This window comes from Parus major, chromosome 1, assembly GCF_001522545.3.
Source record: "Parus major isolate Abel chromosome 1, Parus_major1.1, whole genome shotgun sequence".
Lineage (NCBI taxonomy): Eukaryota > Metazoa > Chordata > Aves > Passeriformes > Paridae > Parus > Parus major.
The window spans coordinates 16842611-16901767 of NC_031768.1; the positions used below are offsets into that span (position 1 = coordinate 16842611).

General features: G+C 41.2%; 1 protein-coding gene and 1 long non-coding RNA gene across 3 annotated transcripts in view; one reads left to right on the forward strand and one right to left on the reverse strand.

Moving 5' to 3' along the window:
* Positions 1–4574: 4574 nt before the first annotated feature.
* ACE2 (angiotensin I converting enzyme 2) lies at positions 4575–29908 on the forward strand. Its single transcript, XM_015631329.2, has 18 exons — positions 4575–4904; positions 7810–7968; positions 9850–9943; positions 10554–10697; positions 12025–12137; positions 12639–12747; positions 13465–13562; positions 15073–15242; positions 16236–16462; positions 17258–17402; positions 18980–19078; positions 19718–19840; positions 20175–20347; positions 21266–21324; positions 25797–25897; positions 26897–27013; positions 28258–28452; positions 29089–29908. The coding sequence occupies exons 1-18, from the start codon at positions 4707–4709 to the stop codon at positions 29207–29209; spliced, it is 2445 nt and encodes an 814-aa protein (XP_015486815.1). The 5' UTR covers positions 4575–4706; the 3' UTR covers positions 29210–29908.
* Positions 29909–44511: 14603 nt separating this feature from the next.
* Positions 44512–59157, reverse strand: part of LOC117244007 — a 16317-nt gene continuing 1671 nt past the window's right edge. Inside the window, exons 2-3 of one of the 2 annotated variants that reach the window (XR_004496290.1) lie at positions 57824–57919; positions 44512–45092 (exon numbers count right to left, since the gene is read on the reverse strand). This is a non-coding gene — a long non-coding RNA (uncharacterized LOC117244007). Of the gene's footprint in view, positions 45093–57037; positions 57141–57823; positions 57920–59157 lie in introns of those variants that run through there. The other variant, XR_004496289.1, reaches the window with a different exon arrangement.

Below are 59157 nucleotides of genomic sequence, written 5' to 3' on the forward strand. Positions count from 1 at the left end.
GGGGAGCCGGGGAGCCGGGGAGCCGGGGAGCCGGGGAGCCGGGGAGCCAGCATCGCAGTGCCAGCTCTGGCGGGAGGGCTTTCATCTGACACAAGGCGGATGTCACGCATTCAGAAGAGTTAGTCATGTGGGAAAAAGGCTGCTCGAGGGATTAAAAGGACTATTTGCTCAGGCCCCAGTTCGAAGCACGAGGAAGAGGATGGGGGATTGCCCCCCAGCGATGCCCAGGTGCAGCCGGGGCAGCACGGCCCCTCTCCAGGCACTTCTGCAGGGAGATGTGCGGAGGGGCTGAAGCCACCCCTGGGCTGTTCGCTGCCTCCACAAAGCCACTTTACGGGAGTCCTCAGAGCAAGGATTTGCCAGGTATTTAACTGAAGCGAGCTGCTCTTTGGCAAAGGGCAGAGGAATGGCAGAGCGGGGCCGCAGCCTTGTGCAGGCGGTGAGGTGGCTCTGCCCCGGCAGCTCGCTCTCCCTGGGGATGCTCCAGGACAGGCAATCCCGGCGCCGCGCAGCCCCTCAGAGCCCTTCTCCACAAAGTGGCCACTGAGTAAAGCTTCTGTCCGTCTTTTATGCACTAGGCAGAATGACAAAAGTGTGTCAGAGAACTTAAACAGCGCTTCTGTGTGGAAAATTTGTCCTGATAATGGCATTTTAAGCCATTTTAAGGGTGTGTGGTGCCCAATACACAACATAGAGGGTTTTTATTGAGGCATGTCCTAACTGCAATTCTCTGTTATTGCAGTCCCAGATTCATAGCACAGCTCAGCCAACAACATGAGTGGTGAGGCAGAAAACTGCCTTGATAGAGCCAGAGTACAGATGAACATCGGTGGGCAGCTCTTTCAGCAGATGTCAGACAACTCGTTCCCTGGGGACAGGACTGGGAGTGCCAGGTAGGAGCTGGGAGCCGCAGCTCCCGCTGCAGACAGGAGGGGTGGAGGGGAGAGCTGGCACACGGGAGGAGAAGGAGCCTGTGTCAGCATGTCAGGTTACAGGCAGCCTTTGTGCTGTGGCAGTGGCAAACTGACACAGCCCTTTGCTCCTGCCAAGCAGGCTGCCTGCCATCGCACAACAATGGATTTCACTGAGACACGGTTTAAACCCTCAGCTGCTCTTCCATCACCCAAACCCATGGCTGCTGTCTTGCTGCCCTTGGAGGTCTGAATTTCCTGAAAAGGCTCGAGGGAGTTCCCTTTCTCAGCTGTTTATTGTTCCCTTTTTGCTGTGGTATAACTGTGTTTATGCTCGCATCAGTTTTCCGGACCAGATTGAAGGTCCACCACAAGAAATGCTCCTCACCCAAGCATGGATGGCCATCACCATCTCTGGCTATATAAATCACTCCCAGCTAAGAGCCTGGCCAATCTGCAGAAAGCCTGCTGTGCTAATAAGGCTGACCCAATCAAGTCTCTGTTAGCCCAGAGGTTGGTCGGGCACCAGAACAGGCTCTCCAGGGAAGTGATCACAGTACCAAGTCTGTCAGAGTTCAAGAAGGACCTGGATAACACTCTCAGGCACATGATGTGAGCCTTGGAGCTGTCCTGTGCAGGGCCAGGAGTTGGACTTTGATGATCCTTGTGAATCCCTTCCAACTCAGGATATTCTAGGATTTTATGATTCTATTAATCTATTGTCTCCCATGTCTTCTCAATGGGAGCAAATCCATCTATGCAGGTTTGATATGCTTGAGGCTCAGTGACTCCTCAGTGTTCCAACACAGCTTTTCAAAGTGTGGCTTTGTGCTAATTCATCTTACAGCTTATTTTTTCTCTTGTGTAAAAGCAATGGCAAGGAAGGTGGAATGCAATTATTGTGTTATTCCTCAGATATGATATCAAGGTTTGCATTTAAGGTGACTCAGAGGTGATCTTATCACTCTACAACATCTTGAAAGGTGTTTGTAGTCAGGTGGGGGTTGGTTTCTTTCTCCAGGGAACAACTGACAGAATGATAGGATACAGTCTCAAGCTGTGCCAAGGGAAATATATGTTTGATATTAGAAAAAAGTTTTTTACAGAAAGAGTGATAAAGTACTGGAATAGTTTGCCCAGGGAGGTGGTGGTGTCACCATCTCTGGATGCGTTTAAAGAAAGACTGGATGTGGAACTCGGTGCCATGGTCTAGTTGAGGTGTTAGGGCTGGATTAGATTAGATGATCTTGGAAGTCTTTTCCAACCCAGTGATTCTGTGATTTAAGTATGCAACAGAAAAGAACTTAGAAATAGGGCTGAGAATTTGCAGCATAATTCAGCATTCAGCAGCAATGGAGCTGTTCCATTTTCAGCTTGCTACAGTGCTTGCACACACATTTAAATGCAGGTGCAGAGGCAAGCCCTATACATAATGAGGGGACACCCTTCTCTGCCCTACAGGTATCCCCTAGAAATATTCTGCCATTTGGGGGCTCCTGGGTGGTGCATGTACCCCTTGGGGTTTCAGGCTGTGCACGGACAGGTGGCTGCAGCAGGCAGGAGCGAGGAGCAGAGCTGACTCCTGCACCATGGCAAGGAGGTGACAGCTAGCAGGGCTGCCTCTGGACAAGGAGAGCACTGTAAAGGGGGGAAAATAACACCTGCATGTAAAAAGGGAGTTTTGAATCAGCTAGCCCTGTTTCAGTACCCTAAAAAGTACCCAGTTCAGTGATTGTGCAATTAACTTGCCAGCACAGGAGAGAAAATAGGAGAGTTGAAGTGAAGGGTCAACATAGTCCCTGTTCTCTACTGGGGAAGAGGAAATCAAGATAATAATAGGCATAATTCTCTGCTCTAACAGACAACAGCTGAAACAACAGCACAAAAACCTTTCATCATTTCACCGTGTGACAGTCTCACTGGCAAATTGAGAAGCAATGAGCAAGACAAGAATCACAAAAGACCCATAATTACTTAGTAAACAGGCTCTGTGGTTCCCAGTCAAGAAGACGGGTCATTTTAATACCTCTCCTGGGCTTTACTGTATCCCATATCATCTGGATGTGAGAAGAGAATATCTATCTATTAACAGGTTTTTGGGCATTGCCAAGCACAGCCAAGGGAGTCCTTCAAAGGATTACAATTCCAAATGATCATAAAATTTTGAAAAAATGGACTGAAATCAGTGTGATGTGCTTCAGCACAGACAAATTTACAATGCAGTAATTGCTGTCACCCTAGAACCAGATGTACACAGAGAAAAAGGGAACGGCTGAGCAAGTAGCACTACCAGAAAGGTCTCAGCTGGAATACCAGTTGATGTTGGCTAATGTTGCCAGAAAGAAAGTGTGTATCAGTAAGGCACTGGATGTAAAATGTTCCATTAATTGGATTCCTGATCATTGATAGAGTTTCAGCTGTTTGCAGGTATGGACACCATCACTAAGGAAGCACAAAATGTGGCAAGTCGGGATGGCACCAAGAAGATCAACATGAAATTTAGGGAACACGACCTCTGGAGAAGGGTTGAGTGAATGTTGTTAACTTTCACTCAAAAAACCCTAGTTGTTAGAGGATTTCACATGGATGTGAGAGTGATCAGTCACCCCTGGTCCGCAGGACGTGGGTACCACAAGATGTTGAAGCCAGGTGTTTCCTAAAGGTCCCTGGTTCCTGGCTGTGCTTGCCAGGTGCTTGTTGCTGGTGGCCCTGCTGAGGCTGTGCTGGGTTCCCAAGGGTTCCTGAGGACTGGACCTCCTCTCCAGGGTTTGGCAAGGAAGAGGCTGATTCCTGCTGCTCCCAGGGAGGCAGACTCATGGTGGTTTCAGAGAAACTCTGCTGGGAATAGGAAACCAACCCTGTGGATGTGGCTTCAGAGTTGCAGCTCAAAACAAACCCCCAGAAGACCCAAAACAAAACCAACCTAGTGATCCTGAGCAGAAATAGGCTAATTTAAAAAATACTAAGGCATTGTCTGATCGATAACACTCAACCCAAGCTGCATTTCCAGAGCGAATTCATGCATTGATGTTCCCATTGATTTGCAGTAACTGCTGAGGTAGATTAGCAAAGGTATTTAAATATTAAGATGGAGTAATTTTAGTAGCCTTAGTCACCTTAGTACTTAAACCCAGTTGATTTATATTTCAGATTATGTATTTACACAACGTGCTGTGATCTCATAAAGTCTCTTGCTGCTTTTTGATGGCTCAGTGGACACATTTAAAATTCAGGTTTTATATCTCCTGATTGCTTTGAAAAGGAGGTCTGTTCCCCGAATCACCTGGGCTTTGCAAAGCCTTTAACAACATGGTCCTAAATAACCAACCAGGTACCCTATCACAGACTAACTGGAGTTTCTTCCTGCCTGGGAGTTAAGGTTCTTGGCTTGCTGTTTCAGTGAAGTTTCTAAATATTTTTACAGCTTGTCACCAACCTGTTAAAGGATTGACAGAACCTCGGCTACCAGAGACACGGGTAGGCTATAGATAAAGTGACCAGCTGTATCATTGACAGCACACTTGGGAAACATTAACCAAAAGTAAAAGCCTTTTATAAGAAGGCTATAAAATGGCAGGAGTAATTATGTTTTTCCAAAGTTAATAATTGACTTTTGTTTATTTGGCTTTTTCATAAAAAACTTTTTCCTTTCTCTCCTATAATGAATAAAACCTATAAAAGGTCCCACAAATTGGATTCAGCCTTTCTTCTTCACCGTGACCATGCTTGAAGGCTGATGAGGCAGAGGCCAACAGAGAAGCTTACCTGAGGAAACCTACTTGTTGAGAGGTTCTCATGCTGAACATGAATATGTTGGTCCACTTCTGGCTTCTCTGTGGCCTGAGTGCTGTTGTGGCCCCTCAGAATGTCACACAAGAAGCCCAAGAGTTTTTAGAAGAGTTTAACATGAGAGCAGAAAATATCAGCTATGAGAACTCCATTGCGTCATGGAACTACAACACCAACATCACTGAGGAGAATGCCAATAAAATGGTAAGTGTTCCATCCTGCAGGTTTTACTGTTCTCTTAGGAATCTGACACTTTCTGGTTTGTTTTGGTTCCACCAAGCTTGGCTGAAGTTGGAGTGTTACTTCTCTGGTAGCTGTGCTTCATTTTGGGGAGGTAATGGGCCTTGCTGTAATGTAGCAATTCAGATGTGCCTGGGCCACTACCAGCCTCTACAGCCTTGGGTTAGTACCTGGACTACCTGCACTGCACAGGGATGTCCAGAGGCTGGACTGTCCCATGCCATCACTTCAGGAGAGTAGAGGGAAAAGGCAAGGGAATACTGCACGTTCATCCTTAAAATCTGTGTTGGATGGGGGGAGATCCTTTCTTCTGCTGAGTCCAACACCACCAGTGCCTCCTGTGTAGTGTTTCTCTGTGGAGTTTCCCTTTCCAAAAGCAAAACATTTCCCTTTCCTCTTGGAGAGAGCATATTCTGAGGGTGAAGATCTTCTCCAAGGGCCTGGGGTAGGTGCTGTCTGTGGTGCAAGGAAACAGGATTTGAATCTTGCACCCTCATGAGTTCAGGTCTTCCACTTTCCCTAAGACCAGACAAACACTGGGCTTTTTATTGACACAGGCAGTTGTTTTACTTTTCAGTGAATATGCAAATATTTTCTGGATGCAGGAATTCTGTTAAATGTTTGCTGATGGATTTATATAGCTGCCCACACCAGTTACCCAGTGGTGGACCTTCCCCCTGCCCCCATCACTCTTCTCATAGTCAGGGCTGTTGGTAGACTGCCTGGAGGTATTAGACTGGGAAAAATGAAGTGAAATCACAGACTAGCAAGTGCAGCAGTGGAGTTTCTATTACAATGGTCTTGTATGTTGGTTTGAAAATCTATTTCTATCTGCAGGAAGGACCACAGCATTTTTACTTATGCTGTCTTCCAAAACAGTTCTTGCTTCTCAACACTAGCCTCTGTCTGCCCCAGCCTCGGGGTCTCTAGGCAAGAACTTGCAGGAGCAGGCAGCCATGGTTACTGATATTGCCATGCCTTGGCTCAGGATCTTGTAAGCTCAAAGCCTTTCAAAATGAACAAAACCACCTTGAATTTTTCTCTGTTTTGAAGTGGCATATTTTTTAAAGTTAACTCAAGCTTTAGAGAAAACAATTCAGAGCATAAAAGCAAAGTTGAACATCCTAAATCTATTTTTGCTTAATGGCTGGTCTTTCACTTTGTGGTCATATAACTTAATTAAAACATGTTTTAATTATCATATTTCTTAATTAAAGCAAGGAGACTGGTTGCTGGAAGAAATCCTAATGACTAATCATTGTCAATCTGGAATTTTTTCCAAGGCACCAGATACTTAAACTGTAATGTTTCCAAACACATAAAATGAAAGACCTATATAGTATTTTCAGCATTAATGAGATGATAATAAAATACATGAGGAGATACCAGCAATAAAAACCAATTAGTCAAGTGTTCAGAGAGAACTTTTTCTCTCTCTTGATCTCTTCAGCAGCACTGGTAATAAACCCACTGTTTCTCCTCCTCACATTCTGCTGGAGGAAAGTTAATGAATACTGTCCCTTCTGGCTCCTTCACATCCATTTTCCTTGTAAATTGTGTCATAAGCCCTACAACTATTTCTCTCACTTAACAACCAATTCCTCTAGTTGTGGAAATATCAGAGAGCAAGGCAACTGCTTTCCCCTGGCTCTTGTAGCCAACGAGCCCCCTCTTCTGCCCTGCCACTCCTGAGGCCTCTCTGTTCCTGCTCAGGACAAGGAGCTCAGGAACACATTAGCACAGTGTTGCTCTTCCTTTGGGTGCTTATCAAGCTCTTGCCTACTGAGCTCTGCAAGCTGCTGAGGAGTGTTAGCACTGTTTGCTCCCATGAAGGGGAGAGTTTGGAAAGCCTCCCAGTGATGGCTAGGATGGAGGAGATGTGGGGCTGGGATTACCATGGGTTTACCTCTGCCACCACCCCTCTCTGCTGGAGCCTGGAGCAGTGGGTGCTGTGCCCATCACACATGGGGCTGAACAACTCTGGTACAGCCCCGCAGAAGGTGTTGGTCTTACTGGTGTGTCTGCACAAGGGCAAAGGGTGCCTGAAAGAGCTCTTCAGTTTTACAGGTGTTACAGGTGCCCAATCCACGAGCTGGGAAGCCCTAGCATAAGCACAATTAAATAAACTCTCTCAAGGACCCAGGTTAATTGGTACTGTTCTTGTTGCCATTTGGAATGTTGCTGATGTGTTAAACTGTGTACAAACACATTAGAAAAGTGTGAATAAGACAGTCCCAACTCCAAATTGTGTTCTAATGCTGCTGCTTTGTGCACTGAAATTTGGGAGTTTCACATATCATGGTCTGTAATTGCAGAAGTGTTAAAAGCAATGTCCAATATGGGCACCTCTTTAGAGCCTCCTTTGCCTAAGTATAATCTTTTATTTGCCAGCATTTCAGAAGAAAGTGATATTTGCCTTAAAAACAGACTCAGGATCACTATCTTGCCTGTTGAGTTTTCCTGCTACTGCAGCAGAAAGGGGGGTTGACATCTGGGTGACAGATCTCTTTGTGCCCTGGCTTATTTCCTAACTGGTGGGTGAAGAAAAGCATTAAGGGAAGAAAACGTGATTTAGAATAGGAGAAGACACAGCAAAGTGATGCTGGATCAATTACAACAAGCAAGGTGTGCATAGACAGTCATGCTTTTTGTTATTCCCAAAGAAAAATGGTTGTCTGGATGTGTGAATAAAACAAAGCCAAAAATCTCTCTAGCCATTTCACCGTGAAGTGCAAGTGCTCAGCCCACAATCATGGGAGTTCTTCACCAATAAAGCTCTTCCTAGAAGTGATATTTTTGCTCACTGAGTGCGTCAGACCACTCCACTCCTTTGGAGGGATTAATTCAGGGTTGTGTGAACCCCTTGCAGAGCCAGGCAGGTGCCAAGTGGTCCGCATTTTACGAGGAGGCCTCCAGGAATGCCAGCAACTTCCCAGTAGACAGCATCACAGATGACCTCACCAAGCTCCAGATCCAGACTCTCCAGGAAAGAGGATCATCTGTGCTATCACCAGAGAAATATAACAGAGTAAGTTGTTGAATGTAGTTCATCGTTTTTGGTGGGTGAGTTCAGCTGCCTTCCATAACACCCTCAAGCCTGAGTGCTGTCACCACCCTGCTTGTTTTGGGATGATGCAGTATGGAAGTGTACCTGTTCTAGATGCTCACAGCAATACAGAACTATGGGGTAGTCTGGCCTAGGAAGCTTGTTGCCGTTTCTGTCAGCAGTTTTGTTGTGGAATAAATTTCAAATACGCCTCAGAGCAGTCCTTGCACTTATAGATGGATCAGCCATAAAACCGAGAAACGCATGTAGTAAGTACTTGGTAAAGTCCAGACCTAGGGCAAGGAGCAGAAAGAGATGGGTAAAAGGCCATTCAGTGAGTCAAAAAGGTGGAGATGGAGGAAGTCTTTCTTTCTCTGAACACAGTTCATTATCACATTGTGAAAAAGAAGGAATATTTCATTGCACTGACCACCCTGGGATGCCTGAAAATGGAGAGGGTTCCACAGAAAGCTGATGAGGGGCAGCAAGATTTGGCAAGAGTCATAATGATATTTAACATTTGCACTGACAAATTCACCTAAGAGGCAGGTATATGGATAATGACTATGTGAAATTGGAGTGAGCAGCTATGCAGACTCAAAAGGAATTTATAACCATATACTCAAGAGTTAAATTGCTTTCCCTTTGCTGAAGATCAAATTGAAACATAGCATTGAGTCATGGAAACCAACAGTCCAGGATCCTACAGCCCTAACTACAGAAGGATGGTGAGATTTTTCTGCTAAGGTCAGCAGTGCTAATAACCATGCAAGGGAAGCAGCAGATTGGCTGGATCTCTTGTCTGATCCAAATATGATACAGTTCTGAAAAAGAGATTGTCTTGGTGGGTATGCTGACAGTTCATACAAAAATATATTTATTTTGGATCACAACAGTGCACCAATGTTAATGTTGTCTCTGTTGAGGATGTATGTTCTTCAGTACCCTCCCTGTTTAGGTACTTAGAATTTCCTAGATAATGGCCTTTGGGGCTGAAGTCAATTCATGTTGGAAAATGACTTTTTTATACAGTCTGATGGGGTTCCATAGGAATATCTAAGTATTCTTCACTGACACAAATTCTGCCTGGGCACTGATTTATTTTAATGCTGACAGAGGTAAAATTAGAGCTACTAACTACCCCTCCCACTGACAGCTTTCAAATTCTGATTTAAAGCTCTAAGTGAGAAACTGCATAGTCCTACAGGGAAAGCTAAAAGTGATACATGTTTTCCTTGAGGCATGAAGACGTGAAAACATTAAAAAATGTTTAAAACAAAGCTATGTAGCATAGGTTCTGAGATAGAGCTGAATGATTTCAGGTGCATTTTGGCCTTCAGCTGGCCCATGACATGAGCCACAGCTTCTCAGTGATGGAGTCCAAGCAGATCCATGCAATGAGTGGGATGTGATGTAAACACCCTCAGGCAACAGTCATCCTGGCAGCACCTGCCAAAGGGGCCCTTTTTGCTGCCACTCAAAGCCACAACCTTCCTGCAAATTTTATGTGGATTCATGCTTATGGAAGCACATTGATAAACTTTATTTTTTTTACTGGTGCTGTGCATTGACAGCTCTCTTGTGACAGTCAGTGCTCATTGAATCCAGAGCTCTGTCTGACTGGATATTAAGAACCTGAAGGTTTATGTCATATTTTTGGGAGATTATCTGTCTTTTCCAGCTAGGTCTGGTTCAGTAATGCATTTAGGCAAATTCTTTCATTAATCTCTCCTGAGCTCAAACATATGCTTAAATATTAAGCTGGTGGGTGAAGTGTTGATTCTAGCTCTTAAGGAATTAGCATAATTGGCTGTTATTTTGCACAGAGTGTTTCTAACAGGCTATCTTGCATCTAACTTGCAGCTGAGCACTGTGCTAAATACAATGAGTACCATCTACAGCACTGGGACTGTCTGTAAAACCAACAATTCATCTGAGTGTTTGGTGCTGGAGCCAGGTATGACACCAACCACTGCCTTACCGTGTTCTTCACCCTGAGGGTACAAAAAGAGAAAGCCAAAGGGTGACTCCTGACTGCAAAATAACAGGCTGTAATTTCAACAGATATTTCCTGCTATCTAAAGCTTAGTCATAATTTAATTGCACCCCACAGTTCAGGGATCTCCATTGGACCTTCTGCCCATGAGACATATTGTCTCCTGTTTGTAGCAAAAGGAAATTGGGGAGGGCTGCTCAGCTTGTCAGGTGGCAGCCTGCCTGTCACCTGAGGTTTGCCTATATCACAGAAAATCTATTTTTTATTCCCAGCCATCAATCATGTTGGACTCAATGTTGTGATAGGCCGGTCCTGAGCATTCTACCAACTTAAGGGAAGCTAATGTGGAGGGAGCATTTGAGAGACTCATGATGTGCTTCTTGCTTCTTAAAGACAAGGGGAAAACCTTAAATTAGGAAAGGATGCAATGAAATAATGGGATCTTTCAGTGTATCAAATACAAAGTGTTTTCTTCTCCTTTCATGAATTTCTTTCACTTTGGTTTGTTTGCCTGCTGTGAAAGAAAAATTCTGCTTTTCAAAGCCTAGTACCTTCTTTTTTGTTCTGACAGGTCTGGATGCTATTATGGCTGAGAGCACTGATTATAATGAGAGACTGTGGGCCTGGGAAGGCTGGAGAGCTGGTGTTGGCAGAATGATGAGACCATTATATGAAGAGTATGTTGAACTTGAAAATGAGGTTGCAAGGCTTAATGGTAAGTCACATTTTGTTTTCTTTCTGTTTTTTTTTTTTTTTTTTTTTGTTTTCCTTCTGGCTTCCAGAAACTAGTAAACATACTGCAATCTTACACAATTTTCCCAGGAATTCAAAACACATACATAATTTGCACATAATTTGCTCTTGGTGTGCAGGTCTCAAAGAAAGAGGCAATACAGACAACTGTCATTGACCAGTTCAGAGGTTTCTTCCCAGCCTGGAACAAGAGGCACCTTTTTGTTGGCACCCTTCCTTGTTAGCACTTTTCCCAAAGGCCATAAGTCATCAGTGCCCCTCATTACATACTACCCAGGACTACACCATTTGTGATTTATGGACAAGCACACTCCATTTAAACAGCTTCTGAGTGCTGCTGAGTTTTGGTGACATGTCCTCTTTCCTAGGGGCCTTGGCCTTCTTGCAGCAGCCACAATCATTGGTACATTTATAAGCATTATTCCCTAGCTGGAATGATCAGATTTGGTAGGCCTGGGACAGCAGGTGCAGCTGACCATTCACAAAGGATTTTGTACTAAGGAATGAGTTCTTCCAGTTTGAGATCTCCACAAATCATATGGAACTGTCTTTTCAAGGAACAGCAGCAGCTGCCTTCTAATTTTTTTGGTGTCATCTAAGATAGTTTCTGAAGTAACTACATCATCTGTCTCTTGGCCAGACTGCAGCTGTATCACCTCTTTCCCATCCTCCTTGTTTTGAAAAAACTGTCAAACTGGAGATGGATGATAAAATATGGCCCAAATAGTAAGACAGGGAAAAAACCCAAACATAGTCATTATGGGCTCCTCCATACCACTAAGCAAGAGACTTCAGCTAGGAGCCACTTTTACTCCAGGCTTGATGGGGCTCAGTGGACTGGAAGACTTAGTGGAACTTGGAGCTGAATTTTCTGGTGTCTGCATGTGTCCTGGTGGTTTAGTTTCTGGAGGAGGGGGCCCATATTCAATGTCCACTGGTTTATGCCTTCTGTGAGAAACCCTTAGCATCCAGCCTGAGCAGAGGCTGCTGTCCCTCACAGCCACAGGAGCTCCTGGTTTCCTTTGACCTCCATCAGAGAATGACCCTAACTAGCATATAATCATGACATCAATTTCTGAATTTACTGGAAATCTTCCATACCTGCATGTTCATGAGACAGACTCTCAGGGAAGCTTTTTCCTCTCTGCTAAACCCAGACTAGCATTTTGATGCTTTGCTTTGGGGGAAGGCTGCAGGTCTGCATGGGATCCACAGAGAGCTGCACTTCCCCTGCAGACCTAAGCAGTGCTACACGTGGTGTCCTCATGTGATGCATTCATGCTTTACAGGTTATTCTGACTATGGAGACTACTGGAGAGCAAATTATGAAGCAAAGTCTCCAGAGAATTACAAATACAGCCGTGACCAGCTGATTGAAGACGTGGAGAAAACATTTGAGCAGGTAGAGGCAGGAAAAGTTCTCATCTGGGTTTCAGGGTTGTGTTTTGAAATGGTGGACTCATGTGCTGATGTTATGAATGAAGATGAAACCTGTTTTAAACTGGCTGATCTCAGTCTATGTGGGTTTAACAGAAACAGATGTGAGGAGACATACATGGCATTTCTACCTCTGTAGTCATTCAAGGACCAGCTTTGTCCCCCAAGGCTGGGAAAGAGGGAGCTCTGCAGGTCCACGTCTCCCCTCCAGGTAGGGTCCATGGGGTAGATGGCACCCCTGATATTCCAGCTCAAAAGTTATCAATGCTCCCTCCCTCATACCTGAGCAGGACTTCTGAGGCTGGAATCTGGACTCAGTGCCTGACCCCTGAGGCAGGGGGCAAAACTCAGCTGCAGGTTCGGGATGCAGTTATCTGTCAAGGTTCTCTGTTTAGGAGTAATGAGCAGAATAGAGCAAAGTGAAAATAAAAAAAAAAATTGTTTTGTTCTCCTCCTCTGCCTCCAGATAAAACCTCTGTATGAGCAGCTGCATGCCTATGTGAGACACAAGCTGGGGCAAGCGTATGGCCCTGAGCTCATCAGCTCCACAGGAGGCCTCCCTGCTCACTTGCTGGGTATGTCAATGCATCCACGTTTAGCCTGACTTAATGCACAGGACCATCACCTTCAGGGCACATGGGTGGAGAGTAATCTGACTGTTCAACCAGGATATTAACAAAAAGGTTACAGATAAGAGAAGGGTAGAGGGGAAATGGATAAATTTCTAGCAGAGATGACACAAGTGCTTAGCAGCAGTGGAAGGAAGGAAAGGCAGGGTCTCATCATCGCCAAAACTCACATAGCACAAAACTTTAGCACTTGTCTGGGACATTTCTCTCCCCTCTGCAGCACTTGTCTTCCTCAGCAATGAGAGTTTCAGAGACACTTGTTTTTCCTTTCAAATTTTAATCTAAGATCCCACATTTCATGTCTTGGCTTTCAAATGATGCAGCATTAAGCTGCCATAACAGTTGTGTACCTGAACGTGGCACAGCAATCACGTGGACTAACAAAAAGGATGTTCAGTCTTCACTCACCTTTAGGAGTATGATCAGTCCTGAAACTATATTATCCAAGAATTGCACATATTGGGTAATAAAAGGATCCTTGATCTGAGTTTGACCTATGAATGACCTTCCAGAGCTGCTCCCCTCCACAACTGGATCAGGCCTGGTTAGATGAATAGAAGTCCCTATTTTTGACACTGCACAATTTATGGACCTGTCTGGCACCTCTGAGCAGTACATAATAAATCATTTAAAGTATTTATTTGTTTCTTTCTTTTTATGAAGGTGATATGTGGGGTAGATTCTGGACAAATCTGTATGCCTTGACTGTTCCCTATCCAGCCAAACCAAACATTGATGTAACTTCTGCAATGGTTGAAAAGGTAAGACATATCTTTATGCAATATGCTTTATGTAACAAATCTAGAGGGTATAAAAATTATGCACCACATATCAGCTGCTCTCTAGAAATCCATGGCTGCCCTCAGGCAGACACACTGCCAACAAAGTGTTGCTTTTTTGCATCCTTTTTTTTGCTTTTCACCTTTAAGTGCTTATGCATTTTTCACTGTACCTATCCCCTTAGCTGTTCTCTGTTTTACTGAACCCTCTTTGACCCCCTTAATCTTGTCTCAAAGTCTATTTTCCTCAGAGACACTTAGCCATTAAGAGATACATTTTGTACTTATAAATATTTCAGGACTCCTGGAGTGGGCTGCTATCAAATATGACCTTTTCCAGTCATTACCATAATCAAATAGTTTGTATATCACAGTTTGTTTTATTTTTGTCAGTCTTGTTTATTTGTATACAGCTAGAGAAACTGCAATGCTGCCTGTTTTCTTTTGATAACTGCATAGCACCATGAGGTCTGTGTTTGGGATCTGTAGAGCTAGCAGCTGTGACAGCACCTTCACCAGACCAAGAACATGGGTAAAGATAATTCCCTGTAGTCTTGCCAAAGCCCTTCTCCCTTTTTAAAACTAAAGGGTGGTAGATGGAATTTGTTTTCTGAAATGCAATGGTTCACCTGAAATTTACTCTCCTCTCAGGCAGCAGTCCATGGAAATGGTATACTGGTAAGAGAAGGAATAGTTGAATTTGATTCATTAGCAGTTTGCCTAAGTTTGCATTAATCTCACCTCTGTTTTACACTACTGACCTCCTTGTAGTCATAAATATGAGTCAGTTGAAGTACCACTGCAAGAAGGGAAGCATTATTTACAGAGCCTTTGAGCAATGGGGGGATTCATCCTTGTTGGTGGGTGTGCCCCATTTGGGGTTTTCATCCAGATGAGCTGTTTGCCACCCAGGTGTCTCTGAGAGCTCAGTCCAGTAAATGCAGAGTGCCTGCTGGGTAGAAAAATAAAACAGCTGAATGGCAAAATTATCCTGAACATAACCATGCAGTTTTAATCTGATAAGCAACTCCCATAGATACATTTGCCAGGTTTTATGGTTCTGGCTGAAATCCCTCATGCTCATCTGCTGGGAATGTAGCTCCACTTCCTCAAATGAGTTGTCCCCAAGTTGACTGAAGGGTCAGGTCACAGATCTGACATATTACTGCCAGGAATGCATTTTTTATCTTACCTTATCTTTTATTGAGAGCTTCTCTGGTCTGGGTCAGGTGCTATCTGCTGAACCTCTGAGTACAGAAGCCTATTTTGTTTGCAGAGAAAACAAAACTTTTAAGGGAAAACTTAATTCCAGTTTCCAGCAGAATTCACAGAAGTGCCAAAGGCAGACACTACTGACTTTCTGTCGATGGGCCAGGTGCAGCTGTGAAGCTCCTGGGAAATAAATACAAAATCAGCTGCCCTGTGTTGAGCAGGGCAGTGGGAACAGGCTGCATGCAGCAGCCAAGGTTAATGGTGGCACTCTCTCTTTCAGAAATGGGATGCAATTAAAATATTCAAATCTGCTGAGGCCTTCTTTGTTTCCATTGGCCTTGATCCCATGACTGAGGGCTTCTGGAAAAACTCCATGCTCACAGAGCCGACAGACAACAGGAAGGTTGTGTGCCATCCTACAGCATGGGACCTGGGCAAAAACGATTACAGGTACTGAAATTGCTATGACCCCTTTTTGTGCCACCTCCTAATTTCTCCTTTATTTTTTTCTGGCTGAAAAGTGGGGAGAGGAAGACAAGAGAGCAAGGATGCTGTGAGACTGTAAACCCTTCTGTGTAACTTTTTCTGTGAAGATCTACTCAAATTTACTAGTAGATCTACTCTCAAATTTTAGCTGAGATGTGACTAAGATTGTTATGAATTAGAGAAATATTTACTATGTTCTAGGGCTTAGAAAGCAGAGATTCAGGTGGATACCATTGTGATTTGTGGACTGCACACTTTGCAGCAATGGCAGCAAGGGAAGATGTCCTGAGAGTCCACTGTCTATCTTTAGCAGAGTTATCCGGTTTCATGAAAATCCACCAATTTCTTCCACATCTGGGAAAGGAGTGGGACAGCAAGTTCCCACACAATGCATACTTTTCACAGAAATTCTGATCCTTCTTGCAGTCCCCTCAGTTACCCAGGGAAGGAAACTGGTGCGCAGCAGAGCCTTAGTGAAACACATCAGTGTCCCACCTCAGCAGTCTGGGGAAGGTGAAAAAAAACTATTTGGAAGACATTCCTTTAGTAAATTTAGTACCTGTAATACCTACACAAGGATGAAGTAGCAGGAGTCACCAACACACAGAGTTTTATAAATTACTGTCTTACTAAGATTGCTGGTGGTTAGTCACATCCACATGTGCAGTGAGTTTATCACCAGGTTTTAGGGAGCAGCTCTTCTCACAAAACAGCAGTTTTCTCTCATTCCCTGGACAATTTCAAGGTGGCTGAAGGTGTTTTGCTGTTTTTCATGTTTCCCATGAAGTCTTGCTGTAGCAGGAGGATCTGCACTGCATACCAGGACGCCCAAGTTTTGCAAGAGGCATTTGCCAGCTCTGGAGGGGCTTTGCCCCATGGCTGTAGCAAGCAGGGCTCAGGCTGCCTTTCTCTGGGCCCCTCTCCCTCTAACCACAGACACTTTATTCTGCTGTGTAGGATCAAGATGTGCACCAAAGTGACCATGGATGACTTCCTGACTGCACACCACGAGATGGGCCACATTGAGTACGACATGGCATACGCGGAGCAGCCCTACCTGCTCAGGAGTGGTGCCAATGAGGGCTTCCACGAAGCTGTAGGTGAAATTATGTCACTTTCTGCAGCCACTCCTCAGCACTTGAAATCTCTTGGTCTCCTGGAGCCAACTTTCCAAGATGATGAAGGTAAATAAATGCATAAATATTATGTATTTATATGAAAGCACTTGCTGGCCTTATTTAGTAGCAGAAGACTGTGCCTGCAAACTCAGCAAGCAACTGACAGGCTTCTGAAAATCTTACTCCTCTAATTTACTGTATTTTTCCCCAAATCACATTGTGAAGCAAGGATCACTGCCTTACAATGCTGTTACATAATTTAAAAAGAAAGAGCTAACACTTCACTACCTTCAGTACTGAACAACCCACCCTTAAATCTTCATAGTTCATTTAAATGGGTCTCCAAAACTCTTTTCAATCTCTGTTGCATGAATCCATACATATCTCTATCAAGATATGTGTTCAAATGAAACTGAAACCTTGAGATTTACATCTCACACTTAAGTGAATATTGAGTGACATCATAGGTAGGCCCTCATTATAATGTAGTTCATCTGGCTTCTGAGTACTGCCTTAGATGGACAAAGATGCACATTTTATACATTTTGAGATGTCTTCAGCTCAAAATTCCTCGAAGACTGGAAAGGTTCTCAGTGATGGGTAACTAAATGTTAGCATTGACTGTTGTCAAAGAACTAGATTATTCAAGAGTTTGGGAGAAAGAAAGAGAGACAAAACAGTGTACAATTCCTAATTTATCTTATGTTTTTTCCAGTAATATTCTTCCTTCCACTTTTTCTTAAGTGAAAATCTGTAATTCAAATGAGATGTAAGCATTAACTGTAAAGGGAAGCAGCTTTAGCCATCTAATCAGATACTAATTGCTACTGTAACCATTACCTTAACTGCTTCTCTCTTCAGAAACTGAAATCAACTTTCTTCTCAAACAAGCACTAACGATTGTTGGAACAATGCCTTTTACTTACATGCTGGAGAAGTGGAGGTGGATGGTGTTTAGGGGTGAGATTACAAAGCAGGAGTGGACCAAACGGTGGTGGGAGATGAAGTAAGTTTGAGAAACAGAGGGGACTTTTTTCATATGAACCTGCAAACATAACCCTATTTACTCACCATGGTGAGGTGTTTGTGCCTCCATAGGGCAGGAACTGTGTCTCTGGGTGTTTCTGTAAATACCAGTAGAGTGCCAGACAGAAATACCCAACTGTGATCCAGACAATGTCTCATAAGCCATGTATCCCCATTAACCCTGTACAGCCCCTAGCAGTTTACTCTACCTCTCAAAAGACTTTCTCCCTGTTTCTAATGCCAGCTATCTGATAAAGACAGCCCATGACCTTTGCATGGCCTCTCTCAGATCAACATTGCTGTCCCCCTGACAGACTCCCCAAGACATCTTTGCAGCTGAAGTACAGCCCTTCTCTAAGTGTCATTGGTCATGTGCACTGGTTTGCTCCCCACATCCTTAAGGACAAGTGGAAAGTGAAGTTCATTGTACTTGCCAGCCAGAGAAGCATGCAGATCTCAATCCACTGAATATCTGAGCACACTTCTCTGCTTTGTGTCTCCTCCCCACCTATAGTGCTTTTGGAGGCAAATTGTCTGAAAGATTTCAGACTGAATCTTTCCTTTCTTGTGTACTAAGATACCACCTTTCACAGTAAAGAAAATACAGTTCCCTGGGCAAGTAACAGCCAGAGGTGCCTTTTCAGATTATGCCCATCAATCAGTCTATTTTCAGCACCTTGGAGCACAAGATTAAAAATAACTATGATTCAGAGTGGAGTTTGTAATTTCCCAGGTTGGTTTTAATATGAGAGCAGAAAAATGCAAAAAAACCAAACAAGCCCCACACTGAAAATGGAGCCTGAACTCTAACACTAACATGAACAGTAAGCCTCCATCAGCAATCAGAATCTATAATAAAACTTGATATATGCAAGCCTCCTGACCCACTGTAAAAATCAATCAGCTTCAATGTATTCAAAAGTAGCAGAGATGTCAGAGAAATATAGAATGACAGATTATTCAGGGAAGCTTATGACATCTGTTGCAGTGGCACTGCAAAGCACTCTACTTGAAATACAGGTTTATGAAAAATATATCCATGGAAGCTTATTACAATTTTCAGAACTCAAGGTATGGGTTTGTTTCTGTAGTACTTCTCAGGAAACACAGTCTCAGGAGAGGAAAATAAAGAGAAAGCTCATCTCCAGCCCGGTGGCCCAGGAGGCCATTTACCTTTTGGTTTGCCCAGTCTCTGCATGCCCTTGCCCAGAACAAAACACAGGTCTCTAAACTTGGGATGGCCCAGGACATGAGGTGGTTTTGTGAAGCTCGTGTCTTGCAGATTATTTCATACCACTAATTGATCCCTGCACATCCTGCTATCAGAAAAATCCCTTCCTTGCACTATGAGTTTCCAAACAGTTTCCTGTCTGTGGTCTCCACACCTGCTCTGTGGAGCAGAACTTGCATGGGGTTACTGGGGACTGTGTGGAATTCTTCTGTTTGCAAGTGAGAGGTGTCCATATGTATCAGACAAACCAGAAGAAAAGCTGAGTCAGATTACCTTTGCTTATTGTCTATAAACAGAAACCCTGTTTTTTTTTCCTTCATCTGCAGGAGAGACATAGTTGGTGTTGTGGAACCAGTCCCTCATGATGAAACCTACTGTGACCCTGCCACACTGTTTCATGTGGCCAACGATTACTCCTTCATAAGGTAGTGCAGTGTTTAATTCATGACTTAAGTTTTGTCTACAGAACAATCCTCAACTCCCCAAAACTTCTGCTGGAGACTCTCAGGACCCAATCTTATTTTGTTTAAAGCCCAGACCGAAGGTTGCTGGTTTCAATGGGAGTGTTTCTCTGTTCATTGGGGGTTGTTCCATAATGATCTCTGAGCAGTGAGGAGGCTGTTGACCCTCTTGCTGAAAAGAAAAGTTTCACGCTGCCATCAAACCAGCAGGAGCACTTCTGTATGAGGTGTTTGTCTGCTGTAGAATCACTGTGCCCCGTGTCATTTGGGCCATGAACATGCAGCCCTGGATGTCTGCTGTGTCCCAGCCACCTCATTTTAGAGGGCTCAGAGCAGAGAGCTGGACCTTAAAAGCTTTACTCTCTTCTGATTTATGTGGCAACAAACAGATTTGGGGCTCTTCTAGCCCATTTGATCTTGGCATTTTGCTAAATTTGATTTAGATTAGCCTATAAATACAAGCTGGCCTCTCTCTGCAGTGCAGTTTCCCAAACAGGAGTGACAGCTGATGCAGCAGAGCTTTCCAAAGGTCAAAGGCTTCCAGGTTTCCTTGCCAGTCAGCTAATACAACCTGTGCCTCCCTTTTCCTTGCCCTTCCTTTAGGTATTACACCCGCACCATCTATCAGTTCCAGTTTCAGGAGGCACTTTGCAAGGCAGCTAACCATATTGGCCCTCTTCACAAATGTGACATTACCAACTCCACTGCAGCTGGGCAGAAACTCAGGTAACAAAGCACATTTCTCATACATAATAGATCAGAATATTACAAAGCTTCTGGAATAAATGAGGTTGCATCAAGAATAAACCTAGCTTGTAAATTTAGCCTATACCTGCTCAATTCATTTTGACAAGTTGACTAAATTTATGTATACTAAGGTTCTAAACGTCAAAAGTTTAATTACTTGTTTGTGGAAATAAAATATTTTTATTAATAGGAATAATGGGAGAAAGAAGTGAATCAGAAGCAAAGAGAAACACTTTTATACTGATCACAGAGTGTTTTTCTTGTCTAGATGGAACATGGCAATAACATATTACTTCTCATTCCACATATACAGAAAGTTGCTGGCATTAGGGAGATCCAAGCCCTGGACTCAAGCACTGGAAAGTGTAACAGGAGAAAAATACATGAATGCAACTCCCTTGCTCCACTACTTTGAACCTTTATATGAGTGGCTGAAAAGGAACAATTCTGGCAGATTCATTGGCTGGAAAACAGACTGGGCTCCATGTATGTATAGCTTGTGGGTGATTTAAGGACTCTAGTTATTCTTTACAACCCTTGGTTAGCAAAGTTCCTCTCTTTTGTAGCTTTTGGAGGATATTCTCTGTAGAAAAACAGGGTTATGGTAAATAAACACTGAGCTGTAAGTTTTACTCACAGGAAAACAGTTTGGCTTCCTCATGGCCAGAGCTGGAGAAGTCAGCACGTGTCTTGGTCAGAGACCCACTCAGTTCTCAAAAATGGAGGTGCCTTTTTATTTCATAATGACAGTACTCAGAGTGTGGGATAGCTCTACAGAAGGAAGAAATATTCAGGGGTTTGGTCTTGTGTTGCACTTTCCTGAGAGAATGTGCCTGTATTGCAGAGCTGGGAACCACTGGTCCTGGGAGCCAGGTGTAGGGGCAAGCCAGTACAAAAATATTACTGCTATGCTTTTTCTGACATGTGTTAGTCAAAGAGGGGAGTTCAAGGAGAGGAAAAGGAGGAGGCTGTGGAAAAATACATTTTTCAGCTTATTGTGACACTGAGTGATGACCCAGCCAAGTTACATTTGTGTAATGATTGCTGGTACTGGAAAACACTCTTACCGCCCTGTGCCAGTCTCTGATAGTGGGATTCACCTAACCAGGCATCAGCATCTGCATCTAAGCTGCTCATTCCCAGTGGTGGGAGAGATTAATTTTTCTTTAATCTGCTACAAAACCAGACTTGGGAACTGACAGCTCAGATGAGTGTGTTTGCAGTAGAGGTGACTGAAGGGAAATAAAATCAGTCCCACTGATAAAATAATAAATAATAAAAAATAAAATCTCTCCAAGGAGAGCAAGGGAACTTCTAAGGAAATTTTAACCACCTCAGCATTTCCCAGGAGCAGACTTTTTGTTGCTGCAGCTCTAACATGGCCCTTTTTTCTTTTTAAACCAGATTATAACAATGCCATCAAAGTGCGCATCAGCCTGAAGTCAGCTCTGGGGGACCAGGCGGTGAGTGTGTTCATCCTGTGGCATCCTTCTTATTGCTTGGGCAACAGAGGTGTTGTGATAATGGCTCAGAAAATGGGTCAGGGAATGGCTGATCTCTGTGTCTGAAGGGTGGCATCAGCTCAGGTGGAGGGTTAGCACATGTCTTGTCTGAGTTTGTGGTCAAGGTTCCCTCTAGATTTAATGGAAGAACTTCTCCAGGGAGTGAGCCCACCCATTTTAGGAAAGGCATCTCAGCTAGATGATTTATTCTGTAGAGATACCAATCATGATTTTTCACCTCCTACAAAGCAGGCCTGGAGGGCTAACATAGAGGAGCCTGTGTACATGAAAATGGCTGTATTTTCCCCACTTGTTGATGTGTCCACTTAAAGCTTCTACCTAATTTCTTCTAATTGCCATTGTCATGGCTATGGTGGCTGCCTTCAGAAGTTACTAGAGCAGCTAACTTCACATTTAAAACAGGCTGGTGGATCCCACTCACTGTCCTTGAATGCTCTTGCTTTCAAACTGAAACACATCTGTTAGCATTTCTTTGTAGATTTTTATTTGGCTGTTTACAGTAATATTTCCAGGCCCTGATATATTCAACCGCCTTCCTGCCCTCCCACCCTGATGCAGAGACAGCTTTGTTATTGAGAGTGTAGGGGACAGTGCAGGGCAGCTGCTTCTGTTTCAGATGAGGAGAAGGGCTTTCATTCCCAAGAGCTTATCTGCTTTCCCCAATTATACCAGCTGGTCCAATAAAATGTATTACAGCAATGAAAAAATCTCATCAAAGCCAAAGATGGCTTTTACGATTTTAAACAGAGCATTGGCTTAGCCCATCTGCTTAACCCAGGCTGAAAATTCACTCCTTATTCTAACTCTTCCTCTTTATGCTAATCTCATGGAGGCAGTGTAGAAGGTTTAAGTGCAGACACTTCATTCCTGCTAATAGCTATTTTCACCTTGCAGGACATTAGTAATTTCCCAAGAACGAGTATATCATCAGGCAGGTCATTTAGACCTGCGTGTTGGAGCCTATTGCACTAGCAAAGACACAAACCATGGGCTCATTTTTCATATGAACTGATGCTTTTGCTTCAATCACTCTCTCACATGCAAGCCCCACTGGAGTTTTATTGCTTCCTAGACTGCCTAGTTGAGTTAGATACAATTCAAAACTGATATCAACAGCATAAAAAGGTTCCATATTACAACACGTTTATTAGTCATTATGGTTAATGTTTAGCTTAATATCATTTTTATGCCTGCCTTTAGCTATCATAGTCTTTTGTTGTGCAATTGAGCAGCTGTAAAACAATCTCATACAGATTACTTAATTTGAATTATTGTATGGACAGTAGGTTCCTAAGCTCTGAAGAGCAAGCCATGCATTTTCCTCTCAAAACCAATTCACATCACCAACTTGCAAGAACCCTTTTCTATTCGGTTGCTTTCTGCCTCCCCACCAATTTCCCTTTTGCTGAGCCCCCAGGGACATGGCTGGATGCTGCTATGGCAGCAGCAGGTAATGGCACATGCATGAACTGGCACAGGCACAGGGAATCTCGGGCAGGAATGCCAGCCCAGCCACACAGAGCAAAGTGTTTTTGTGCTTTGCACAGCTCACGGTGCACAGAAGCTGTGGGCCCCACATTGCAATTGTTTGAGTAAGGTATATTTTGAGTTGCTTTGCACTGACCTAACAGCATAAAGCACTCTGAGTATGCCAGCAAGCAGTTTTGTATTTGTGCTCGTTAGCCCTGGAGAGAGCAGGCAGGGCAAGATTCCTGCTTTGAGCTCAGGTGGAGCTGTGCTGGGCACACCTGCAGCTCACACAGCCTCCAGGCCGTGGCTCAGCCCTGGCTCTTACCAGCGGTGACATTTCGATAGCCCCACGATGTGGCAAACTGAGCATCCAGACTCTCGGTTGGGCTCAACGCCAGCTGTAGCAGAGCGTGCACTGCCTCAATTACCATGCTAATTGTTTTCAGGCTGATGAGATTAGAGCTGCAGCCGCAGCATCGCTGGATCACCGGTACATCTGGTGATGAGGCTGAAACATCCACAGCTTTGCTTCAGCTGGGGGTTTGTGAAAGTGCCCACAAGAGAAAGTGCTACACGATCCCACTGAATCCCTTGGGGTCTGTCATATTTAAAATAAACAGTTCCAGGAACACCAGCCCCTGACTGCCACTTGAAAACCAGACCCCACTCCAAACATGGATTCAAAATTCTCTACCAGGTCAATGCCATGTGTATGATCACAGTGCCATGTGTGTAAAGGGCTGTCACACAAGACAGTGTTAGGCAATGGAGAGCTGTCAGCCAGCAGGCAATTAGATGTATTTTACAATGAAAAGTCCTTTTTGAATCACAGGCACACTTACACCGTGTTTCAAATCACATATCGGATCTTGGAGTGAACACCCTGTAACAGAGCAGAGGTGCTTGGCAGAGTTCATTTCTCTCTGAAGCACAGTGTACAGTGGGTGCTTGAGATGCCTGGGGAAGCTGTGTGAACAGTCATGACTCAAACACAGACCAGAAGCCAGCCAGGTACTTCCCATCCACACAGCCAATAATAGTATTTATAAAGGCAGTTGAGAGGCACAGTGGCAATTAAAATACATTAGACTGAAAAAGACAAAATATAAGTGAGAGAAATTAATAAATTATTAAAAAGGTAGCATGCTAAGTACAGAAAGGGTCAGTAGAGGAATCAAGCTAAATTAGATCCAGGTAAAAAAAAATAATAATAGAAAAGCAGCACTGCCAGCCTGAAGATGTTGGGCATAAACAGAAAATTGAGAAACCCCAGCAATAGCCTCTTAGCTGTGTAGTGAACAGTGCCAGCTGCCGGAGGCAGCAGCAGTAACAGGAGGAGGTGCTTTCAGTGCAGGGCTGTGCAAGCAAGAGACAGCCTGGGGCCTTTGCCTTGCAAAGGGGACTCAGCCTCAGCCTTTCCTGCTGGGAATGGCCAGGGCTGGCACAGCCCCTGCCCTCCAAATGCCCTGAGGACTGCTCTGATTGCCATGGCCTCGGGTACCTGTGCTATTCCCGGGACTTGATCCTGAATGGACTGACAGCAGTGGGTTCTTCCTGCCCTTTCCTCCCCTTTATCAATAGAATCAGGACTCTTTAGGTTGTGAGGGACCTTTAAAGATCAGCCAGCCCAACCCCACTGCAACGAGCAGGGCCATCTTCAGCTAGATCAAGCTACTGTAAGCCTCACCCAGCCTGACCTTGAATGTTTCCAGAAACTGAGTATCCACCACCTCTCTGGGCAACCTGTTCCAATGTCTCACCACCTTCACAGTAAAGAATTTCCTCCTAGTAACTAATCTAAATCAACTCTCTTTTAGTTTAAAACCATTACTCCTTGTCCTATTGCAACCCAGCTAAACAGTTTATCCCTGTCTATCCCTGGCTTCCTCATAGATATTTATACATCTCTCTCATTTTACATCAGTGTCAAGAAGTGGACACATTTGAAAAATGTAGCTGTGTTTTATAAAGCCTGTTACAACAGAGCTGCCTTCTACCACAAGTTCCTGAATAATACTCAAGAAAGTCAGGAGCTGACTGTCTATCACTGGCAGCATTTATAGGCTTTCCTTCCCAGGTACCATAAACACAATCAAATCTATGCCTGAGGGGAATAAAAAGATATTGCCACAGAGTTCAGTTGGGAATTTTCCCTTTGTGCACACATGCTATTTCACAACAGACCAGGCTGCTTTATCACCTCCTGTGGTGGTTTTTGCCCCCTGTACAGCTCTTGGTTCCTGCCCCAGAGAAGCTGTTTTTGTCTTCCACTGCGAATAACTTTGGACTCATAAGGCAGGCCAGGAGAAGCATGCACATAGGCAATAATTTATTTTTTTTTTTTTTATATCACCTATCTATTTTCCAGGGGAAAAAACCAAATATATGCTTACTGCAGAAGTACTGATACAAAGAGTTTTTTACCAAAACAGACCCCAAACAAAAATCCTAGCTCATCAAGCAAATAAATTAGCCACCTTCACACGACTACTCTACCACAAAGTTTCTCCTCCTTAACAGAACAGGTCTGCAAATAAAATTATGTGATTAAAGCAAGATCTAAATATTGAAATCTTTGAACTTCAAAGAAAATGCACAATATTTAGTAGGAATAGCCTCGCTGATGCCTTTTCTCCCTGTAAGTCACAGAGGTGTGCTGGGACTGCAGCATCTTCAGCAGTCCCATATAAAGGTGCTAGAGGTTGCAGAGGGACAGAATGATGTCTGGCAGCAGGGATGCCTCCTTGGTTATCCTCCTGCACAGTGCCCAGATTAACAGATCTAAAGGGTTTGGGTTAGTTTCTGATGTGCTATCATGGCACAAATAAGTAATACTGAAGCGCATGCCAAGCATTACGGTTGCTATTTCTTTTTAGAAGGATTTCTTGATGTCTCTAACTTCTTGCCCTCTCTGAGGAATTTCTCTTGTGCTGTTCCTGCAGTATGAATGGGATGAGAACGAGCTCTTCTTGTTCAAGTCATCTGTCGCCTATGCCATGAGAAAATACTTCGCAAAGGTGAAGAAACAGCAAGTTGCCTTCCAGTGAGTGGCTTGCTTAATTGTGCCTGCTATGCCTGCATTGCTCCTGCTTGGCTAATGACAGGAACTGGTGGGATTAACTGTGCCTTCTGTCAACTGTAAGGTGAAATAATGAACAATATGTTCAGCATGAGCAACATAACAAACAATGAAACAATGTCAAACATCCGCTCTTTGTAAAAGGCAAGATGCCAGCTTGGGTATATGGTATCTTTCCCCTCAAGAGCCTGAAGTTTAGGAATAATGTGCTAAAGTTAGGTAAGAAGGCTTTGTCTCCCTCAGCTTATCACTGATGGAGATGAACCTTGACAATTTGTGCCCAACACTGACATCAGGATATCAGGAAAGGTACACTGATTAGAAATAAACATTTCTAGCTATGTATGTGTATTGTACTGAATATCCAAGGGGTTTTGGGCCAAGGAAAGATGAACATGTTGACTATAAAACACTAGAATTTGGTACACACTTACTAATTTTATCTAGGTTCAGTTACAAGCATAAAATCTTTCATCTGAAAGTGATTTTGGTAAGAAAAAACCCCCTTTGATTAAGTATCTTCCGTAATGTTCATAAGCTTTCTTCTTAAGCTATTAGACATTATAGAACATCAATCATGTAGTATCTAGAATCTGCTCTAGAAAAATAAGGAAGAAAGCTACTTTTTCCCCACTTAGTACTTCATACATCACCTCATTCTTGAGACCAACCACAAACATTCTCTGTTTTGCAAGTGATTATGTGCTGTGGAAAATTACATCAAGACTTCCTTTAGGTATGAAGGAGACTCTCTCCAGCTCAAGTTACAAATCAGCACATAGAAAAAGGAATTCTGGCAGGAAAATTTATTTCACTTCCCAGCTGATTTCACTAGGAAACATTCCCCCAGTGTAAACTAAACCCCTGGCAATGCCAATCAAACACAACTGTTCACTTGCCCAAATTTAAAGCTAATGTCATCTCAACAATGAAAATAACCTTTTCCTTCTCTTTCCCCTTCAGAATTGCAGACGTTCATGTCAGGGAGCAGACACAAAGGATCTCCTTCTACATTACTGTCAGCATGCCAGGTGATATTGCTGATCTTGTGCCCAAAGCTGATGTGGAAAATGCCATCAGGTGAGATTTTTTCCTCTGGGGGGAAAAACCAAACAACCAACCAACCAGATGGAAGGTTGGAAGGGAAAGCAGTGCTTAAGTCAGCTGAGGCAGAAGCAGTGACAAAAAAGTAAATTCTGCAGTTAAAATGGAAATAGTGGGATGAGAGACACTAGGATGAAGTGTTATGACAGAAAGAAAACAGACCATCTATCAGACAGCAGCATCTATTTGGACAACAGCCAAAGTAAAATGCTTCAGGGGACTTGTAAAATTGCCAAAACACACCTCATTGCATCATACCTTGCCAGCAAATCTAATTGCTCAAATTTTAACAGGAACTATTCTATATACTGAAATATGGAATACAGTAATGATGTGTGCATGCACACGTGTGTTCTTCCTCTCATTTTGAAAAGTCAGTACAAGAATTATTGTTAACAAGGACTCCAGAATAATGGTGTACTAGAAAGACAGCCAGATGTATTTGATTATATAGAGGAGGTCAGAGCAGGGGCTAGCTCCCACTTACAGGTCAGTGAACTTACAGGTCTTTCACAGCATGGTGTGACACCACTGTAATTCATTGCTATAAAAATGATAAGTAAAACTGCAGCTCTGCAGAAAATTGTGGGTAATGTGCAGTAGGAAATGAAGAGGGCACAAATCTAAAAGCAGCATCAACACGATATGGGGTTGAAGAAGCAGGGAGATAAATTGGTGAACTAAGGGAAAAGAGTATGGCTGTGAAATTTACTCTTGGGTTAGTGCTCAATAGCACACGTGGAAGTTTAAGGAAAAACAAGGCACAGATGATACAGCAGGGAAAGGGTCTTCAGGGCAGTGAGAAACACTAGTCAAAATTGTTTAAGATTGTAGGAGGGAAACAGGTAAGATGTCAAAGCTGTGGTTTTATGTGGCATAACTAAGAAACTTTTCAATAGACAAGAAATAGTAAAGAGAATGAAGAATACAAAGAGAGAAGATCAGAAGGTTCATTTGATAAATGTTAAGACTGAGTTTAAGAGTCCATAAAGTGTCTGAACATGTCGGTTAAGCTGCAGTAGGTTAAGGGTTTTTTAAGTTCCTGTGGTTGTCTCTCACATGCCAGAAGGAATATGGATTTAGCAGTACCTCCTCTGCAGCCTTTTCAACTGAACAGCTCAGGGGAAGCTTGGCATGCTGGAGATTCATAAAAGAAATGAAAACTGTTCCTTTCATTCCAATAAATGTATGAAACTCTTTGAATTTGCATTCAATGGCAGTATGTCTCGAGGACGAATCAATGAGGCTTTCAGACTGGATGATAATACCCTGGAGTTTGTGGGAATACTTCCAACCCTGGCTGCACCCTATGAACCACCAGTAACCATCTGGTTAATTGTATTTGGGGTAGTCATGGGTCTGACTGTCGTTGGAGTTATTGCCTTGATCATCACTGGGCAAAGAGATCGCAAAAAGTGAGTAGTATTTTTTGATACTATGCTCATGGCTACTGGAAGATGTCTCAATAATTGAATCATAAGGATTTTTAGAAATGAGGCTTCAGTTTTACTTGAAGCAAGTTAAGGAATGAAAACCTGTTGTCCCTTTCCCATCAACAGTGCTGGCTAAAGGTTCATCTCCCTGTTTCTCAGTACATGACAGCTTTGGCAGCCTAGTGCAATTTCCCTGTCACCATCAGTTTAACCAGCTTTGTCCACAGGGAGCTGCAGGGCGGCTAGGCTTCTGCCAGTCCTGCTGCAGGGAGGAGGGGATGTCCTGCTGGGAATGTGGTGCTTTCTCCAACAGCAGGGTTGCCCACATTCATCAGCACCTGTAGTTTTCTGTAATCTGATTGCAGGCTGTATAGTAGTAATATTTTCCTTAAATATTGTTGCATTAACAAGGATAGCTTGGTTGGTTTTCTATGTCCCTCCACTAGCAGGGTTTCTAAGAACATAGCAGATTTGCTACAGTTCTTAAACCTAACTTGATTTCTTTTATATAAATATTTCCAGTTAAACACAGTATTATTTACAGTCAGGAATTCTGGGGATCCAGAAGGACTTGAACAGAACAGTGATGATCTAATATAAAATGAATTTTCATTACAGGAGAGCAAGAGAAAGCAAAGGTGAAGCAGGATCAAATCATGAAGAGGTGAACCCTTATGGAGAAGAGGGAAGAAGCAACCTGGGCTTTGAGCCAGCTGAAGAGACACAAACATCATTTTAAATGGTGTGGGTACAATAAGGGCTTCTGGTTTTCTCTTCATTTCACTTTTAACAATAGTGCCTAGCAAAGGAGCAAAACACCATGGATGTCATCAAACAATGTCTTCTGGTTGACCATTAATCTGCTGGTTCATGGCCAAAGCAACTAAATCTGCTCTCTGTGTGGTAACTAGAAAACATGCATGGCTTTTCATGAATTATGTGCATAACACTACACACCATCTGTGCTGCTTTTCATGTGTGTGCAGCATCCAACTTTGGTTTCCTGTGTAATGAGAAACAAAGGCTTGGAAGTATACAGTTATATACAGACCAAGACACACATAAAAATAATTCATATACTCCTGAAGAACATCTTGATCTTTCCAGATGGAGACTTCAAAAGTGTTGAAAAGTGATGAAAAATCCCTTGACTATCAGAAGAACCTTAGTGATAAAGAACTCAATTTGATATAACTGCAATTTTTGCACCTTCAAGAAATCTGTATCAATGTAAAATGGATACTGGATGAAGACTAACAAGCACTGGAGGTTTATTGGAAAATCATAAGTTATTTTTCTAACTGTTTGCTTGATAAGTATTGTAGAAACAAAATAGCCCATGCTCCCTCAAAAAAAAAAAAAAAGCTCTTTTATGTTGTATTAAAAATGGAAACTTCCTAAATACTAAGTGATCAAAGTGGTTTTGGTTATTTTTCCCTATACCTTGGCCATTGTCTCCACTATTATAAATACTACATTACAAATGCTGTGTACAACAAATACAATTTTGCTATTACATTCAAGGGGCTTGGGAAATTCTGGTTGCACCTGAAAAACAAAATCAGTTCACATGGAGGACAGATCAGCACTGGACCAGGTTTGCTATTCTGTACTCTGGGAGAGGCTGTGGCATCTCCACCTTTAGAAGTGTTCAGAGATCAGGTAGGTGAAGGTGTGCATGATGGAGCAGTGGGGATAATCCCACTCTGACTGAGAAGTTTGGTGATGACCTCCAGAGGACCCTTTCAGCCAGATTTTCTATGATTCTGAGTCTTGAAGGTCCCCCATCATAGCTGCAACCATGACAGTGTGTTTTCTTTATGTATACACCCAGTCACTGAAAACCACAAGGTTTTCTGACAGTCAGTCCCAGATTCCGATAAAGAACCAGTAGCAAACACGATCCTGCATGAAAAATGCTCAGAAAATGCATGGACTCTTAAAATCAAGGGCCTCCAAAATGATCACAATCTGTACAAAGCAGCCAAACATTTATCTGAAGGGTACATCTGGGCTCTCTGGCTTCACATGCTCCACATTAATTTCCTGTTTAAGACACAAGACCCTTAAATGAAGCAGTTCAAAATGGCCAGCAGATGATGCTTAATAATTAATGGCAAGCTAGACACTAATGCAAAGGAAGGAAAATACTAAAGTTGCTTATCTATACCACATATTCCATTGCCATAACAGTCCCAAACCTTAGTACTTGAGCTGAACTTTTAGGATAAATAAATCAACTATTTGTGGTCTTCCTACTTTGCAGTAAAACAGAAAAGAAATGGCAATTCTGAAAACAATCAAATACAGTAATTAGTCATGCCAGCCATCTTCAGATCTGTTGTAAGAGTAACTTTTTCATTATGACAACGCCATAATTTCAATACAATTAATTTAAAAAGCTGTGCTATGAGATAAACAAAAAACACCATTCAGAATTATCAGCACATAAAGCTGCTATAAGAATATGGAAGAACATAAAAAAAGACAACATTTATATGAAAAAAATCACTTGCATGCATTAGGCCCACCAACAGCTCACACCTTCTGTGCTGGGGGAGCCCTCCTCCTGCTTTCTCATTGTCTGCACTCCTTCCTGACCCTTTTTCTGAGTCAGCACTCCTTGGGCCAGGTTGGTCCATGGGCAGCATCAGAACAAGCCCTGCACAGATCTCCAAGGTCATTTGCATCACCCCAAATGCAGCTTTCCCTCAAACACACCTGCAGCTCCCCAGGTAGACAAGGATGTGCTCTCTGAGCCAGCTTCCAGTGCTGGGACCAAGCAGTGCTGGCAAGGACAGGCATGGGAGCCTCTGTCTGGCCAGAGACCTTCATTTCTTACTCCTCTTTCCTCACATATCTGCACCCTGCATTTCTTATTCCTTAGGTGAGCTCAAACTAGAACTGCAGAGGGGTCCCTGTTATGGCTGGGCCAGCTCCATCAGGAAAGGGGCAAGCACAAAGACATCACTGGGACTCTTACGGGCATTGCATGCTGAACTGGCTCAGATATGAGGAGAGAGAAAAGGATTTATTTCAGAAATTACTCAGTTTTAAAGCCTCATTATACATTACTATTATCCATATCAGCATTTTACAACTGTCAGTGCCTAAGTTTAGATGCCTCTGTTATGTGGCTTCAGATGTATCTGTATCTCAAGACTTGCTGAAGTTAGCACTAATTTTTGTAGTGCTGAGCACATTTGAAAGTTGGGTGCTCCTATTTAAGCACTAACATCAGAAGACAAATTTCAGTGCCTCAGTAGTAAAGTATTTGGCTAAGCAATAATATTAATAGCATTTTCATTTATCTTTAAATTTTTGCTTCTCAAGTTTTATAGAGATCAGCAAATTTACCATTTACTGTTGAAATGACTATAGAATTCTGCATAAAACATTATTTTCTTTATTTTTACCTGTTATTGCAGGAAGCACTAACACTCTACTAGATGCCTCATATGTTGCTAAATTGAAAATATCCTAAATATGCAGCTTAGAATGAATTCCAAATCAAATATATACCTCGCGGGCCAAAACTAGAGTCAATAACACTGGTGAGAAAACAGATATAATATTTTACCTGTAGTAATTTCTAAGTAATTGAAAGTGAGACTATATTTCTTTATGTTGCTGTCACTTGCAGTAGTTCTAAATTCAACTTTAGGTGTCAGCTTCAAGTGATTATGAAGAAAAAAACACATTCAGATGAGTTATGATAATCAGAAAACCTAGCAAGGATATATTTCCCTGTTTACATTTCCAGTTAAGGCCAAATAATGACAATCTGGAGGCACTGAAGGAGTGCACATAATTGGTATATATATCTCAGTGTCTGGGAAGACTTTTGAAAAAATGCTAACAAAATAAATTATATTCTTCCACAGTATCCTTCCAAATTCTGTCATCCACAGAGTGTCAGAAATGCTTTCTCCATATGCTTCTTGGTCAGCCCCCTGATTAAATGAGAAGAACACTAAAATACAGAATAATAAGGGTGGCTAATGTCAGGCAGATTTCAGGTTCAGCTCTTGTATAGCAGGCAGGTGATGTGGAGCCAGTATGCACAGTCATCTGTTTCTGAATCTTGTTTTTCAAGCTCTGTTGCCTTCTCTCAATGCCTCAAAAGAATGGTAACAGCTGATAAAAGGCAGGGTGCTGTTCTGGTAGCTAAATGAAGCAAAGATGATAGGTATAGTTACCTAATTTTAAAATAATTCAGACACTGTAATTTGCATTCATTTTTCTTGATTTTAGCATGCAGAAATTCATGGAGGGTGATGTCGCTACAAATTTCTGCATGCTAAAATAAAGTTGCAGGAGATAAATAAAATTTAACTTACTTTTTATATCTATCTTATATTGTGATAGTTTAATCTTCTTTCTTTCTTTGCACTAATATGGCCTCTAATATAAGTCACTTTACTCATTTTCCTGGAAATTATATTAAAAAAAACCAAGGGAACATCACAGTAATTTCATGGTGTAATCAATAATGTCCAAAACAGTTCTTTGTTGCTGGTGAGAAACAAGTCCTGGTCTACAGCCAGCTGATCAACATTTCGAACAGGAACAATAAATCAGGATAATTTTTGGCACAGAAGATGAAGATCTCAAAATAAAAAGATCATAATCAGCATTTGCCTGACAGCTCCTAGAATGGATGGGGTAACATCCTTCTGTTTTAAGGACAGGGTTGTTTCACACAGATTAAAACTGTATGTTATAAAACTGGATGTCTCCTCTATGTCTGCTGTTTAAAATCTCTGTACAGGAAGGCAAATATCTTCTATTCTGTGGCTGCTAAGAGAGAAAGGGCAAATGACCACAGGGAGGTATCAGTAATGGTCCTGTAGTCATGGAAGAAATTTAGTTGGTTTAGCTCAGCACACAATTTTTAAACTGCTAAAATTAGGTGAGAGGAATCTCATCTTGTATTTGTTGGTGTTGAAAGGTGTTATGCTCAAATATGTGCTTCTAAACAACCTGCCTTTGTGCCTCATTTCCTGTATTAACCATGTCCTGAACTAGGTAATGTAGAATGTATTACTTACAAGCAATGACTTTTATTAAAGGATATTTTCATTATGAGCATCAGTTCAGCTACCAGCAGGGGCTCATAGTGACTCCTGTGATTTTGTTTTCTGCAGTTTGTATGTGCAGATGTACAAACACCATACACACCTCATACCAGCAGTTGTCCATTTTCTGGTAGGTGATGTTTGGAACCTGCTGTGGTCTGCATCCTTGAGAAGCTTTCTGCAGTCATCACAAAGCTCATAGGGCTGCTTTCCCAAAGTAAACACCTCCCACATTAAGACATGAAATTAAAGTCAAGAAATACAAGATAAGTCCTTTTTCATGGGACAAGATACACATGCAACATCAAAATGATCAGACTCTGAGAATATTGTCCAAAAAAAAGACTGGCAAGTGTGGTTCTGTACCTGAACTTAAAACAACTCCTACTCCATAAGAAGACTAATTTGGATGATGAAGTTACAAAATACATTTAGTGGGGACAATGTTGGGCTGAATTTTCTGCAGAATGCATGCAAACATCATCTTACATATGTGTGTGTACACAGAAGGAAGGAAAAAGGAAATTACAACTATAGGTATCTATGTCTTTATAAAATAATAAGAGAAAAATTACTGATTTTTTTTGGAGTGGGACATACACTTCCTTGGTATCAAAAAGATTTTCAAGTATTTTACAGTGTCAGCTGTATCCTTTAAAAGCTGGAGTACACAAAAGCAATAGAAACACTGAATAATATCATAATCACTAATTCATTATTATAGCCTTGCATGAAACAATTTTGTGTGTAAATGAATATATGTGATAAATATGCCTATCCCAAAGTAGAAAAAAAAATAAATTGGGAAATATTTCTTTTATAATGATATATAATATTGGCTGTAATTTTTTTTTTTTTAAATAAATTAGTGGGATCTTTGATTTCACTCCAGGTTGAAGACTGGAGCATTGTAGTGTTACAGTGACACTAAAATGACATCCAAATCCCAGCTTTCTTTGATGAGAACATAAAAAACCCAGGATTCTTTGTTCTCTTACATCTGCTTTTGGGATATGAATACATCAGTTGTATTCTTCAGCCCTTTAAAGGCTCATTAGTTAAAAACAATCAAACAAGAACTGACTGATCCCACAGTCCCCTTGCTTCCACTGCATCAATGGATAGTGTTAAAATGAGAAAAATATCTTCTAAGGAAAAATAAAATTTCTCATTGAAGTTAATGCCAATATTGAAGTTAATGAAAGTAAAGCCTGGGGCCAAGATTTAATCAATAGGAGCAAAAAGAAAATGTATCACCACAAAATCCAACTTCTGGTTTAATTGTATATATTATAAACAGCTTGTAAAGGGCATGAATGAGTTGTTTTTCTGCCAGAGTGGTTAACACTGGGAGACCAGGTGAGGTTAAAGATAAGAAGCAACCCAACATTCAGAAACACTTTTATCTGCTTAATTCATTGTGGTTCGATGCCAAGAACAGTGGGTTACCAATCTTTCCATCAATTTGACAGCTGCCAAAATATTCCTTCTGGAAGAGCAGACCCAGATAAGTGGAATTCAAGCCTGTTCACAAAAGGTTCTCTTTCCTTTGACACCTTTTGCAGGCTTTTATAAACACTGAACAGACTCTGGGGACTTGGAAATCACAGCTTGAAACCACTGAAGTTGAAGTTCAAATGTTTGAAATTCCTGGTGGAAAGTGATCTGCAAACAGATCACAAACTTTACACTGAGATACAGAGTCCCAGCTCACAGAAACTCCTACAGCTGGGCAACACTGATTTATGGTCTAGACAGACTCAAGATTTGACTTGATCTCCACCACCAAAATTTACTTGACCATATTAAACACATATGTAGCAAGTGTGGAGTGGGCAGAATTTCTATTTGCCTAGAAGAAGAATCCTAGGGCTAAAAAGTCCAAATATGATAGGACTTGTTTGCATATAAAAATTGAGCAAGAATACAAGCTGTAACTTCTTTTTACAGCCTTTAAGTGTGTTAAATGTCTGCTTAACAAGCTGATGAAGTCCAAATGTAATGGCATATATACATACAAACTCAGATGTCAAATTCAATACATAGTAAAGATACATGCATCTGACTTGCTGCTAAATTTGGTGTGATGAAAAACTTCTGATGTTGAGCACTCCACTGGAAACTTGGTTCCTGGAGAATTTATACACAGGTTATCCACAACATCCCTAAAAAGCACAAACCAAACTTAGTTGTGATGGAATTACAGTGAAATACCATTTATTGCTTCTTCCTTGAACATCATAAGGGTCCTAAAGAAAGCCTAGGCAGAACCTCAGGTTTCCAAAGCATACCTGATAGAGGCATTACCTATAATCTAGAACAGAGGATTGCTATCAGCTTACTAGGGAAGTAATGCAGAATCACAGAAACACCTGTTGTCAGGTCAATCTAGCCCAGCTTTCTACTGGAGTAGGGTTACTCCCAAATCAGGTCAGCCACAGCTCTCTGTTGCTACGTCTTAAAAGGTGCCAAAAGACTGCCATCCCTCTGACCATCATGTTTCACTGTTCCACCTGGGGAACAGTGTTCCTCCTGGGGGAACAATTTCTCTTTTATTATCCAACTTGAACTCCCTGAGTTGCAGCCTATGGCAGTGTCTGCTGCTGCACCACCTGGCACAGGTAAGACTTCCTTGGCTCCATTAGCTTTGTTACCTGTAAGTGGCTATAGGCAGCTTTTAGAGCCCCTCTTATCCCCCTCTCCTCCAGGCTAAGCATCTCTCTCCCTCAGCCTCTTCTCACATGCTCCATAGGCTGCTCATCCTCTCCAACTTCTCTTCATTGAGGCCACTGATTAAGATGCTTGGTACCCAAATCGGGTGCAAACTTTGTACTCAAAGTAAACATTGAGATTTCTTCACAAACATGACTAGTTAAATTTCTCAGCTGTGATTTGCCTTTAAGACTTAACTTTTTGACACATCTGTGTGACTCTATTGTCTATTTTTTATTCTAATTCCATAATAACTTATGGTTATTAATGGAAAGAAAACACAAAGTGCTGTATCACACCCCATGTCTTAATTTCCCTGACAGCCAGCTGCAGCTGATCAGTGCCAGTAAACTGTATATACTCCAACATCAGAGCTTCAAATTGTCAGGCTCCCAGTTCTTCCACCTACCTTGCCTTGTCATCCCAAGGTCAGGTACTTTCACAGTAAGTTTGCTGTCAATCAAACAGTTCCTAGCAGCCTTTAGTGGAGAAATGAAAATAGATGAGTGGAAAGAACACAAAAAGGACCAAACAACATCATGTGTTTGCTAATAATTACTGTTCTCTAGCATTTCAGTGAATTATGACATCTTTGATTTATGCAATTCAGTTTGAAACTGTTGCTCTCTTGTTTCACTTTTTAGCTATTGAATGAAAAATATTCAGTACCATTTTCTGAGCTTTAAGAAAAAAGGAAATTGAAGGATGTGAACAGAGGTGAGAAACCCACATTCATCTAGAAAAACAGCAACAGAGCAAGAAACTAAACCCTGTATTTTAAAGGCTTCCTACTCCAGGCCTTCTTCAGTAGTCTCAGAATTTACCAAGACATCAAAAAGTGAAAAGTGTTGATTGGATTATTTGCAATACACTACAAACAGAGTGAAAGGCAATTTAAACAGCTTGATTTATGAGAAGTTTAATAGAAGCCTGTTTCTGCAAACGATCACCTGAGAACACTTATCAAGGGCTGTATTCTCTGTGTGCATGCTCATTCACTTCTGTCATACTGTTTGCATCCACAGTTCTCAATCTGAAATCAAGCTCAAGTTTTGTTTCTGCTTAGTGGACAGACAGTTTTCAGGAAACTGACTTTATATTTACAGCTTGAATTTTGCTACTTAAGTTGTCTGATATTTCTGATTTATAAATCAGTTTGTGAAGTATGGAATTAACAACTTTGTTTACACATAAAGACAATTCTTTGAAAGCATCAACAATACAACTAAGATGCTACCTGGTGGGACTGCACCCCTGTTGAAAAATGAAGTAAGTCTGGAGCATAAATTGTCAAAAATCTTCCAACACATTTTTGACTAAAGTTAGAAGACAAAATATTGCTGCTGACTGAAGTGTAATGCACCAGAAATTTGGTTGTGTACACTATTATTAAGTCAATAAAATAACAGCTTATTTCCCCAATGAAGGACAGCACTTTTGAAAGATAAGTTTTGCATAAACTTCAGGCACAAGTCCTTGAAATGACTGATCCCCTCATCAAAAGCAACTTGAAATACTTGCTTGCAAACTGGCAGATAAATGGAGGCAGTTCCCACCATTGAGGCCACACTTTTGTGCTGCTAAATCCTGTTTCAGGTTTTGGCTATAGGATTGTAATTTCATCAATACTGAGTCTTCTTTTGATGTCATCAATACCAAGTTTCAAAGCAACAAGCAGGACACTCAATCCTTTTAGAAATGGAGTGTTTGAAGTCTGAGATGGGACTGTATCCAGTTTCAACAATTTCTTTAAGTACATTGTATTGATATTTGAAGAGCAAAACTTAGAGAGACGTACAACAATTTCTATTTTTTCTTTTTTTTCTTTTTTTTTATTATGGGAATTTTAATCATCCCAAACATTTTTTGTTGTACAGTGTATGCTCAGAATTAGGTTCCATCTATTTATTGACTGAATACTTGTCTAATGGCTTTTTGGTCATCTACCTAGGAGTCATGGGAAGGGACCTTCCTGCCCCTTACCTTTCTGGAGGTATGTTGGATGTCTGTGCTGTGAAGTGGCACAGTAATTCCTGAGCCTAGAGTCCACAAAGGCAGTGTGCAGTGCTGCAGACCTGCCAGAAGCATCCTAACATACTTCCAGAAAGCTAAATTGTGCTGGTGGTAGTATATAATTTTGGGAATTGATTCCAAGCAGTAATTTTCATGGAGGTAGTACCTCTTCTCAGGGTTTTATACACATTTAATGCTTAACTGCTCCTTTTTTACTAATTAAAAACATCAGCAAATGCAGGACATGTCAAAACCTTGAAAAGTGCCTCCCAGCCCTTGTGTTAGTAGATTAGTTAGTTGTTGCATGAGCTGCAATGCTCCAGCTGGCCAAATAACAAAATATGTAGTAGATGTCGCCAGGAAAAGTCTTACATTTGCCTCAGCTTGCTTTTCCCTCCTCAGCACCTGGGATGTGCAGTACAGGCTCCCAGCCCTCTGGAGGTTCCTGCAGCATACTCAGGTCTGATGGTTAGTACTGGTCTTCCAACAGCTACATCTGGAGCAAAAGGCTTTCACATTCTGCCCTTGCAATGGTTCTCTATCTAATTTTTAACACCCTCCCTTCCTCCTCTTCCCCTTCCCTTGTATCTTCCCATTCTTCTTCCCATTCCAGCTCCCATTCTCATTCCCACTCCCTTCTCTGTCATTCTTGAGACTCCTCTATTCCCCTAGATTACGTGCCTGCTGCATGCCTTTGTTTAGATGAGACAGTTCTGGGTCCCTGTTTTCCCATTCAGGGAGCCACTGTCATGTTCAAATTCAAAGAATGAATATGACCTGAATGTGCCCCAGGTTCATCTTTAACACAGTATAGGGATTTTGTTGTTGCCAAGTCACACCAAGCAGCATGTCCATGGCACACTCACAGAAATTCTGCACGTTCACTGGATACTTAGTAAGGAGCCTTGTTGAATACAGACACTCTGTAAATTCCTGCCTAGCCAGACTAAACCAGGAAAGCACCTTCTTTTCCCTAATTAAAAAAAAAGTACAAGAAAGAAAGAAGCAACAAGGTATGGATTAATTTCAGTGAGCTTTAAGCTTTTACAGCATTATGTCCAGAAAGAAAGAGACATTAATCACCTGAACTCCTTAAAGGACTACATTAGGACATGATGAATTATGCCTGAGAAATATTTCTGTCCACTAAAGAGAGGGTCTAGGAAAGTGGTTGTGGCATCCCACTATAAATATTTAAAATTAGCCCAGACATGAAGCAAGTTGTCTGCAATTTTGTTTTGTTGGACAGATACAGATTTATAAGTGGGGAGATGAAGAATTATTAACCTCATGTCTCCTCCAGAGTCTGCACAGTTTATAAGACCCAAACACTGCCACATATAAGAGCCCTATCCACCACACTTAATTTCTTTATATTAAGAATTATATTAATGTATTTTCTATTGTCCAAGTTTTTTTGAAATACTGAATAAGTAAAAGGATTCTCACTGTACTCTGTATTTGCACTGTTTTCAGTCTTTATGTGGTACTCCAATGCTAAATTTTGCTATCCAGCTTTACTTCTGTTAATGGTTTGCCATACTGGACTGGAAATTCTGGTTTTCAGAGTTCATTTAACAGCTACACCTCCATATTGCAGGGAAGAAAGAAGAAACCTAGAAGTTCATTGTTGGGAAGTCTGAAGAAAATTTCCTGTCCCCTAAAGTTAAATAGAGCCAGTGGTATCCAGCATTTTTGGGGACTGGGACATAACTGCCTTTTCCAATCTTTTGGCCACACTTGAATTTCACTCTGAACCTCTTGTTCAGGTCTAAGGAAAAGGAGAGTGAGCCAAAGCTCACGAAGGATCGTGTCCCATCAAAGTTCTTGGTGGCAGAGTGAGAGCAAGACACAAGAGGAAAACACAGCATATCCATGAGGAAAGCATGGGTGAGGTTGTGTCCCTTCCAGAAAGGTCCATGGACAAGTATTTTTGCAGTCATCTCCTTGTGCACCTGACTAGTCCTGGGGTGCTGCCCATCCTTGCTCCTCAGCTGCATCCAGCCAACACTCCATGAGCACAGCACTGAGTTTGCTCAGGGTCGTGCTCTTGTCTGGGTGAGCTGCTTCTCCTCCACATTTGTATGTTGTAAACCTGTCTCAGAGGATTCCTCTAGACTGACCTGCAGAAAAAACCACACTGGGAGCAAACAACTCAGGATTAGAGATGAAAAAACCCCAGAGCTTGAGGGGGAAATGCACTGTGTGGCTTTGTTCCAAGCCTATTTTAGAGGTGCAAAATTTGCTCATTTATGAAGAAAAGGCATTTTTTTAAATATGACTATTAGTGCCAAGTCAGCACAGACATTTCTAACACTATGATACTGCAGCTATTTGAAGAGCATCAGCATCCTCTAGCTACACAGTGGAGCAAAGACGACACAGAAACTGTTCCATGGCTGTTCATATAGAAGCAATAAAGGATATATAGGGCCTTCTGACAGAGCAGCTATTCAGGCAGAGCATGGGAGATATTACCTGCATGCCAAAGAGAAATATTTGGCTTTTTTTTCACAGGCTGGTTTCTGAATAAAGTGCAGCAGACACACAAAAAATGCCAGACACTGTAAATATTTTCAAAACTGCTTTTAAAAGTCAGAGGGTAGATCTGGGATTTGTCCTACACATGTGATTATTTGCCATGAGATTATAGGGAAACCACTGGTTCCCATCTGCTTCCCCTCATCTGCAGCTCTCCTTGCCCTAAATATCTGGGTCCATTCTGTGACATTGACTTTTTAGGGTAACTCCTTAGAGGAGGATGCTGCTGCCCTAAAGTTCTGCCTGGAGAGAAGCAGTTTGCTCTGCGTCCTGCAGGCCATGACACAGCTGTCTGCCTTAAACATGGGAGGTACATAGTTCTCTAACCTTATTATTATTATTATGTAACCCTCTGGTTACATAATATTTAACTGAACTAAATAAAGGGAGAGTTGCCAAATAAACATGTGCTGTCAGATCAGTTTAGGGAGCACCAATGAAAGTCTTTTTAACAGCAGTTCCCTTTCATGAAGCATCACTTTAGTCTACAAGACTCATTTGTCTAAAAAACTTTTTCTTTCCCTGAAAACAAATACCTTCATGCCTTCAGGAATCTGTGGGCAGTGATGTTCCAAATAACAATATCTATATTTATTGTCATTTCTATGATAGCCATACATAGGATACCACTGCTGTGGGTATTGTGGACATATAAAGTGGAAATGAAAGCTCTGCCCAAAGAATCTTCTGGTTCTTATGAAGATGGGTTCTGTAAATTCACTCAAGCTTAGCAATACTCTGCTCTTCTGGCAGTGTCAGTTTGCAGACATTGGAGTTTTCCCATCAATGAAAGAACAGTATGTTAAAATTGTGGAAAACATGTGGCCTTCCAATAGTTAGAATGGCTTATCAGAAAGCTGGAAACAGACTTGGTACTAAGGCCCATAGTAATGAGGCAAGGAGTAATGGTTTTAAATTGAATGAGGGTAAATTTAGACTGGACATAAGGAAGGTATTTTTCATGAGGAGGGTGGTGAGATGCTGGAATTGTGTGCCCAGAGAAGTTGTGAATGCCCCATTCCTGGAAGTGTTAGAAGTCATGTTAGATGGAGCTTTGAGCAGCATGATCTAGTGACAAACATCCCTTTCCATGGCAGTGGCTTGAGGATCTTTAAAGGTCTCTTCAAACACAAAGCATTGTAAGATTCAATGACTCTATGAAAAATTCCTTTCTTGTGTTAAAAGTCATGCTACTTATACATTTTTTGAGTAGCTATGCAATGGTCTAAGGTGAATATTTGAAAAACTTGACACATCTGTAATTGTCTGGATGTTTTTACCACTTGGTGAACGCTTAAACTGCCTTACTCCTCCACTGTGCAGTATTTTAGAAAGCCAAATATTCTCAGTGCAAGCCCTAACAGGCAATAACACTACATATCCTTTCAGTGACCTTAGGAGGAGGCTGCATCTACCTTTTCAAACACCACAGGGAAGCTTTCCAAAATTTCACAACCCTAGACTTTCCAAACAAATGTCCTTGGCATGACAGAAAACAGGAGTTCATGTGACAGAGAAAGAGGCCTCTAAAATAACCTCTTCTACAGAAATAATATTGTCAGGATAATAGAAGAGTATAGATTTTTCAAGGAAATCTCTGAATTTTGTCCAGTATGGCTTAAAATAAGAAAATCTGTTCTGTTTCATTAAAATAGTTTGGCATACCTCTAATGCTTAAAATGTCATGTCATCTTACTAAAAAGGAAAAGATGGATCTGATCTGGACTCCTTTTATCCTGCACTGGACTACTCATATAAATACATACAAAATCACAGGAGTGCTAGCAAGGCAGATTAAATGTTGAAATAAAGAGTACAAAGATTGAAATCCCAAAATCATAGTAGTCAGTGACAAAACTCTACTGATTTAAATGGAAACAGAGTGGTTTTTATTATTGTATGAGTCAAGAAGATAAACCTTATCTGATTCTAAGCATTTCAGGAAACTTTATGCTTGATACTCAGAAGGTTATTTAAAAAAAAAAAAAATAAAAAAATTCCAGAAGCATTGCCTAATCTTTACCAGACTGGTGTGGAAAACATTAAAACAGTAGATGGCTGCATATTGGCTTATCATCATCCCAAGACAGCTTTTTCAAGTAAGTACTTGGTAAAATCCTTCATTCCCACAAGATAAGCAGTTCCTGGTTTAGATGTCATACATGACTGCATCTTAAATTGGTCACTTAGAACAGGAAAAGGGATTAATCAGAGAACCATTTTTTTAGAACACCACTAACAGAAATGCTCATGCTTAAAACATTTCTGCTTTTACTTACCATGCATAAAAATACAGAAGCAATTTGTTTTAGAAAGTTGCACTTCAATGAAGAGCTCTTTTTGCTAATCATTGGAATGGTTTCTTCCTCTGTGGTTGGTTTAATGGAGTGGGAGGCTGGAGCAGCTGTTGCAGGATGTCCTCATGTGCCATCTCGGGTGGTGTGGTGGACACCAGGGACTACTGGCTGCCTGCAAACTACCCAAGGCTGAGCACAGGCTCAGGAGCTTGGCTCAGCTCTCTTCCCTGCACAGTGACAGATGAAATTGAGAAGCTAGGTGAATATGGACAGCTGAGCTGCTCTCAGGCGTGATGGATTTGTGTTTTAGGGTTTAAGATAGTGGACTGGATGTCATGCCATCAGAAAAATAAAGGGGAGGCGAATAAATTGCATTTATTATTCATATATTTGAATATGGGCAAAGAGGGAAGAGTTCCTTTAACACAGATGTCAGTAGCACAAGGAAACTTAACTCCTGGTGTTTATTCTTACTACATTCAAGAAATCGAAATCTTCATTCTTTTTTCTCAAGCAGAATTTAATGATTTTTTTTTTTCTGGTGTATATGTGACTTTTCCTTATACAATCAAGACTGCAAAAGTCTCGGTTTCTTGACCCAAAGGAAAAAAAACTGTAAATGTCTTGCCTTTCTCTGGATGTTTCTCTGCTCCCTCATCCATCTTAGAGCCCTCTAATCAGGCTCCATAAGCAAATCTGACTGTATCATATATTTTTACATAACCATAAATGAAGGTGTTTAGGAGCATATCTTGGCGTATCTTTTCCTTTGAGTTGGTGGGGTCATGTGCTGCTTTCTTCATCCACAACTGCATGCAGTCTTGTGAGTCACCTCAAGTTTAGTGTCTTTTTTTGTTGGCTTTCTTCTAATTGCAAACCTAATCAGGGAATTATGAGCAGATCAAGTAATTTCAGTCGGTTCCAAAGCAATTTGAGCATCTCCTAGCTCAAAAATTCTTCCCTTCCACATTTCTATCAAGCACACAAAATTAAACTCAGCTAGTATCCATCATGAGACACATCAGGAACTTTAACTCTTCTAGGCAACTCCTGTATGTTGTACTGCCTTGGTCTCCAGTGAACTCCTGAAGCTGTTCCTCATTTAATAACTTAGAAAATGTGCTCTTTTCTGCCCCTGATGGATATTAACAAAAAATATTTTAATTTACTGAAGGGACTTTCTCCATTTTTGAACCTCTAAAAGAGTAATAAACTCTGTGCAGGGTAGGGATGCTCTGCCTTAGGGGAAAAGTATTACTAAAGCTGAGTAGAGACTGAAGTGACACAGGCTTTGTGCCTCAGCAGTTCCCACAGGTCTCCCATGCTGTCTCTGCCACTGCAATTGTAATAGTGCTGATCTAAAACTGGTTTGCATACACACAAGAGGAAACGTTTGTTAGGAGAGATTTTTTCTTTTTATTCACATGAACTAAATAATCGGAAAAAATGTATGTGTTCTGCATAGACAAGTCCTTCTTCAGGCACCTGTGAAAAATAAGGCCACTGGATATCTTAGTTATTGCACTAGGCAGTGACTGCTGTAAATTTTATTCAACCTACCAGCCAAGGATGGCATCGAAAATGGAGTTGTATAGAAGACAACGAGGCTTGTAGAGCAATGTTTAAATCTACTGAGGTAATTCTAACATAGATCCTGAAATCTGCCAGGACTGTCTGCAGTCTTGTCTTTGAAGATGAGATATGTGGAAGATTTTGGTCATGGAACAAAATCCTTCTGCAGGGCATATGTACCCTTCCAAATCCCTTACTTTCCACCAGTCAGAATGATTTTCTTGTGATACACAGTATTTATTGCTTCTGACAAGCTGGATAGCTGAATTTCCTCTGCCTTCATGGCTGCATTGAGCCACAGCCATATTCAGGGCTGGCTTGTCTGGTGGCAGCCCTGGGGGCAGGACGGGCTTCTGCGCTTCTGATTTTGAAGACTGATGAAATAAATGACAAGGTGGTGCAGTACAAGCTGAAATAAGAATTAACACATGACATGTACATGATCACTTATATCTTCAACATAGCAAATATATATAATGATTAATCAAATTAATCAAAAGATTAATTGCTCAGAAGATGGGCACAGGCATGAAGTTTTTTTCTTTATCCATTTAGAATGGATGAGGAAAGCAGCCCAGCCACTGTGGTTCACATGTGAGAGGCAGGCGAGGACAGAACCAAGTTCCATGATTATGACACCAGAAGCAATTAACTCTGAGGGGAGACTGCCACTGCTGTAATAGGAGGCTCTTGTTACCAGAATTATGGGATAGACCTGACTTGTGTCCCAACCCTGCCATCTCTCTGAACTGTTGCAGTTCCTGAACTCCGGACACCACTTGGTCAAATTTTGCTTTACTATAACTGTGATGGGGTACTGTTGTATCAAAAGATACATTCAGAGTATTTAAAAAATAATTTTGGAGGTTTTTTTTAATGGCTTTTGATCAATTGGGATGTTATCATAAAGCACAACAAGCATTAGTCAACTGTTTATTACTACTCACTGGAAGCAAGAAGCTATGCTAATTCTAAATCACTTATTTTCCTCTACATGGTTTTTTGCTGTTTCTCTGCCAAGCATGTTGGGTATAAGGAATGTCTCTCGCTGGTGCCTAGCTCTGCCTGGGCACAGCTGAATGAAATTGGTATGTGGCTATGGGATTCATCTTATGAGATTTTAACCCATTACTTCACATGAAATATGTCATCCTACAGAAGTGTCTACCTCTCACCAAGGATTGTTGAGGATGTCTGCACAAATGACTTGGATGAGAAACCTGGCATTAAAGTTAGGTGACATGAATCAAATCATGGGCAAAAGCCTGTCTAAAATGAAGGCACTGAAGTGCATTTAGAAATTGGGGAAATGTCAGACATCACAATTCTTTAATTAAGAGCAGAAAAAACTACACTTGTGACATTGGCAGCTAAGGATGAGAGAACTAAGAATGATTTAGGAGAAAAGGCTGCAAATGCCACCTATTTATTTATCACTAAAGAACCACTGTAATGCATTCTCAGGAAATAAAGCCAAGTGTCCTTCAGCAGACTGGGATTCCTTTAAATCAAGTCCAAGTGACTGTGGCATTGTATGTATGCTTGTTTTCTATTTATTGACATTTCTTAATTTAAACAAGAAGAAAACACAGAACTGGGTTGAATCCACTGAGACAGAAGACACATAATCTCTTCTGCAAGCAACAAATCTCAATCTCTTCTCACTGAAGCTCCAATGAGATACTCATTCTTTACAGAGGTAGCACTCACAGAAGTGTCCTCTTCTCTTGACTAGAAGTAGATCTGTTAGTCAGGAAGTGATGCTACTTGGTTCCTGTTGGTCATATCCGACTTTGGTGGAATGGGTCTTATAGCTGAGGGCCTGAGTTAGGCAGGACTCAAATCTTAGACTGCCTTAGTGGCTTTGTAGAGTAATAACAGAAATAGAGTCCCCTGCAGTTGTCAGAAAGATAGAAAAAATATAGTACAGGGATTAATCTGTTGTCTCTTTAGAGCACCTAGTAGAGCAAATTGATATTCAGTAATCATATTTATGAGCTGATGTGCACCTCTGATATTAGGCCTCTGTAATTTTTGAAGAGTTTTGAAGATTAAATTGCTCCTTCAATTTCCTGTGGGTTTTGACCTCATCAGAGTGTCATCCTCTGATGGAACTTTCATCTTTTTGTATGAACAGAAGAAATTAGAAAGCATTGGGAAAAGCAACTTTTGTATAGAATTATTATAATGGAAATTAGTTTTCTTTGTCCAACCTGCCAGGGAAAAGAACCAGTCCAAGATGAGCACATCTGTGTTTCCCTGCTGGATGTATATTTGACTGCTGCAATATTCTGGACAGACTTCATTTGTAATCTGGTAGAGATTAATGTCCTGATTTGTGTCCATGTATACAGCTTTCCATGTCCAAAACTGGCTGAAAGCCCCAGAGCATTTCCTGAGTAACTGAGTGGATCTTATTATTGCCTTTATGCTTACAGTGGTATTTTTGTGGTTGTCATAATGATGACTGTGCCTCTGCCATCTACAGAGAGCCACAGGTGAGTCTGAGATTCAGCTCTGATGAGCATATGAGGAATGGTTATTATCTGCAGAACTGCATTCCTATTATACATCTGGAAGCATGTGCTGGATCATTTCAGCTTTCATAAGGCTTGTCCAATACATAACAATGAGAAGATATGTGTGTTCACTCAGTGAACTTCCCTCTGCTCTGCTGCAGCATTGGTCAGACTTACACAAACCGTTGTCCATTGCAACGACAGTGGATGCCAGGCACCAGCAGAGGTGAAAGTGTGTCTCAGGCAGGAATCTCCTGCTTCCTGTGGTTCTCAAAGCACAGAGGAACTGCCCTATGGCCCCCATGAAGGGACCTTTTCTTCCCAACATTCTTTGTAATGAAACTCTTTAGGCACCAGCTCCTCTGTGGGAGACGAGAGGTACAAATACTGAACTGACAAAGAAATGAAGGCATCAAAGGTGCAGGATGTGTGTGCAAAAGCAATGCCTTGTACAAAAGTAACACTGCAGGTCACCTGGGAAGAAAGCAAGGGAGAATGGAAGGGTTTGCAGAGCTGGGGAGGTGAGGGACATGAACTGAGAGGTAGGCAGAAAGAAGGCTGGGGAGATGGTGACACCTCGGATCATCAAAGTGAAAAGATGAAAGGACAAAATAAAAATGTGCTGAGAGCTTATAGAATTAGCTCTGTGTCTAAATATAGACTGCTCCTCACCATGAAAAGTCAGTATTAGCCTTCTTAACCTGATTATATCACATGGCTTTGGAAAATGTAGTCAATTTGTTCTACTCAGATGTGATAATTATTATAGCTTCATTTACTGAACCTGTTTTAGAAGTACCCATCCCAAAAATGTTATATCCCTGCTTTTTAAACTTTTCATTTTCAAAACATCTCTGAACTCAAGCAGATAGTAGAAATTAGTCATAAAGACTTACAGAGTCCAGAATGCTCAGCAGCCGATTTGCATGACCGATGATCTCTCCAGACAGACAAAGCATCTCCTGATGGAACCCAGGCATAACAGACCACGACATTCAAAACAAGTTATGCTGCTACATGTTCACAATGCTATTGCTTTCAAATCTATCAGAAAAAAACGTCAAAAGCTTCTTTGTTCATAGCTTCTCTCTAAACCTTTATTATTATTTCTTCTCAAAGCTCTGTTTTACAGGTCTTGTGATTTTTATCTTCTGTCTCTTGGCAATCTATGTGTCTCTTAAACCTCTGGCTATTCATATCAACTGCATAAATAAAAATTCCAGCTGTCTTTTTTCTTTATGTTTCTTTTTGATTAACAGAGGGAATCTGGGAAATAGACCCAAATCTAAATATACAGAAAAGACAAATTTTAAAAAGTGTAGGAAATACAGATTTAAAAATCCCGTGATTTGAAACACAACCTGGTTAAATTTGTTGGAGGCTTTGTAACAATGTATGAATACAGTCAGACCCTACTCTTAGTCCTTTTGTTTAATAGATAAAAACATCATAACTTAAGACACTTTGGTCTCTTCTCTTTTTATTGTTATTGTTGCCTCCTTCCCACCTACAAATGTCAATAATTAAGTTGGGCAGTAAAACTAAGGTCAAAGATATCACTATTGCTGTGGCATTTGTCCAGGAGGAGAAGCAGCTAGATGAGGAAATAAACAGAGAAGAAAATCTTCAAGCTTTCTTCTGTTCTAAACTCTGTCAGCTCCTGACCTTGACCAAACCACTGCTGTGCTGGAGGGCTCAGGTTGAGTGTGAGCAGTGCTTTTTGGCATCCTGGTGTCCTGTTTGTCTCTGGGTCTGTGAAATCCTGCCTTTCTCAGATGCTGGGACACCACACTCTTGGTTTCTGACTGGTATAAAGTTGGGATAGAGACAAGAGCACGTAAAGATACACCTCCCAGTTCATTAACTTAGAGGCTGCTTCTGTAAAATTGGGCTAAACAGACATTCCTAAGAAGGCATCTGTGCTCCTGACCCAAGCTCAGAAAAGCACAGCGGGATTTGCCTGAAGGAAATGCAACTTGTTACCATTTCTCACCCTGCGGAGCAGCTATAGCTGTTCACAGGCACAAAGTTTGCCCTGCCTAGCTGCTTTCACTGAGGAGGGTGGAGAGGAGATTTTGGGATCTCTAGGAATGGGGACTTCCTACACACTAGAGAGCAAATTTTGATGGTATTCCCTGATCCCTCTGGAAATAAGCCTTTTACTTAATCAACATTGCTGCAAAGGCTGTAGCCAGTATTGCTAGCAGCACTGGCCTTCTTGGCCAGCTGGGCACACAATGGCTCATGTCCAGCTGGCTTCAGTTTTGCTGAAGTTGTTTTCATTCATAGACTCTTCTAGTCTATGAATCAGTGATTAAGACATACTGCTTTCAATTACACAGTGGTCACAAGCTCAAGGCTGTTTGGAGCCAGTCTTCCTGTGCTCCACACAAGTCTGTTAGCAACACCAGGAGCCTCTTTAGGAACAAATTTAGGGTGGATAGAGCACATTATCATGCATGCATTATTATCTGACATAACTGGAATGTTCAATACACAAAACTTCTCTTTTTAGTTCTTGGGTAAGCCATCCATGACTGGTAATGGGGTATTTTCTTGCCCTTGCAGCTGTCTGGAGGTTTCATGGCCTAATTTGCTGTTCTAACAAGTGATTTTGAAGCTATGTGAAGCTCTTCAAACTACTATTACAAATCAATTGACAACTCTGTACATTATTATATATTCCATAATGATGAAACCTGTGGTAACAGGAGATAAGCTGGCATCATAAATTTCAATTTTCAAAATTAATACAGGCAGTCTCACAATTGAAAATCAAGTTCCAAGTTGCTCACATCTACATTTTGGATTATCTTTTAATTTTGGGTTCATACTTTTTTAGACTGTAAATGTTTAAGACCAACCAATCTACCAGTGTTCTACAATTTGAAATAATCAAACTTTAGAAGGCTGAAGCCCAAATATCCATAAACTGCTGTTCCCTCTACCAAACATGGTCTTTCAGTGTTAAGCACCTGCACAGACCTGAGGAAATTCTCTTCTGAAATTGTGGTACCTAGGGGGGTCCTGTTGTCCACTCTAGGTCTATACAGATAAAAACTAAAATCCTGCAACTAAATTGTACAGATAACATGTCAGAAAAACATGTTAAAATAAATTGCACAATGAAATCACATTGTTTAGGAAAAAAAAGATATGAGTTTAGCTTCTAAAACTCTATTGTTTTACACTCACCCATACACTCTCTCTTGCTCAATTTCTATTGCTCCTACCTGTTCAGCTTATGGGACATCATGACTAGAAGGGTGTTACAGCCTAAAAGTAGAATTTAACTAGAGATATTAAGAATAAAGACAAAAAATAATTCCATCCAGTTTATTTGGTAGGTAAAAATGTCACTAACTTTTTGATCAAACATGGCAGATATAATTTAGTGTTTTATTTCCCCCTGGTTATACTAAAAGCTACATTTTATAGCAGCTATGATGTTAAAAAAAGCACACACATGAAAAGATATAAATTTAAATAATAGAAATGCGAGCTGTCTTAGCCAAAGGGTCCTAAAGAACAGTTACAGAAAAAAAGGATGCCATCAAATATTTCTGGATATTCCCATCATTTCTGTACAAACACCTTATAGTCCACATGCAAACTCTTTCTTTCCACTTCAGTTTTCCACATTCATCCTCCAGCTTCTGGCTCATGTTACTCTAAGCCAGATCAAACACTCATCAAGTCCAGGAACCTGTCACTGGCAGCATCCAGTAATAAATACTGAGGAAAAATATCTGCTCCAGGCAGCTGTACAGTATCTGAGAATCCTGAGCCAAAGGTGGTGCAGTTATACCTAAAACCCCTTGAGAGATGTATTTCTACACTGAATTCATTGTTACCTTTTTAGGCAGATAACTAGAATCTATAACATCCTTCAGTAAGTGTTTCTACAGCTTAACTACTACTGACAATATGAACAATCAGCTTGTTTGGCCTGTTTTCAGCCTATCTTCCTTCAATGCCCACCTGATAATTACTAACATCTGCTTTGATTTTTAGATCACCTTTAGTACTGGGCTGTCTCTGTGTTAGTTTTCCCTGTGTACATTGTTTTTCACTCATCTGCACAGAATTTCAAATGCCACTTTACTGATTTTGTATGTTAGCCCAAAGGGCTCTTGTTAAATGTTTACTCCCACTGGTGAGTACACACCCATTGATCAATGTGCTTCCTCTCCTCATGCAGTGAGATGCTGGAGCCCTGTGAGCTCTTCTCTTTGACATGTTATCCATCCAATCTATTAGTCATTGTCAAGCCTCTCCTTTGACATCTGTTCTCTCTCAACATCTTTCCTCGATTATAGTCACCAGAACAAGGCACAATATTCTCTTGGTGATCACAGCAGTGTCAAAACATGTTGAGTGCTTTTACTCACTATGTGCCCGTTTCCATGTCCAAGGAGACCATTATCTGCTTTGGCCACAGCATCAGGGTAGGAATTTATGTTTGGCTACCAGGATCCTAAAGTCTCTTTTAGAAACACTGTTTTCCCAGTCTCCCATCCTGAAACTATAGCATACGCTTTTCCCTACTTTACTGAATTCTGCACTCCTGACATAAATACACTAATCTAACATAAATGTGTTGTTTGGTGTCACAACACTGTGGGAGGGAGAAGGAAAATGGAATGACAGCTAGGATCAACCACATAGTTAGTTAAATGTTAAGTATCTGTCATGGGCTTGCTCTTGGGCAAGGGAATTATTGCAGGGTCATGAATTAATGCACTATTCAGTAAGCTGTGACTCACTGTAGCAGCCTGCTGCTTGTGCTGGGGCAGTCTGGCACTGGCACTCCAGCAAGGAATCCGTGACCACTTCCACATCTGTTCCATTGCCCATAGAATTGGGATTGATGGAGGCTCCAGGAGGAACCTGAGTCCTGCATCTGAAACTGATGAAAGGCAGCAAATTTGATGTTACACTTTCCTTGTGACATTTAGTTTTTGAACAAATATGCTTTGTGCAGCTGCATCTTCTGATACAAGGCACAGCCTGGGATTTCCTGAATGAATAGTAATCAGGAAGTCAAGGGGCAGATCCTGCTTTTGGCATTGAGGCCAAAAAAGAGGAGTGGAATTTGACAGAGAGAATTAAAATAAGAATTTTATGTGCTCAATTCTGCTTCAAAATAAATGATAATCACACAGATGTATTCCAGATAAAATCAAAGCAAGTATATAGATAGATCTGTGAACATGAAAGAAACAAGACCTGATCTAAATTCCATGACAATCAGTTAAAATATTTCAGGAAAGTTGAATCTACACTAATAGGGACTAGTTCTTTCTTTGCTGTAAATATCTTAGAATCACAGAATTGTTTAGGTTGGACAAGAGCTTTAAAACCATTTTGTCCAACCATAAAGTATTGGTATCAGTAGCACTCAGCAGTATCAGGTTAGGACAGGGACACAATGTGTAACCTTAGGATAACTGGGGTACTTCACAAGAAACATAAATGTAACAAATTTCATGGCTAACCTGGAAAGAATACTGTCTTGCAGGAGGCATTGTTTCCTCAATATTCACTGTCTTAACAAATTGAATTTTCTCAATCCTAGTTCACCCTCCCTTCACTTTCTTCGTAAGAGAGACAAAACCACAGCAGATTGTGACCTGATGTTAACACAATATGAAGTATTACAGTTGGAAGATTTTGTATCATTTTGTGCTTCAGGTTTGTCAAATTTTAAGAGAAAGGTAGTAAGAAATCTCCTTGATGCCCTACCTGCACCTAATATGTGTATTAAATTCCTTTCTAAGTCAGTTACAAGACTCAGCCCTACACCTGAAGAAAGCATCTGCTTTAGCTGCAGGAGGGCAGGGCAGAAGGGGGGAATAGGAGAAAAACAAGGAAGAATTAAGGGGAAAACACCTTAAGTGCAAGCCAGAAGCCTACTTGTGGCATTTGTAATTCTGGCAAAGTAATGGAGTTTATTCTCAGTGGGCTTCCCTGCAGTTATGTAATGGGATGTGACTCACAGCAGGAGTTAAAAAGTATGAAAAGGAACAAAAGAATTAAAATAAGTTGCCTGGAACATATATTCCCAATGAGAGATCTTCTGAGTGAAAAGCCACCCTTTTGTGATATACAGCCATTCCCTAGGAAACAAGGATAGTTTAACCATCTGCTTTGTGCAGCTGAGGGATGGGATTCTGCACTAATTACACCTCATACAGGTAAATTGTGAAGCCAGTTATTTACATGAGTTGAGAGCAAAGCCTCAACAAGGAAAACATCCCTATCCAAGGCAGTGTGTAAACATATGTCAATGTTAATTACTTGCTTAAGTCCTCCTTGGAAGGACACAAACAGATGCTCAATAGTAAGCACAACTATAGGGGTTGTTTTGAATATAAACACTCTTAAGCCTACAGATAAGTGTTTTCCTGAAATGAAACCAGGATTTGATTCCCTATAATTCAACTCAAAACAAAGTACACCTGTTCTAACACACAATATCTAATCAAGTTTCAAAGAAAAAATGGGAGTGGCACTGAAAAATCTTAAAATAGCTTCTTTTGAAAAGATATTTCATATGCCTTTGCCATATTCATAATCAGAAGTGTTTGATTTTCTCAGAACAAAGAATCTTCTTGTTATTGATTGATGATATTTTACTTCTGTTGTGACTTCTTTAAACATTCTTCTAGAAGTGTTTTCTTCTCCATTACATTTCCCTAAAATAACATCACAATTACTTTCATTGTTACTACTAACTAACACTATTTATTACTACTATTTATTACCATTATTAACATAAAAAACTATAGAAACTGTAATAATGAACATATAATAATTTTCTTCTATATGTTTTATATGTGGGCAAAGGAGGAGTAGTCACCTCCCTTCAGGAAGTTTCTCGGGCATTACAGGGCAGGTACTTGCCCTGACTGACTGCAGGAGTGAATGGTATGAAGACAGAAGTTATTTAATCATAGCTTAGAGAAGCTGTAAATGCAATTAAAATATCAGGTTTGATAGAAAATGTAAAAAACCTTGTCATTCCCACTGAAGTTGATGGGGCTCACAGGGGTACAGGAGGCCAGGAAAAAGGATGGGGCAGATGGAACTTCAGCTACTTTCTTTTAAAGCATTACTTGCAGGTCTTTTTCCTGGGGTTTTCACTGTGTGATCTTTATGAAACTTCTTAACCTACTGGTGCTTGAATTAATCAGATCAATTGCTTGAAGTGCCTGGGCTGCTAACACTGTGCATGTGAGAGCAGGTGCCTGATCCACATCAGCTCTGACACTGTGACCACTGTGACATTGTGACCACTGAGACAGGATCAGCTGAAGCCACATGGAATGACTAAAACCTGCACTTAGTGGGGTTTAGAAAATAGGCCAAGTACTTCCATTACTACTTGTGCAAACACTAGCACAACAGACTCTGGGTTTGACAAAGTTATGCCAAGAAATGATTACAGACAAAAGGATCTATCATAATACGTAATTTAATTTAAATACTAGAAGCATATGCTCTTTAAACTGCACCTTGCAACACTTATTTGTTAATAAATAGTATTGAAATGCAGGGAGAGATGTTAAATATATCAAATACAAGTTATGAAATAGTAAAATCCTACAAGATTCATCACATATGTTTTTATAATGGAATTATGAGTACAGTTAAATATAGTTGTTAAAATTTTGTTTTCTCGATAAAAGACACATGCTCTTCATTCTAAGGTAATTAACTGAAAAAAATAATCTGTTCAATTTAGGTGCTTGGTGCCTGTGGATATGCCCTTGCAGAGTGAATGTCATACTGGATCACCCTGTGATCTAAAAGCATGCATTCTGCCTCTTTGTCTGTGGGCCTGTAGCAAGCACATGACCTAATTCTAAGGGTGCAATAGAAGGTTAAAGGTACAGGTGCAAAGAAACACCTAAAAGACTCAAAAAAGCCTATACATTCCTTGTTTCTCTGAAGCAGAATGGAGAGTATTAAGCCTTTGAAGGAGCAGCTGCTTACACTGCAGCATGTATAAGTCACCTCATTACTGCAGTGCTCTGGCAGAAGTTTAAAAAAATATTACCCAGATTTCAACTTTTCATTATGTTCATTACAATTTGAGAAAGAAAACAATTTCAATCTCTAAGAAAAAATCTTGACAGTCAAACTAAAGTATTTCCTGTTCAGATCCACTATACAATTGTCCTCTTTTTTCACTTGTGGAAAAGAAACCACAACAGAAGAAATTATGACGGATGAAATGTTCAACTTTTCTTTCTCTTTTTTTTTTTTTTTTTTTTTTTTTTTTTTTTTTTTTTTTTTTTTTTTTTTTTTTTCTTTTTAAACAAGGTTACAGGTCCAGGAATAAAATCTGTCTGTGTTGTACTGCCTTTTTTCTGCACAGGCTGCCCTTCCTCTGTGAGTAGAGTCTCTTGTGCTGAATCAGGTCATGCTTGCATGGCTGTGCTGAAGGGGATGGATGATTCTTCAGGGCAGAAAGTGCAAAGAGTGGCTTGTGCTGTATACAAATTTCTGCAAGGTATGATAACCTCCCTTTTTTTCTGGTTGTAGCTCAATTCCTTCAACTGAGAAATCTAATTTCTCCCGGGAAGAAAATAAAAAGCCATGTGGAATCAGCTGTAAACATTTGTTCTCTATGATTTGAAGAAAGATAAAAGATTTAAGGAACTCTGATTATTTTTCCAGATCTGAAATTATACTTGTACTGAAGAGAGTTGCATTTTCTTTGCCTTCTGTAACACAGGGACAAACATAAAAGGTTTGTTCTCCCAGCAGATCTCAGAAGCTGGGTTTGGAAACTTCCCCTGTCCTTCAGAAAGAGGGTTGTTGTGAGACAATTTCATGGAATCATAGAATAGCCTGAGTTGGAAGGAACACACAAGCTCCTGGAAACAGGCAGAAAGGCCTAGGACATCCTGGAGGCTAGAGGTACTTTCCTTAGCAGTCTCTAGCTGCTGCCTCAGTTTCCTTCTCTGGCACAGTTTGGATATGGTGGCCACCTACAACCATTTTCTGGCAGTAGCAAGCTGTGGCTCCTTCCCTCCTGGTAACATCGCTGTTCAGGAGAGTGGGCAGCTGGAAAACTAAAATGGAAAGGGACAGCATCCTGACAGGGGAAGCTTGGAGAATTTGGCTAATCTATGGTGGCTGGAGAAATAGCCATGTCAGAAGCTCAGACGTGGTGAGCTCAAGGTGAAGCTCCTGACCCCCAAACACACGGAAATGTGTCCTCCAGCCAGGTGAAGTAAACAAACTGGCTGGGAAGTGCTTCTCCTTGTGGCTTGGCTCTGTATCCTCAGCAGCACCAGCCACAGGGTTGAGCTGGGAGGGAAGTGTGTGGATGTGGAGGAACCAGGGCAGGGTGGTGGCTGGGACAGAGCAGGGACAGAGCTGGCTGGGCAGCATGGGGGCAATGGGGCAGAGGAACAGGCAGGGAAGGGAGCAGCAGCCCGAGCAGGCAAATGCTCTGTTTATTTTAAATTGATGGCTGTGAAGTTCTGAGCAGGGCTTGGGCAGCTGGCAGGGAAGTCCCAGAGTCCTGGGCTGGGCAATGGCAGGGCACAAGGGTGGGGGGGGAAGGAGGCAGGAGAGGCAGAGGCAGGGCATGGGCACCTGTCAGTCCGGTGAGCTGTGGGAAACTGCAGCGCTCCCATTCTGCTGCTTGGATATCTTTGAGGAAATATTCCATCCATCATCTCCCCCAGTGCTGCCCCCAGGAGCAGGCCTGATGCTGTAAGGACACTGCAGCAAGCTATGCTGGCATTCTCCATGCTAAAGAAGGCCAAAGACCCCTTTGTTTCATAGCCATACCTTTTAGTTTTATTATACCCTTTTTTATTAATGCCTTTTAAAAGTGTTCTTTTGCTCAGATTGAGGGAGAGCTTTTTCCTTCATTTCAGGTGAACTGTTTCATCCAATTGAGCTGTTTATTCAGAGCTCTGAAACAACACAGAATTTGGAATAACACCAATTTTCTTTTCCATTCTAAATAATGTAGATGTAGAGGGCAAGAGCTATTAATTCTATGACTTCTAAGTTGTGAATAGACCTGCAAAAACAATACTCTCTCATTATTTACAAATTCTTTTCACCTTCCTGATGAGACATACATTTTTAAAGTTTGAATGTTTTGATAAACTGACCTTTTTCAATCCACTGCACTTGAAGTACAATTTAGTTAATTAAACCGGTGGAGAAACACTATATTGGTGTTTATAATTTATGATTAAGGTGATTCTCACACAAACAGAGGATGAAAAGCAATCTGAAATGAGTCAGGTAATTTATTTTAATATGATAAAAATGTAAACATAAAAAATTTGAACATACTTCCATCAACACACTGTATCCTTTTGGTGTCCATTTTAGCAAGTCATTTGGGCTAAGGGATGGAACAGGTTCCTGATCCTGGTGTAATGGAAACCAGTGAAAGAGATAATTCAAGTACTCAGGAAAATAGTCCTAATAATCTTAATGTTTTCTGCCTTCTAATTTTAGAACATAATTTTAAATGGTGTTTTAAATTATCCTGCATTTCAGCTCTCACTTTTCAGTAAAAAAGGTATCATGTATTTTTCCTCACATGGCAAGCCATGCAAGATCTTTGCAATATTATACTTACTGGTTTGTATCTTAAGTGGCAGTCTAATTTCACTCCATGAAGCAAAGTCATCTGCCCCCTGCCCCTGAAGCTCTCTTGTTCCATCAGTCTTTTGTTCTGTGCAATTAAAAAAATTTTGAGGGATTGAATTTATGTATACAGGGTACAAAACCAAAATTACTTTGTGGGGACCTGCCACAATAATTAATTATTTATGAAGGGTTATTAGTGGGATCTAGCCTCAAATACCTTAAAATTTGATCACTGAAATGTGTTTAAGCACACATTTAATTTACTCTGGTTTAGGATTAGCCATTTGTTTACAGTGTGCCTGATGAGTTCTATGTGAAATGGGATATTTCTCCATAGGGTGACCAACCACAGCCCTACCTGTTTGTGTCATGATGCACCTGCCCAGAGCTGGAGCTGTGCTTTGAGCAGGAGGTTGAATTCAATGACCCCTGAAAGTCTCAAACTGGGCTGTTGTGTGGCTGCTTTTGATGGTTGCTAACATTATGCAAACAGTACCTCTTGCAGGAATAGGTGAGAATCTCCTTTGTCTCAAGCTCTCATCAGTCCTGCACTTGGTGGCACGAAGTTGCAGCTGAGGGCCAGACTTGCCTTACAGACATTTAGGGAACAGGAACAGTCTGGTACTCTCCTATGAGCACCAGTCTGCTACTTTTGTGACCTGAGCTCCCTCTGAAAGCAGGATGGACCTAACACATCTGTTATCCTCTTAACCCATCTTTAAATCACTGAAGTATGGCAGAATTTCTTAAGCAGTCACCTAGACAAGTAAAGCAAACAATATAAATTATATACATTTGCATATATGAGGTGTGAAATAATATCTTCATATTATTGCCAAATAATCAAAGTAACAGATGTCAAATGACCTCAAGATTGCAACCAAAAATCATTGTAAGGCTTTTTTTTTTACATGAACTTTAAAGCTGGTTTTAACATTAATGAGAACAGATTATTTTTACATACTTGCCTGTTTTCAGTAGCAGGAGATTAAACAAACCATGAAATGCTTTGGAATTGCTCTATCAGGGTTTTAAATAAGGTATTTCTGAAAGCTATGTACATGTGTAGCCACCAGCATTAGCTCTGTGCTAAAGAGCAGGGCTGGAGCAGCACACCACCAATAGTAGTATTGAGTTGATTGTGGACTGTCTGTACAAACTAGAGATAAACAGAGAAGAAAAGGATCTGTGGGTCCTCCTTGGGTGTATTTCAGAGTGCTGAGAACTTGCTAATATCATTGCAAAGACATGTTATCCTTTTTGAAAAGTCACAGAAACCAGAAGATGGGAAGGTGCGGGAAGGTGCGGGAAGGTGCGGGAAGG

Bases quoted from the DNA above. Each gene is read 5' to 3' on its own strand.
- ACE2 (XM_015631329.2), top strand. From the start codon at position 4,707: ATGCTGAACATGAATATGTTGGTCCACTTCTGGCTTCTCTGTGGCCTG. The intron at 25,898-26,896 runs GTGAGTGGCTTG...TTTCCCCTTCAG, and splicing joins AAACAGCAAGTTGCCTTCCA to AATTGCAGACGTTCATGTCA. The intron at 28,453-29,088 runs GTGAGTAGTATT...TTTTCATTACAG, and splicing joins GGGCAAAGAGATCGCAAAAA to GAGAGCAAGAGAAAGCAAAG.